This window comes from Lathyrus oleraceus, chromosome 4 (assembly GCF_024323335.1).
Source record: "Lathyrus oleraceus cultivar Zhongwan6 chromosome 4, CAAS_Psat_ZW6_1.0, whole genome shotgun sequence".
Classification (NCBI taxonomy): Eukaryota; Viridiplantae; Streptophyta; class Magnoliopsida; order Fabales; family Fabaceae; genus Lathyrus; species Lathyrus oleraceus.
In genome coordinates this window covers 96508605-96580693 of record NC_066582.1, presented here as the reverse complement: position 1 = coordinate 96580693, position 72089 = coordinate 96508605, and the positions used below count along the sequence as shown (strand labels likewise).

Genomic DNA, 72089 nt, shown 5'->3' with positions numbered 1-72089 from the left:
CACAAGTTATACTCTTCTGGATGGTTTTGTAAGATTTTGAGATTCTTAGTAGTGATAACATATAACTATCAATTTATGACCCTGTAATGAATCTATAAACTGTTTACATATAACTCAAACCTTTCCATTTTCTCTGAATGTTGTTGACAGACATCTTAGAATGCATATGAAAACTATACAGTTAACCATTGAACTCAAGTATTGTCGTATGTAAAATGGTATGTTAGATACATAATTCATGCTATAATCTAAAAATTTGGTTGATTCATTGATACTTACTTTTTTCAAATGCAACCTAACTTCTTTGTAGCATAGCTACAAAACGGTGTGCTTCAATTTGCATAAAGTGTTGGACATTGTGTGAACTCCCTGCATACATGCTTTGCATTTGAATATGCTTATTATAGCAACAATAAATTACCTTTTGTTGATGAAACTCAACCTTGATAGATCCATTCAAGCTAATGATTTAATAGAAGAAACATGTTTGCATTCAAATAGACATTTCAATAACGGAGTTCACTTGATGAGTGGCTAATGCATTATACTAAAAGGTAGAGGTCATCAACACATATACCTTATATTTATAACACCTTACATCATTCAGTAGTTCATTAATGTCACATTACCAACTTTAAATAATAACATTGAATATGCTAGGCTTTATTTGAATATATCGATGGTGTCATTAGTGTTGGTTAGGCATTAATGAAAGTGAGGCTAGCAAAGTTATATCTTATAGAACAGTGGATATTTTTGCTATGATTTTACATGTGAAGAGATATGGTTTACATACTGCATAACCTAGATAATTACATAATGATGCATCATCTTCTTTTGTTCCATACACTTTGATAATGCATCAAATTACTTTGTTATGTGTCACATGCTTACTTTCATATTTATTTTGTTCAATACAGTTATATTAAAATACCTTACACATATATTCATAACTCTGATTTGTAGTATAATGGCTTATAATGGCAAAAGTATGAGAGTTGGGATTACATCTTTGATCATTATTTTAGTTTGTTGACATATAATGACATATAAAACAAGTTGATTCACCCTGCAAAAATGTTGTAATCTCAATTATTGAAATTCTGGTATCAGATATGAGATGTCGAATGTAATGTCACGACACTAATATCTGAATTACACTAACAGAAGAAAGATATAGAAAGGTAATGCAGAAGATACACAAGCAATTGTTAACCCAGTTCAGTCCAACTCACCTACATCTGGGGGCTACCAAGCCAGGAAGGAAATTCACTAAAATAGAATCAGTTCAAAGACTCTTCGTACACTTCAATAAGTTACAATCTTTCTCACCTAATCTCTATCCGTGCAATTTCTACCTAAGCACTCTTAGATATGAGAACCCACTCGCTTCCCTACAATCATACCTGTGATCTTAAACAACAATCCCTTGAGAAAAGAAAACACTTTTCAATAACACACTCTTGACTTTACTTCACAGTTTCAATCAAGAAGACACACTCTTGATCTTGCTTCACAACTTTGATCAAGAAGACACACACTTGATCTTGCTTCACAGCTTTGATCAAGTAGACACACACTCTTACTTAACAGCTTTAGAGTGACAAATTATAACCACAAATCAGTCCAATTCAATCATCAAAAGATGACTTGAATGGCTTAAAAGTCTTACGACTAAACACACACAAACCCTAGCTCTCTCACTATATTTCGCTCAGTATTGGTTGTGTGTTAAAACAGGTTTTCTAAGTCCCTTTTTATAGAAGCTTTCAGCTGGGCTTGGACATCTTGAAAACCCTAAATCTATTTTCCAATCAAATCTTTTTATAACAGCTGGTTAGACCTCCTTGGAAAATAAGTAAATCAGGTTGTAATCCATGATTGAATGTGCCAGCTAATAAGATCTTCAATCATACTTAGATTGCCATTAATTGTGCAATCACAAAACACCAGACATTCACACTGAATGTTCTGTGTACAGGATGTCATGACATCGGGTCTGACAACCTGGAAAAATCCTGCATAATTCAATAATTCCTTTTATAACTTCCAGCAGGTACAACCATATCAGATGCCATAACCTTGTGTATGACATTCTGAAGCAATCCTGCATGAACATGTCTTTCATTTAAGCTCCAGCATGTACAACCATATCAGATGCCATGACCTTGTGTATGACATTCTGAAACAATCCTGCATGAACATGTTCTTGAACTCCAGTAGGTACATATGATATCTTATGTTAAGACATCACACATAACATCTTGTGAACACTCTTTGTTTTACCAAAATTGTTGCCAATACTAAGAATCAACAAACTCCCCCTTTGGAAAATTTTGGCTAAAACATATATCTGTCCTTTTTGTTCACAAGGTAAACTATCAGTAGTTAAACAACATAACAGTAGTTTAAACAGCAGCAGAAGCAACACAATTACTAGCTAGTTACTAGTAATACACACATGCACAAGAGTACTTCTCCTCCCCTTAAATCTGTGCAACAAAAACAGAATTACTAGTTATGGATGCAACTAGTAAGACACACAAATTCACAAGGGTACTCCTTCTCCCCCTAAATCCGTGAATACATCAAATAACAGCTACTGTAACTCCAGCACTTGTACCAGCCAGAATGTGATTCTGATATCTGCTTCAACATCAACACCTGTGCACCATATCAGACATCCTCTTTGACATCTGTAAACAGAACAACATTCTGTTTTAACACCTGTGCACTTCCTTCAATAATAGTTGTCCTTCAGTTCAGCTACATACAACTCACAACTCCACATCTGCTTCCACATTCCACATTAACACTTCTCCCTCTTTTTAGTTAAAATTGACCAAAGGTGACCAATTAGACAAAATAAATGTCAATTAGTCTATCAGAGAATGTCAGGACAGATGTTATAACATTAAACATGTTAAAACATAACAGTTAAGCAGTACAAACCATCATTATACACAACTGTGATAGCTGAGATAATGAACAAATCCAAGGAACTCATTAAGAGCCCAAAATATTACAAACAGGCATCAATAAGGAATTCCACAAATTACACATTTTTTCCAAAAAAACAATAAAACTTCAGCATCCATACAGCAATGGCAGAACAACTTCCAAAAAAACAGTCACAACAGTCTTCACAGCACACCTCACACAGTCTTCAGTCTTCAATACAAAAGGGGGGGGAACCATCAATCAGAGGAAGAAGTATCACCTTCACCTTCAGAGTCTTCAGAGCTTTCAGAGTTGCCGCTAGATTGGGCTTTTGCATCTGAATTCTTAGCAGTCTTCTCCATTTCTTCCTTTTCCATGCTGCAGATAAGAACTTCCAAAGCTTCTTTTCTTGCCTTGGCCACCCTTATACCATTCTCCAATTCCTTGCAGGTATCTTTTAGTTGGTCAATTAAGCTCCCTTGAGATGCAGGCTCCCTTCTGGCAGATATCATAACAACATCATTGACATGACTTCCCTCAAACAGCTTATAATGAATGGATAGAGGGGGTTTTCTTCTGCTTGGCATGTCACTTGTATTGAGAATGCCTGGTTGTTGACTCAAGATAATACCACAAATAATGGATGGGAAGGCAATGGGCAACTTCACAGCATTTGTGGAGGCATGTCTGATGGTTTGATCAAATATAAACTTTCCAAAGTCATAGTTTATCTTGGTTCCAATTGCATGAATGATTCTTCCAAGACCAATGGAGATGGTAGAGATATGATTAGTTGGCACCCAGTTGGCTGAACCAATCTTGTGTAAGATGGCATATTTGACAGTGAGCTTGTCAGCTGATAAGTGATTCCTACTAGGTCATTCCTTAACTTGGCCAGCTATAATAACCCTACAGACCTCATTGTCTGTAGTCTCTAGGTCCACTCCTCTATCAGTTCCTCTTCCTAGGAACTTGTTGATAATACTTGGTGAGAATTTCACACATTTTCCCCTTACAAACACCTTGCAGAACTCCCTGCTGCTCTTTTCATAAATATCCCCAGGGATATTCACAATAAACTCTTTTACCAACCCCTCATAACATTGAGGTAGAGCTACCACAATCTTCATTAGTCCAGCATTTTTGATCAAATCAATTACTTCCTTTACCTCTACAGCCTCTTTTCCAAGCTCTCTTTCAACATCTATCCTCCTCTTAATGACAATTTTCCATTTTGCAGCACCATCTTCTAAATGAAAGAAGATATTGTCTAGGTGCACAGCAACAGCTTTGCCAGGAGACTTCTGAACAACCTGCCTTTTTGCAAGGGAGATGTGTGGGACATCGTCTTCGACATCCTCCTAAGAGTCAGAACTGTCTCTTTCTTTCCTTTTCCTAACCTCAACTTTGCTCCAGGATTTTGAGGGTCCTACACCAGCAGCCTTTTTCACTCTTGCTATTCTCATTTTAGCCACACTTTTCCCTTTCCTAGTTCTCAGTTTCTCAGCTACACTAGGTTTTACAAGATGGACCAAAGGATCATCCTCTTCTTCAGAGCTTTCTTCCTCTAGTTCAATAATATTCTCTTGAGACATTTTTGCTGGTTTCTTGCTAGGTAGGGTTTTACCTAGAGAGCATAGCCCCTCAGCAACAACTTCCTTTTCTGATCTAGACGAATCATCATCTTTATCAGCATGAGATTCCTCCTCAGGTGAGGGGTCCCTTCTGGACAAAGGGGTAGAAACCCCTTTGACTTCATGCCCTTCACTTAGAATCCTAGTGACTAGGTTCCTAATGGCACGATCAACATAATACATGTCTTTTGGAAGAGAAGTTTTACCAGGGGTATTACCTTGCTTATCTCCAGCCTTGGAGAAGGGACCTGGGGTGTCACCTGGTATCACGCAAAGTGGAGTAACGTCCAGCACGTCTTCATCTAGAAACTCCATGGAGGGAGTCTTTGCATGGTGAGAGGATTTTGAACCAGATGATGATGGATGTTGAGACATGTTGTAGAACTTTTGAGAGAAGTTTCTTTGCCCTAGCTGAGTTTCTCTGAGAAGTTGAATGGAGATGGAGATTGTTGTGTTTAGGTAGAGTGTGCTGAGGGCATAGATACTATTCTCAATGCTAGGGAATGATTTATCATTAATGTGGCTCTTTCTTTTAAGAGGGAAGACACGATTTTTATTTTCTTTTCTTTTCCACTTTAATTGCCATAATTTCACAAGAGTCCAAATCCCTAATTTCCCTCTCTCATATTCAATTTGAATTTCTCCCAAATTCCTTGCTACTTTGTCAGCTAGTTCCAGTCCATGCTTTAGACATATGAATTTGTCTTCCACGAATTTTCTAATGGAGTGATAATAGTAAAAACAGTGCTTGGTCCATCTATGCTGAATATGATTTTTGGACCTAGTTTCAGTATTCAGGTTGTCATAATACAATGTCATGACATCGTGTGTGACATTGTATGCAATCATCAGTAGTTTCATCCACCTTAGTTGAGTCCAACTGCTTTCATCTTCTATATGAACACCATTTTTACCTTTCACATGTGCAGGAGCAGATGTCATCCCAATCTTCTCCATATTGTCTTTGGCATTTTTGCACACAGTCCCTTGTGACCTAGTTCCGACAATGCTCTCTCCAGTTCCAGACTGCCCATGACTGGTCACATGTCTACCTGTTTGATCTAACCTCTCAGTTGTTTGAGCCATCATAACCTTTTCTCCTATGAAGGTGATGTTAAGTCTGAGCTTCTGACATTTCCCACACACTTGTCTTTCATCACTCTTGAGGGTTCTTCTAGCATCTATACTTATCTTCATCCCTTTCTCTTTGACATAGGAACACTTTAAGGAATAATCTTTTTGAGAGCTCCACATGTAGCAGTTGTCTTTGGTCCTGATTCCTTTCATAATCATTTCACTATCTATGTTAGAAATTAGGCATTCAGTTTTGGTGAAGTTAACATTCAGACCTTGATCACATAGTTGACTGATGCTTATTAGATTTGCAGTCAAGCCCTTAACAAGTAGAACCTTATCAAGTTCAGGAACTCCAGGACAATCAAGCTTACATGTTCCCTTGATTTCACCTTCTGCTCCATCTCCAAAGGTTACATGGCTTATGGTATGATGCTGCAGGTCAGTTAGCAGGTCTTGGTTTCCAGTCATGTGTCTGGAACATCCACTATCAAAGTACCACTCTTCTTTGGCTGAGACTCTGAGGGGAATGTGAGCTATTAGACTTGTAACATTAGTCTTAGGAACCCATTTATTCTTGATGATAGGTCTGTGCTGTTTCGGTCTGGGTTGATAGTGATTCTGATGTTGAGCAGGCCTAAGGTAACCATACAGTTTATAGCAGAAAGGTTTCAGATGACCAAATTTCCCACAGTAATGGCATCTCCATCTTTGTTGTTTCCCCTTCTGCTGTTTTCTCCTCTGGTGTTGTGACATATGATGTGACATCACATGTTTAGTTTTATTATGGATGCACTTAGGTTTGGGTCCAGTGTTACTGCTCTCAAGCTTTGAGTCATTATACCCAATGCCAGATTTGTCTCCAGTCATTTGTCCAGTTTGGAGAATCCTGTCTAAAGAGTCAGATCCATTACTTAACATCCTTACATACTTGGTCATTTCTTCTAGTTTAGAGTTTAGGAACATGGCTTCAGTTTTCAGCTTAGAGATGGTTTTCACATGGTCTGCCTTTTCACTTTCCAGATGTGCTATCTTCTGACTTTCAGCTTGTGGATTTTCAACTAGCTTGGCATTCAGAACCACTGCTTCTGTTTGTAATTTGGAGATAGTTTCCAAGTACTCTACCTTCTCATTCTCAAGTTGAGTCATTTCCTTCTTTTGGCTTTAGACCTGTTTACACAACTCTACACTTTTGTGACAGAGCTTTCTGTATGTAGAGGCCAATTCTTCAAAGGTTACTTCATCATCACTTGAGTCTTCATCAGATCCCCATCTTCCTGTCAAGGCAGTCACAAGATTTGCAGCCTCCTCTGTTTCACTTTCATCAGACCAAGTGGCAGCAAGACTCATCTTCTGCTTCTTGAGGTAGGTTCCACATTCAGTCCTGATGTGTTCATACCCATCACATTCATAGCATTGTACCTCTTTTCCTTCTTTGAGCTTCTCATCTGATCTTGCTCTTTTACCAGCATTGTTGGATTTACTGATGTCAGATGAGATGTTCCTGACATTTGCCTTAGATCTTACATCCATCTTTTTTAACAGTTTATTGAACTGTCTTCCCAGCATGGCCACTTCATTCACCAAATCTCCGTTAACCTCCTGACTCTTTTCTTCTTCTGTGTTTGACATAAAGGCCATGCTCTTTGTTTTCTTTTCAACACCATCATTTAATCCCATCTCAAAGGTTTGGAGGGAACCAATTAGCTCATCAACCCTCATGTTGGAAATGTCTTGAGACTCTTCTATGGCAGTCACCTTCATTGCAAATCTCTTAGGGAGTGACCTAAGTATTTTCCTTACCAGTTTTTCATCTGTCATCTTCTCTCCCAGGGCTCCTGAGGCATTAGCAATTTCAAGGATACTCATGTGAAATTCATGAATGTTTTCATCTTCTTTCATCCTTAAGTTTTCAAACTTGGAGGTGAGCAGCTGAAGTCTAGACATCTTTACCCTAGAGGTGCCCTCATGAGTGGTTTTGAGAATGTCCCAAGCATCTTTGGCCACTTCACAGTTGTTTACCAACCTGAAAATATTCTTGTCTACCCCATTGAAAATTGCATTCAATGCTTTAGAGTTTCCAAGAGCTAGATCATCTTCCTCCTTGGACCATTGTTCTTTAGGCTTCTTCTCAGTAGTGGCTTCTCCTTCTTTAGTAATGACAGGATGCACCCAGCCTGTTAACACTGCTTTCCACGCCTTGTTATCTAGAGATTTTAGAAAGGCTACCATTCGAGGCTTCCAATAGTCATAGTTAGAACCATCCAAAATTGGTGGCCTATGAACAGATCCTCCATCTCTCTCCATTGAACCAGAAAATATTATCCCTAGATCTCACCCAGAACCAGAGCAGGATGCCTGCTCTGATACCAATTGAAATTCTGGTATCAGATATGAGATGTCGAATGTAATGTCACGACACTAATATCTGAATTACACTAACAAAAGAAAGATATAGAAAGGTAATGCAGAAGATACACAAGCAATTGTTAACCCAGTTCGGTCCAACTCGCCTACATCTGGGGGCTACCAAGCCATGAAGGAAATTCACTAAAATAGAATCAGTTCAAAGACTCTCCTTACACTTCAACAAGTTACAATCTTTCTCACCTAATCTCTACCCGTGTAAATTCTACCTAAGCACTCTTAGATATGAGAACCCACTCACTTCCCTACAATCACACATGTGATCTTAAACAATAATCCCTTGAGAAAAGAAAACACTTTTCAATAACACACTCTTGATTTTACTTCACAGTTTCAATCAAGAAGACACACTCTTGATCTTGCTTCACAGCTTTGATCAAGAAGACACACACTTGATCTTGCTTCACAGCTTTGATCAAGTAGACACACACTCTTGCTTAACAGCTTTAGAGTGACAAATTACAACCACAAATCAGTCCAATTCAATCATCAAAAGATGACTTGAATGGCTTACAAGTCTTACGACTAAACAGGCACAAACCCTAGCTCTCTCACTATATTTCGCTCAGTATTGGTTGTGTGTTAAAACAGGTTTTCTAAGTCCCTTTTTATAGAAGCTTTCAGCTGGGCTTGGACATCTTGAAAACCCTAAATCTATTTTCCAATCAAATCTTTTTATAACAGCTGGTTAGATCTCCTTGGAAAATAAGTAAATCAGGTTGTAATCCATGATTAAATGCGCCAGCTAATAAGATCTTCAATCATACTTAGATTGCCATTAATTGTGCAATCACAAAACACCAGACATTCACACTGAATGTTTTGTGTACAGGATGTCATGACATCGGGTCTGACATCCTGGAAAAATTCTGCATAATTCAATAATTCCTTTTATAACTTCCAGCAGGTACAACCATATCAGATGCCATAACCTTGTGTATGACATTCTGAAGCAATCCTGCATGAACATGTCTTTCATTTAAGCTCCAGCAGGTACAACCATATCAGATGCCATGACCTTGTGTATGACATTCTGAAACAATCCTGCATGAACATGTTCTTGAACTCCAGCAGGTACATAGGATATCTTATGTTAAGACATCACACATAACATCTTATGAACACTCTTTGTTTTACCAAAATTGCTGCCAATACTAAGAATCAACAATTATGGACGACACGAACAAATTCCTTTCAGCCAAAAAACCAAGAGCCTGTAGATCTTTGATTATCAAACAATTGCGTTCAAAGCGTTAAAGACACACTACTCAACAACAAGTCATATTCAATTCCGAAATTCCTACACCAAATATAATGAAAATAAGAACTCCATTGTCCGAGCTAACTGTTGGTGTAAGCCCTAGAGGCCAATACTTTTGGTACTTGTATCGAATTATTTATTAATAATAAAAGGCTTTTTCTTTATTACGTTTGTTTAATAAAGTCCCTAGAATAGCTAGTCTGTTTAATGTATCAAGTATGACTTAATCATGAGATCACATTAAACATAAGGACACTATTCTTAAAGTATCCGTAGTCGAGCTTTATTGTGAAGTGGGATGACATTAAAGCATTAAGACTATTATGTATATAGACTGATGATCACATCTCATGGATCATGGGTAAGGAGTTATCAAGTCTTAAACATAGGTATGAATATTAAGAGTAATATTTATACCGGATTGACCCGCTATGAGAATACTATATAGAAAGTTATGCAAAATATCATAAGTTATTCTCATTGTCATAATGGGGTATACCACTCTTCGACCTGAAACCACTATGGACCCTAGATGTAGAGTCGGGTGCTTTATTGCTGATCAAACATTGTCCGTAACTGGATAACCATAAAGACAGTTGATGGGTACTCCACGAAGCATGCTGAGGGACATGAGTGACCTAGATGGAATTTGCCCATCCTGCATAACAGGATAAATGTCTATGGGCCCAATATTGAACTGGACAAGGATGACACGGTCTATGCCTTGTGTTCAATATAGACATAAGGGCAAAAGGGTAATTATACACATAAGTATTATCATAGAAGGAATTGTCAGATCACATGACATTTTCGTGTCTTGGGTAGCAGTGATGTATTGCTAGATACCGCTCACTGTTTATTATGTTAAATACATGATTTAATATAATTGCCAATGCCGCGAAAACCTACAGGGTCACACACAAAGGACGGATTGATGAGAGATAGAGTAACTAAGGAACACCGTAAGGTACGGTGCCCTTTAAGTGAATTATAGAACATCGTAAAGGTACGGTGTACTCAAGTAGAATACGAAATATGGTAAGGTACCATGAGCTTAAGTGATTTTGGGCATATTATAAGATATGGGCCAAAATACACTTAAGTGGGCTTTTTAGCTTGAAGCCCACACAAGTGGTTCTATAAATAGAACCCTTGTGCAGAAGCATTCATTGCGGTTGCATTATTTCGTTTTCTCTCTCTCTCTCTCTCTCTCTCTCTCTCTCTCTCTCACTCACTCGCTCAAAGCCGTTATTCATACCAGCTAGCACTGAGATTGAAGGAATCCGTTCGTGTGGACTGAGTAGAGACGTTGTCATCATTCAACGTTCGTGATCGCTCCGTGGATCTGCATCAAAGGTTTTGATCGTCACAAGAGATCTGCACCAAAGGTTTCAATCGTCACAAGCGGTAAATATTCTATCACTGATCATGACCATTTGTAAGGATCTCTAAAGGAGAAATTTTTAATTTCCACTGCGTTTTGGATCGTAATTCTCCTTCACTAACCCCGTCACATCAAAAACCAAAAAACAATTGAACAAATTGTTGAAAAAGGAAGGTTACTTAGTGCACGACTTCATGGTTCAGATCCTAACTAGACCAAACATGGATTTATAACTACAAAACATGCCTACAACATTCAGAACTTATTAACATTTGTGCTTGAAGAATCTATATCATTAATGCTACTATATGTTATAGGTTTCCAGCAGTGGGAAAACCACTTCGTGGCAGACCCTGAAAAGCATTGGAAATTCCAAATCTTTCTATGAACCTAACGACACCATTTTCACAGCATAACCAAATTATAGGGAATTCAGAAACACCACCTATGTACTTTATTTTTTGATTTTTATGATAGATCTGTAACTTCATTGTCATAACATGCCTCTTTTCATCATGGGTTGATGAAAGTTTCCTCATCTTTTTCATGTTTTGGTGTTTGGTTGATGAAAGTTTCCTCTTGTCAGAGTTCAAATATATATGCATCATGAGTTTTAGTCATGGGTTTTAATGTAGATTTTCCCCATACATTGAATATAATTTTAAGTAATTTTTGAATCATGGGTTTGTTATGCAAAGTTATTTTGTTTATTGGTTAATGAATCATGGATATCAAATTTATGTGAGTTATTTTTCATATTGGTTAACAAATTTACATGTTGTATAAAATTGAATTGGTTTATCAATCATTGCAAATAAAGTACTTGAATAAGCATAACATGTGAGTGGTTTAATCATAACAAGCCTTCCACTATTTTATAGGAATACTTTGATTCCTACTGTCCAGGAAACACAAGGTTGTGTTCGACGTTTGCAACTTATTTTGTCTATGGAACATGATGTACTACATCCAATAAATGTTTCTATTGATATTGTCCAAAATTCGTGTCCAATTTTTACACGAATCGTCAATTTATATTTTAATACTGACGATGATGATGATTCCAACTATGACTCTTTTGCGAGTTACTAGACTTACTTTTTTGTTATTATGTTAACCAAAACACATTCTTTTTCCGAGTTTTCACGTTTCATCTATATAATTTGTAGCCCGTCAATTTGAAGATGATGCTTTTTCATAATTCGACGAATGGGATGCATATTTTGTTATCGATGGGCATCATACAGGAACAACATAAGGTTTGACATTTTTACATAACATATATGAACTTTAATTTTCTTATCATGTTATCACCCTATGTTTGTTTATATAGAATAATAAAACATCGGGGACCCTTTAATCGAGTGTCGTTATTATAAAGACATGATGTGGTATCAAGAGAGGATGAACAAAAGTTGCCATTATGCTAATCCCAAATTTATCTTATGTTGTGGGAATGGAAAAGTTAAACTTCCCTTACTAAAACAGCCTCCTGAGTTACTGTCGCGTCTCATGTTTGATCAAGAAAGTTTAGTTAGCCGGAAGTTTCAACAACAAATTCGACTTTACAACATGATGTTTGTCTTCACGTCACCCGATGCAAAATTAGATAATTGTTTTAACAAAGGTGGTGGACCACCAAAACTTAGAATTCAAGGTCAATCGTGTCATTGAATTGGAAGTTTGTTACCACCTAAAGGTCAACCTCCAAAATTTGCACAACTTTATATTTATGACAATGAAAACGAGGTCCAAGATCAGATGCAAGGTCTAAGGTATATTTAAATTAACTCATCTAATATTTATTTTACCTTTAAATTACCATATTCTTGCAAGATTTCCTTCACATCACATTTCGTATGTCTCTATAGTATGTACTTATATAAAATGTTAACATATTTTGTATTATGTTATTCTGTAGGAATACTAAAAACATTGATCCTTTGATTGTACATTGTCTGATATGCTTTATGAACATAACACTCATGCAAAGAGTTTTCAGATGGCCAAGCAATGGTTAAGTCATGGAAATACTCAAAATTTGAAATTGAGGCCTATTTCTGATAGAACCATCGATGGTCGAATATATAATCAACCAACTGTATTCGAAGATGTTGTGTTAGTTGTTGGTGATGTTGACACAACATAAATGAGGGATATAATCATGCAAATAAAAGGATGGCAACTATAGCGAATTAATGAGCTACATGCAAGTTAGTTAGCTTATCAGTATCCTTTGATTTTTCACTATGGGGAAGATGGCTATAGGCCTAACATTAGAGAATGACTATCATTTCACATTTAAAGCAGAGTCAATGAAGCCAAGACATTGTTATCATCTTGAAGACTACTCCAACAATTTTTGGTTGATGGTTACACAATGTTAGAGTCTTAAAAATTAGAATGGATTCGTAAAAATCAACCAAAGTTAAGGGTGTCAAAGTAAAAAAGTCTTAATGAAGAAGGTGCTCAAAATCAAACACCAGGTTCAAGCATAGAGAAAAGAGTGGTATTGCCATCTTCCTCTTTTGGGGGTTGTAAGACCCCAAATTTGACCCTTAAGATCCCTTATGCCATCTCATAACTTGACATTAGCATTGGGATCATACCTTGGTATCCTCCTCACCTATCATTCATTGAGTTTGCATTGAGAGATATCACCAAGTATTTGTGATTGTATCATACTTTATTTTTTCTTTGTTTACTAACCAAAATACAAAAATATGTCTAGTATAACTTTGTTTCTTTTGTAGGTAGTGTGTGTGTGTGTGTCCACCTGTGCCTCATCAAGCTCACAACTAGGGTTTGAGACCCTCAATGCAAGGGATCAAGTTATCAAAGGTCCACGTTGGTTCAAATCATCATATATGGATCCCCATGTTCTTTACTTGTCATTTTGATCAAGAATTCATCAAGAGTTTGAAGCTTGTTTGTCAAGGAAACCCTAATTCATCTGGGTATCTTGTGTGCCTTCCTCATCAAGTTTCTTCAACATTTGGTCAAATATATCAAGGGATAATCCATTATACTTAGTAATAAGCATATATGATTCTCCATGATCCTCTAAGACCAAAGTAACTTCAAGTTTGCAAGTTGGTTCAAGGAGGTTGACCAGAAAAGTCAACTGGTCAAATCTAGGGTTCCCTAGATCCTATCTCCTACAAATTTTATCATATGAAAATGATTCCAAGAAAAATGTTACTCTTTATTACATTACAAACAACTTTAATGTTGGTATCAAGAGCTAATTTTGTGTGAAAAGTCATTTTTTATGGTGAAAGATTATAAGTCATTTTGTTTGTACCCTAGATAGAAGGTAAACTTCCAAGAACCATAACTTCCTCAACTTGTATGATATGAAGATGATCCAAGTTTCATGATCAAATTAAATATGTGTTCTTCAACTTTTATTCTTTAAGAAAGATCAAGTTCCACTTGCAAGGGCATGTTCCATGAGGAAACATTATAGGTCTATTTGGGTCCTTATCATTGAACAAGCAATTTTCCTCAACCTCTAAAATCCATAACTCCATCATGCAAGATCCAAATGGTGTCAAATTTTTGACCAAGTTAAAGATGTTTTAAAGAGATACACCTTTGAATAAGGAACCAAAGTTATTTGAAGCTCATAGCCAAAGTTATTCAAAGTGGAAAAAGGGATCATTTGACTTTTAACTTAGAAAATTTTCAAGTATGCTTGATTCCTCCAACTTCAAGGCCAGAATTCACCATGTTCCAAGCTTAAAATGGAAAAAGTACCAACATAAAAGTTGTTCCCCGTGATGGTAGCTTTCGAAAGAGTCTAAGATTATTCCATTTGGATCAAAATTGAAGGGGTTGCGCATAGTTTCTTTGCATGGCCCAATTTGACAACTTTTGAACTCAAATGTTAAACTACTTTGCATGGTTCCATGCTATGATCTCAACATCATTTGTGCACGAATTGGAGTGGATTGCATTGATCGTTTGGGATTAAACACATGCCCATGAACCCATGCACATTAAATTACTATTTTTGGCCGAAATTTGAAATGGTGTGGAAATGAATCCATGAGCTTATAAATACATGTGCGTTGCCTCGGAATTGGATGAGGACCCTTGCCCAAGCTTTTCCCAACAATCCCATAGCCACACTGCATAAAATACCTTGAAGATTTCAGTGAAATCGAGCTTCTAGTTCAACTTCTGTTTCAGAACTAGAACTCCAAGGATTCACAACCTTTTTTATTCTAATCATCTCCTGCAAGCAAGAGGAAGCAAGACCAAGTGAAATTGCATCAAGATCAAGCCACAAAACTGCAACCCGAAGGTGATTTTCCCCTGAATTCATCTCTTCAATTCTCTCTCATTTCTTAACATTTTGGCTTGATTTTTGGTTGACTGAAGTCATACCAATGTAGGCATTGATTCTGAGTTGTTTTGAGGATGAATCAAAGTAATTCAGTTTGAACACCTCAATTTTCAACTCCATGTTTCTCATTATAGAGTGAGAGTTGCAAAATTTGGAGGTGATATTTGGAATCCTCATTATTTTCTCTTCAATTTGATGTATGTGTAAGAACAAAAATTGTGATACAACAGATTCCTTGATTTTGATGATAACAAAGGATGAAACCAAAAATGGCACCCTAACGAAAAGTTTCTAAGTGTGCAGGACTCTGATGACATCATCAGATAGAGTACCAGATCAGAAGTATATTATAAAATGATCAGAAGCTCTGAAGTAGAAACAAGCTCAAGAAAGTCAAACTCTGAACTAAACAACAAGTATCAGAAGCATCTTAACAGGAAGTAAGTCCTAGAACCTCTGACTCTGAACAACGCTTTCTGAAGAATCTATTTAGATCAACATCAGAAGCAAGATTCCAAGGTTCTCCAGAAACACAAATACTCTGATTATGGATTTGCTAATCATGAAAGAGTAACGTTGAAGACAAGAAAAGATTTTCAAATGGATTTCCTAATTGAGAAAGAGACGTTAATCTCCAATCTCAATAAAGAAAATACTACTTGTGGTAAGTAGTCATTTCAAGAAGAAAAAGTCATCCTGCATTAGCTAATTATGTGATGGCGTAACTTCATATCAATATCCACCAGTTTCAACTACTACTTCAACTGATCTATATAAAGGATTGCAAATCAACTTTCAGGATACAAGCCAATAAGCCAAAACTATACTGAAACTTCAAACATTCAAGAAAAACACTCTTGCTCTCAAACATTCACGAAGCTTTTGCTTATTACGTGAAAAACTCTTGTTCTTAATTTTGTAATACTTGCTTTCTTAGAAGCACTCTAGTTTACATAAATCCTTCTTCTATTGTTTGTTGATTTCCTCAAGTGACTCTGTGTAGTCTGTATACTTGAGAGGGCTAAGAGATTTTGTATCTTAGACGTTGTTTGTAATCTTTCAAGATTAGTGGATTAAGTCCTTGTTGAAGGCGAAATCACCTCGGCCGGGTGGACTGGAGTAGCTTTGTGTTATAAGCGAACCAGTATAAAATCATTGTGTGGTTTTCATTTTGAAAAAGCTCTTATTTTTCCAAACAATTCAAACCCCCCTTTCTTGTTTTTCTCACCTTCAATTGGTATCAGAGCTCCGGCTATGTTATTGATTTTCTAATCAAACACTTAACCGTGTAGAGAGATCCAGTACGAGAAAAACAATGGCCCACTCAAATGAAAGAGATTCCTACAATGCCAAGCCTCCTGTTTTTGATGGAGAAAAATTTGATTACTGGAAAGATAGAATCGAAAGTTTCTTTCTGGGTTATGACGCTGACCTCTGGGACATTGTCACAGATGGATACACACCTCCAGTCTTAAATGGAGCTGAAGTTCCCAGAAGCAAAATGTCAGAAGATCAGAAACGTGTCTTCAAAAATCACCACAAGGCCAGAACAATACTTCTAAATGCTATATCATACAACGAATATGAAAAAATCACCAACAGAGAGACAGCCAAAGATATACTTGACTCTCTGAAGATGACCCATGAAGGAAACTCACAAGTCAAGGAGACGAAGGCTCTGGCGCTTATCCAGAAATATGAAGCCTTCAAAATGGAAGATGACGAAGCTATAGAGGCTATGTTTTCTAGATTTCAAACTCTTATTGCAGGTCTTAAAGTATTAGACAAAGGATACACGACTGCAGATCATGTTAAGAAGATAGTCAGAAGTCTGCCAAAGAAATGGAGACCTATGGTTACTGCTCTAAAGCTGTCAAAGGATCTGAACAATATCAGCCTTGAAGAACTTGTTAGTTCTCTCAGAAGCCATGAGATAGAACTAGAGGAGGATGAGCCTCAGAAAAGGAACAAGTCCGTAGCGCTTAAGTCCAGATCTGAAAGACGGAAGCCTGACAGAACCAAAGCTCTCCAGGCAGAAGCTGAAGATACTGACGATTCTGAACCAGAAGACTCTGATGATGAAGAAGAGTTGTCCCTACTAACCAGAAGAGTCAAGCAACTCTGGAAAAAGAGGAACAACAACTTCAGAAGACCAAGACCCAGAGGGGATCGATCAGAGTCAACTTCAAAAGGTAAAGCTAACAAAGATATTACCTGTTATGGATGTAAAGAAACAGGTCATTACAGAAATGAATGCCCCAAGTTGAAGAAGGACAACCCCAGAAAAGAAAGCTTCAAGAAAAACACCTTCAGGACAAAGAAAGGACTGATGGCTACCTGGGATGACAGTGAATCTGGATCATCAGAATCTGACTCTGATGAACAGGCCAACGTAGCACTTATGGCTACCACATCCAGCAGCTCAGACGAAGAATCTGAAGAGGTATTTTCTGAACTTTCTCGATCTGACTTAGAATCATGTTTGTCAGAAACTCTTACATCTTATCAGAAATTAAAACAAAAGTTTAAAAATATTAAAGGCTGTCTTAAAGCAAAATTTGAAGAGTGTAGTGAACTTGAGATAACAATTCTATCACAAGAAGATACAATCAAATCTTTAATGTTAGAAAGAGATGAAGCAAAAACAAAAAGCTCAGAATTAGAAGAAACGTTATCTCAAGCACCACAAACTTCAAATAAAATTATTTATAAGTATGAAGAAGCCTTTCAAGAATTTCTGAAGAATGGGATAGATAGGAGTATTATGGCATCCATGATTTATGGAGTAAGTCAGAACAATAAAAGGGGAATTGGGTATGATCCTAATAAAGATAAAACTTCTGCAAGTGATAAAATTAAATCTCCTTTTTCATATCACTACACACACACACAAGAACACAAATTTAAAAATGCTAGAAGACCCAAAGTTATGAGAACTCTGGGAAAACTAATCTAAAAGGACCCAAGAGATTCTGGGTACCGAAAGATAAGATTATCTATGTTGCAGATATCCTATGCAGCAAAGTTCAGACACCAGTCATGGTACCTGGACTCTGGATGCTCGCGACACATGACGGGAAGAAAGTCTATGTTCCAAAGTCTGGAACTTAAAGACGCTGGATTTGTAGGCTTCGGAGGAGATCAGAAAGGAAGGATCAGAGGCTCCGGAACTATTGGTAATGGTACTCTTCCCTCTATATCTGATGTTCTTTATGTAGAAGGATTAATGCATAACTTGTTATCCATAAGTCAATTAAGTGATAACGGTTATGATGTAATCTTCAATCAAAAAACATGTAAAGCCATTAATCAGAACGATGGCTCTGTCCTTTTCACAGGCAAGAGGAAAAACAACATTTACAAAATAAATCTTTCTGATTTAAAAGATCAAAATGTTAAATGTCTAATGTCAGTTCACGAAGAGCAATGGGTATGGCATAGACGCTTGGGCCACATTAGCATGAGGAAACTTTCTCAGCTAACTAAACTCGAGTTAGTCAGAGGCCTACCTAAACTGAAGTTTTCTTCAGATGCTCTGTGTGAAGCTTGTCAGAAAGGAAAATTTTCAAAAACATCTTTTAAAAAGAAAAATGTTGTTTCTACCTCTAAGCCTCTGGAACTTCTTCACATTGACTTATTTGGTCCTGTGAAAACAGCATCAGTTAATGGAAAGAAGTATGGACTTGTCATTGTTGATGATTACAGTCGCTGGACATGGGTAAAATTCCTAAAGCACAAGAGTGAGTCTCACTCTGTATTCACCAGTTTCTGTTCCAAAGTGCAAAAAGAATTTGACTCCAAAATTGTTAGAGTCAGAAGTGATCATGGTGGAGAATTTGAAAATAAAGATTTTGAAGAATTATTTGATTCTAATGGAATATCCCATGATTTCTCCTGCCCTAGAACTCCACAACAAAATGGAGTTTGTAGAGAGGAAGAATAGGACACTCCAAGAAATGGCCAGAACCATGATCAATGAAACTAATGTAGCAAAGCACTTTTGGGCAGAAGCTGTAAATACAGCGTGTTATATTCAGAATAGAATCTCTATAAGACCTATTCTAGAAAAGACTCCCTATGAATTGTGTAAAGGAAGAAAACCCAACATCTCATATTTTCATCCTTTTGGATGCTCTTGTTTTATATTAAATACTAAAGAACATCTGAACAAGTTTGATTCCAAAGCACAGAAAGGTATTATGTTAGGATACTCAGAACGCTCTAAAGGCTATAGAGTATACAACACAGAAACCAAAATTGTGGAGGAATCAATTCATGTCAGATTTGATGATAAGCTTGACCCTGAAAAGTCAAAGCTAGTTGAAAAGTTTGCAGATTTGGAAATCACTCTTGTAGAATCTGAGAAAACTCCAGAAGCAATTGTCACTCAAGACTCTGAAGAAATTAAATCTCCAGAAATTCCAAGGAAAGTTAAAAGTCGTATTAACGTATCTGAAGATTTGATTTTGGGAAACAAAGATGAACCTGTTAGAACCAGATCTACCTTCAGAACTTCTGAAGATATTCCTCTGGGACTAGTGTCTCTGATTGAGCCTACGTCCTGTGATGAAGCTCTTCAAGATAACGATTGGGTGGCAGCTATGCAAGAAGAATTAGATCAATTCTCAAAGAATGATGTCTGGGATCTCGTTCCTAAACCCAGAGGCACTCATGTCATTGGAACCAGATGGGTTTTCAGAAACAAGCTAAACGAGAAAGGAGAAGTTGTCAGAAACAAAGCACGACTGGTAGCTCAAGGTTATAGTCAACAAGAAGGTATTGATTATAATGAAACTTTTGCTCCAGTCGCGAGGTTAGAATCTATTCGTCTTCTTGTATCTTTTGCTATTAATCATTCTATCAAATTATACCAAATGGATGTCAAGAGTGCATTTCTTAATGGTTATATTTCAGAAGAAGTGTATGTCAATCAACCTCCAGGTTTTGAAAATTCAAACTTTCCAGAACATGTTTTTAAACTTAAGAAATCCTTATATGGACTTAAACAAGCTCCCAGAGCTTGGTATGAACGCTTAAGCAATTTTCTTCTGGAACAAAATTTTATCAGAGGGAAAGTTGATTCTACACTCTTTTGTAAAAACCTTAATAATGATCTCATGATATGCCAGATTTATGTTGATGATATTATTTTTGGTTCTGCTAATATCTCTGTTTGCCAAGAATTTTCTAAGTTAATGCAGGCAGAATTTGAAATGAGTTTAATGCAAGAATTAAAGTTCTTTCTGGGAATTCAAATCAATCAAACTCCAGAAGTCACGTACATTCATCAAAGCAAGTACATTAAAGACGTTCTGAAGAAGTTTGATATGACTGAATGCAACTCTGCAAAAACTCCCATGCACCCAACTTGCATTCTGGAAAAGGAAGAGGTAAGCAACAAGGTTTGTCAGAAGCTCTATCGAGGTATGATAGGCTCTCTCCTCTATCTGACTGCTACTCGTCCTGATATTCTCTTTAGTGTCTGTCTTTGTGCCAGATTCCAGTCAGATCCTAGAGAATCTCATTTAACATCAGTTAAAAGAATTCTTAAGTATCTGAAAGGAACTCCTAACCTGGGCCTGATGTATGAGAAAACATCAGAGTATAGACTCTCGGGTTATTGTGATGCAGATTATGCAGGAGATAGAATAGAACGAAAAAGCACATCTGGGAATTGCCAGCTTCTGGGAAACAATCTAATCTCCTGGGCTAGCAAAAGACAGTCAACTATTGCTCTATCAACTGCAGAAGCAGAATACATCTCAGCATCACTGTGCACAACTCAGATGCTCTGGATGAAGCATCAGCTAGAAGATCTTCAGATATTTGAGAGTAACATTCCTATCTTTTGTGATAATACTGCTGCTATTTGTTTAAGTAAGAATCCCATTCTACATTCCAGAGCCAAACACATAGAAATAAAACATCATTTTATCAGAGACTATGTTCAGAAAGGGATAGTAACATTGAAGTTCATTGATACAGAACATCAATGGGCAGATATCTTTACTAAGCCTCTAGCTGAAGATAGATTTCTTTTTATCTTAGAACATTTGAACATTAAAAATTGCCCTGAGTGAAATATGACTCTGAAAATGTAAAATGTGACTCTGATGTAAACAAATGTACTTCTGCCTCTGACTCTGATACTTCTACCAAGTTAAGAAGATATCTGAGTTAGAAATCTTCAGAAACCAATCCTTTGGTATTCCTGAAGATCAGATACATCAACACGTGGAGCTCTAAACGTCTAACCTTAGAACTTCTAGACAGCTGTCAAAAGAAATCAAAGGTCAGAACGTTTGAAATCTCCTAGAGCAGTGTGCGTACTGTTGGGATTAGACATTCATTTATTAGTTGTAATCATTTTTCCCCCCAAACGTGCTATTTTGATTTTTGTGCTAACGCTGGAATGTGTGTCGTTTTGCATGTTTTTACTTAGAGTATATAAACACTTTCTCTCACTTCTCACACTTATCACTCTCACTCACTCTAAAACCCTAAACCCTCTCTCGAAGCATTCTCTGCAAGTTCTACATCAATCTTCATCTTCTTCTTCATGGATGCTCAACAACAAGAAGTTTTTAACTTCTCTCAACAGATGGAATCTAGTTCTAATCCCCAAACCTCAAACACTCAAACTCCAACCGTTACCGGCGTCACCGTCACCCCTGTCTACAAAGAACCTCACGTTCTTGACCGTGAACGCCACATAAACCTTTCAACTCCCTTTGAAGGTTTGGATGTCTTGTGTGAATCGCTGGTTGATTTCGACAACCTAAGAAGAAATGGCGTTGATCTAACTGGAGAACTTCGTCAACAAGGGTGGGAGAACTATTTCCAAAGGTTGTATGGTCCAATCTACCCTCTTTTGGTCAAAGAGTTCTGGAGACATGCAGATGCAGATGACAACTTCATTGTCTCATTTGTTCTGGGAGTGAAGATAGTTATCACAGAAGCGTCTATTGCTTCCTTGTTGAATATGGAGCAAAGTGGAGGAAAAAGGATTTACAACATTCCTCCTAGGTCTAAGCGCATCACTGAAGTCATCAACCCAACAATCTTCAAACCAAATGTTGAAGGAAACCCATCTAAGAACAAGGAGCTACACCAGAACCTCAGAGTGTGGCTGAAGATTATTCTGGGAACTATCCACCACCGTCCAGCCTCCAACTCTTCTGATTACATTAATGTAGACCAAAAATGCATTTTGTACTGTATTCAGAAGGGTGTGAAGATCAATCTCCCTGCTCTCCTCTTCAGATATCTGAGAGATTCAGTCAGAGAGACCAGGAATAACATGAAGCCCAGATCCTACATTCCTCTGGGAAGATTGCTATCTGACGTCTTCATTGAGCATGGACTGGTAGATGAGCTGGAAAAGACCAAGTTGATGGATGATCTGGCAATTGATGTGGGGAAACCTCTGAATGCCAGAAACCTCAAGAGTATGGGGATTATCAAGAAAATACAAGTCAAGCCAACTCTGGAAACATCCTGGGATAGCTTGAAAGATCAGAGGAAGATGCCTCATGGCCTGGCCAGATTCTTCAAAAACGAACCCAGAGATGCTGTTGCCCTCTACCTTCATCGTCTGCTGGAAGAAGGTATTGATGTCTCTGATTTCAGCCTCGATGACTGTCTGGACTCTGAAGAAGATTTAGTCAGATACAAGAGAGGTATTTCTGAGAGAAAGATAGCACCACCAGCAAAGAAAGCCAGACTTGAAGGAGCTTCTGGAAGCGGATCTTCAGCTCCTCTGCAATTTTCTACTGGTAAGTCTGTTCCTCCTGCTACCTCTGAATTTATGATGGCTTCCTCTAACCCTCTCTCTTCACAAACCATTTATACCACATCTAACATTTCACCCTCAATCACCAGAACCTCCCAACCTACACCAGTTCTAAACATAGCCAGAACTTTCATTCCTCCCTCTATACCTGCACAAACTCACCAAAGCACCTCATCTTCATCATCCTCAGCACCAGAATCACCCCCATATGTTTCCCTCTCATCTGACCCTGAATTTTCTGATCCTGGATCCCCAACCATAGCCACACTTTACGCTCATAGACTTGCTTCACAACAAACACAAACCACAGAACCTGAAATAACTTCACCACTCCAACAAACAACCACCATCCCCTCTGAAACTCAACCCTCTGAAATTCAACCATCTGATCCCCACACCTCTGATATCACCCCACCAAAAATTCCCGCTGCACCTGAAGCAGAATCTGAACCCTTAGACTTAAACCCTCTTTACGCTTCATCCCAATCTTCTGAACCTCAACCTGAACCAGAAATTGAACCAGAACCTCTCACTTTAAATCTCAGCCCTCCAAACTCTCCACCTCACACCTCTGAACCAGAACCTGAACCTGAGCTTTCTAAACCTACCCTTAAGGAAGCCATCTTTATGATTGCAGAGGCTTCAGCTCGAAAGGTTGATTCTCTGGTCACTAACTCTGAAATCAGTGATGATCCTGAATCTGTAAGGACACACTGGAACAGAGTCATTGGCTGAATGACATCTGAGTCCTTTAGGCTGAAGAGCATATCTGAACAAGTCAGAAATGACTACATCAGAAATGTTGAGGCAAGACTCTAGGAGAGACTTGCCAGAGAGGCTGAAGCCAGAAGGCTAGAGGAAGAGAGGTTGGCCAAAGAAGCTGAAGAAGAAGCAAAAAGGCTAGAAGAGGAAAGACTTGCTATGGAAGCTGAACTCCTAAGGCAAAAGGAAGCTGAAGCCAAGGCTCTGGCAGATGCAGAAGCTCAAGCTGCTGCTGAAGCTGAAGCTCAGCAAGCTCTGACTCTGGGGGAGTCATCTTCTGTGATTCCTACGGTTCTTCAGACTCTGAAAGAACTCAAGCAAGATCAGAATGAACTCCGGGCCAGAATGGACAAGCAAGATTCTGTCAACGAAAACATCCAGAACATGCTTGCTATGCTGCTTCAGAGAATGCCTCCGCCTCCGAACCCTTAGGCACTTAGGATTTATTTTGATTGCCTATTGTTTTTGCTTCTGTCTTCTTTTGACTCTGATGTTTTGAACCTGATGTTTTGTTTGTTGCCTTTGTGCTTCTATCTATGAATTTTAAGTTTTTCTCTTTATCTTTTTTTTTTTTTTTTCTCTTTACTTATTTTTACTATGTCTTTTTGATTCTGACAAAAAGGGGGAGAAAGTAATTATTAGCTCTGATGAAAATATTGTCTAAAACCATCAAGCATTCTGCAACATTTTTTTTATATAAACAAAATTATCTAACTTGGACTTAAGAAATTGCAGAAAATCTCAGAAACCTCTTTACTTAAGAAACTCTGGTAAGAACTTCAGAACCTCTGAACTCCCTAGCATTATCTCAGGGGGAGCTTCTGTCTATCTGATCTATTTTTATTCATGTTTCATCTGCTAATTAAAGTTGTTTTGTCATCATCAAAAAGGGGGAGATTGTAAGAACAAAAATTGTGATACAACAGATTCCTTGATTTTGATGATAACAAAGGATGAAACCAAAAATGGCACCCTAACGAAAAGTTTCTAAGTGTGCAGGACTCTGATGACATCATCAGATAGAGTACCAGATCAGAAGTATATTATAAAATGATCAAAAGCTCTGAAGTAGAAACAAGCTCAAGAAAGTCAAACTCTGAACTAAACAACAAGTATCAGAAGCATCTTAACAGGAAGTAAGTCCTAGAACCTCTGACTCTGAACAACGCTTTCTGAAGAATCTATTTAGATCAACATCAGAAGCAAGATTCCAAGGTTCTCCAGAAACACAAATACTCTGATTATGGATTTGCTAATCATGAAAGAGTAACGTTGAAGACAAGAAAAGATTTTCAAATGGATTTCCTAATTGAGAAAGAGACGTTAATCTCCAATCTCAATAAAGAAAATACTACTTGTGGTAAGTAGTCATTTCAAGAAGAAAAAGTCATCCTGCATTAGCTAATTATGTGATGGCGTAACTTCATATCAATATCCACCAGTTTCAACTACTACTTCAACTGATCTATATAAAGGATTGCAAATCAACTTTCAGGATACAAGCCAATTGTAGCACCTCAAATTTGCACCTATTATCATACATACATTTTCATATTAGGTCATAGCATATCATGGTCCATTGCATAGCATTGCATTGTCTCTTTTGCCTCAAGTGCAAGCCAATCAAGGAATTAGGTCAAACTGATCAGGAGATCAGTCAACCAAGCAAGCAAGGGTGTTTCTCAAGGAGCCAAGGCCCTAGGGATTTTCCAACAAGTTCACATGATTTGAAGGTCTATTTGAAGTGTTCATGCCAAAGGTTGAAGGCTTGGAGATCATCAGTTCATGCACAGACAGTCAAAAACCCTAGAAAGTCAAGGACAGTCAACAGTCAGTCAAAGCAGTGGATGGTGGTCATTCTTGTGGAATTTGGGCATCATGATCAATAATCAAGAGTCCATACAACTTGGGACCTCATTTGAAGTCAAGTTCTCAAGGAATTAGGGTTTGGAAGTCATCAGTCAATGCACAATCAGGCAGAAACCCTAAAAGTCAATTGTTGGTCAACTGTCCATTTAATCAGTGATTTGATGATTGGAATTGGTTTGTGAGAGTTCATTCATGTCCAAATAGTCATCATACATCATGCCAAACACCATCATGGAAGAATTTGAAGCCAGATCAGAAATTTCCAAAAATGGAAACTGGGCCTGTAACTGAAACCTGCCATAAATGGAAAGTCTTGATCCTCAAACTTACATCTTGATACAAGCCTCAAATGAATTTTTGCCCAACATGAAAGTTGAAGATCTTGTTCTCCCATTTCCAAAAAGTCCAAGAACTCTCAATTCCCATGTGTGGTTGGCAAGTTATGATCGAATCGATTTCAGAAAATCTTGAACTTCAAAGGGCCATATCTCTCAAACCGTTTGGCCAATTTTGGTGGGGTTTTTTCCTACAAGTCACATTTGATCCCCTCTTTCCAAAAATATAAACTTCATGAGCCAAAACTTCACCAATCAAAGTGGCATTTTTTGACCTATTTCATTTAAATGCAAGTTTGACCAAGAGTTGACTTTTTGATTTAAACATTTTTCTAACATTTGGCCAATTGGAACAGCTCAGAAATATCATTTTAAGTGTGTTTAGCAACCAATATTCCTTCCTTTTGTGCGTGGATCCCGTAGAGTACTACGGATGCGTAGGGGTGCTAATACCTTCCCTTCGCATAACCGACTCCCGAACCCATCCTCTTTGGTCGCGAGACCATGTTCTTTCCTAGGTTTACTCTGAGCGTTTCCTTTCCCTCTTTTGGGATAAATAACGCACGGTGGCGGCTCTGTTGTTCTTGTTTTCGCGCCGGTTTTTCGCGCGATGCGACAGCTGGCGACTCTGCTGGGGAGTATTAGAGAAGTTGACCTGTGCTGGTCCATCTTCCCTGAGCGAGTCTCTCCTAGCGCTCTCTAGGTTAGGATTTTGGTTGTTGTTTGTTGTATTTATTGCATTCATTGTATATATGTGCACTTACTGTTTGCATTTATTATTTGCATTAATGTTTGCATTTCATTCATATTCATCTGCTGTGCTGTCTGTGTTTCTCTGTTTGGGGGGTGGGAGTTACTTGAGGTAAAAGGCCCAATACCCAGGCTATGAGTGAAATCTAGGGAACCTAGGAATAGAGTGATTCATGGGAAGCGGGTGGTGTACGCCACTTAGCGGAACATTGATATCACGAGCAGTTCAGACCCTGGTGGGATATTATCGGTGCATACATCGGGTGTGCACAGGATGATATTCTGCGAAAGGTTATTTATGCTGCGTTTCTCTCGACCTTACCCTGGCCTAGATGACACCCGTGAGTGGGGAGGGATTGATCATTACAGGTACAGTTGGTGACTTGTTGGTGACTCTTGGTATTGATGGTGATTGTGAATTATGGACATTTATTTCTGGGACGCCGGAGTTCTGTCCGTGGTTTATCAACGGGTTCCGTTTATTTCGGATCCCCGGGTTGAATTTGAGAGTACTCGTTCAGAGGACCTGGCTGTCATCCGTTCAGTGGTTGTTCCTGTGATGATAGTGATGTAATTTCCAGTTCCGTTTATTTCGGAACTCCCCAAGTCGGATTTATGGTGACTCAGTTCTCCAGATATGGGTTCAGATGCCAGTTGATCAAATTGACTTTGGGTTTCAGATGAATTGCGACTCCGAGTTCAAGCCGAAGCTTTGACCCTGTGCCTTGAGACGCACAGCCCAGCCAGTCCAGTCTGCATCATGTGCATCATAGCATATTTATTTTTCAAAAGAAACGCAATGAAAAAAATCAGAAAAAAAATCAAAAAAAGAAAATTTTCAAGGAACTCAAAGGAGTTTATTTGCAAAAATGAAAAAACCGGGAAAAAATTTTCACCTGATATATCTGAGGAGATATTCTCATATATGATCAAAATGCTAAATATTTCAAAGTTTGCAAATAAAACCCTCGAGTTCCTTTGAAATAAAAACAAGCATATGCATAAACACTTCATGCATCATTTGCATCAGCAGGTTCTGTTCCGGTCTCCCGTCCTGTGGTCTGACCCTGCGATCTTCATTTATTTTGAAGACGCACTTTGCCGGTATTATACCAGAGCCATCTCTGCCAGATTGATGGATCATCCTGAGCAAGAGAATTGTGAACTCAGAGAGATATTTGCCAGACTTTGTACTGTTGATGGATTTATTCCTGGTTAACCGATCCCGGGCTGGCATTGGCTACTATTCTGGGGCATGCAATGAGCAAGGTCTGTTCAAGAGTGGAGGATTCATCCATGACGATCAACTTGAAGAAAAGGATGCTGCTATCTTGGAAGAGGACGCAGGGGATTTGAACAGTTTCATCATTCCTGGAGGTGTCTGCCACAATTGGGTCACTGTGGGCTTTCCTACAGTTGTTCATAAGTCAGAGTAATAATCACTTTGTTTAAAAAACCCTTCTCCCATGCCAAAAGGAGAAGTGATGACATTGTTGGCAGCATTTTGTGCAATGATATTTTCATTCAAATAATTCATGTTAAAACATTTGTTTTTCCATTTGTTTTCCCTTTTCGCTTTTTGCATGAAATTGGTGATCACAAAAAACCTTAAAAAACAAGAATAAAAGCAATCTTTTCATCTGCATGATGATTGTCTTGTTTGATTTTTCAAAGAGCTTTTCATATCAAAATCTTTATGCAGGTTGTTTCTTAGACCCATTGAACATAGTGATCAGACGTCATCTCCCAATTTTGAATTCCCTGTATTCGAAGCGGAAGAAGTTGATGTTGAAGGGATTCCTGACGAGATTTCCCGACTTCTTGAGCAAGAAAAGAAGATCACTCCGCTGCATCCCGAGAATCAGCAGAACAGCCAACTGGGGCATCAAAAAGAAAGAAAAAAGAAAAAGAAAGAGGAGGGTGCAAAATCAAAAAAAGAAATCAAAAGAAAGAAAAAGAAAGGAAAGAAATAAAAGAGAAATAGCACCCTCAAAGTCCCAAGTTGACTGATGCTGAATTCGATCGAAAAGAAGAGATCAACTGCCATGTGTTATGGTCAGTCATATCAGCAAAGAGTGAAAAAGCATTTGATAAGAAGGTCAAGCCTCGTGTGTTCTGAGAAGGTGACCTTGTGCTCAAGAAAGTCTTGTCTTTTGTACCCGATTCCAGGGGCAGGTGAACCCCCAAGCTATGAATGTCCATATGTTGTCAAGAGAGCCTCTTCAGGCAGTGTTCTGACACTTACTACGATGGATGAAGAAGTTCACTCGTCCTGTGAATCCTGGTGCAGTCAAGAAATACTTCGCCTAAAACAAACAAAAAAAAAGTAACAGCTCGCTAAGTTGAACACCCCAAAGGGCAACTTAGGCAAAAAGGAGCGTCTCGGTGGATTGAAAACCCGAAAGGGCGATCCAGGCAAAAGTTAGAGACATTGAAAAAAAAAAGAGAATTTGCATCCCGCTAGATTGATCACCTCACACTGGGGCAATCTAGGCAAAAATTAGGGATTCGGCAAGTAACTGCATCTTGACAAGACTGTGCTCTATATCTGTCATCCGTCAGGGATTCTCGACTCGTCGTCGACTGAAGCTTTGAATACATCGCAAATTCAGAATGGTAGAGGAAAGGTCATTATGTTCGATGTAGCCCTCTCCAATATATATCACCGATTTCAAACTTGTACAGATCTATGGAGTCTCGCCCTTTGCAGACTACCATTCCATCACATCAATTTGAGCTTTTCATCCAATTATTTGCACTCTTATTTGTTTCAACTCAACAAACGTTTTGCATGTTTTAATTGATAAAGTATCATTGTTTTTCAAAATAAACAAATTTTTCAAAAAAATTTGTTCTTAAACAAAGTGAACGTTCACAATGATGGAAGGATACTTAGGAGACCCACAGTGCTCTCCCAAGGGTGGTATGATCACCAACAGGTAAGACAATTGTTCGTATCTCGAGCGTGACTGTATCTTTGTCCTACAGGACCTCGTATGGTCTCTCCTCAGTGAAGTTGCCCGACGCAGTGTTGTTTGAGGATGTTCATCTTCATGTCCCCAGTAGTGCAACATTTCTCCCTCCAAGTCCCTATTAGCTCTATCGTGGGGCATCCCCAGTAGAGTGATGTTTGAGCCTTATCATGGGGCATACCTGGGGCACGTCCTTTTATCTAACGATCCCGGTAGAGCCGAATCAGGGGCAAGGGATAGTTGAACGGTGAAAAAGCAGTGAAGGATTACGACGACGGTCCTGGAAAATTAATCAAGAAGACTCTTCAAAGTCTGATGATTGGAAAGTTTGTATGAATACTAGGAGTTCGATCCCCGTGGAGTACGGACGAGATTTGGAATACAAGATGATGGAGCAGAAAAGTCCAGAAGAGTCTGGGAGTTCTTAAAAGTGGAAAGTCAACACTATGGGTGGAGGACGTCCCCAGCCCAAGCCAGTATTGAAGCTATCAGAGTTATTTCCCCTGCAGAGATACCTGTGGACAGTACCTTCTTTCCCCAGCAGATCTAAGGATTGCTTCCCCCCAGCAGGCCTGTGCTTGCAGATTTCCCCAGTTGAGAATCCCCGCTGAGCGCCTGGCAGTTATGTTCCCCAACAATTAGTTTTGTGATGCTATTATCTCCAGCATGGCCGTGAGTGCTTATCCCAAACAGGTTTGTGGGAATTCATCTCCAGTATGATATGACGTGTCATCATCCTCAACAGAGTTGTTACTCTCACCACTATGGTTTTTCTCTCCAGCAGAATGGTGTGGTTTTTCCTCAGCAAGTTCCCCGAGTGGAGCGGGTCTCATGAAATACATCTCCAAGCAGTGATTCTCCTACATATGGATTGGTTGGGTCGTCCCTAGTGGAGTAGTATTTATTTCTCCAGCAGAGTTCGTCCTACCAGTGGATTGGACGGATTTTTGTAGTAGACTGATATCTGCATCCCCAACTGAGTTGATTCTACCTATGGATCGCGTGGGTTATCCCTAGCAGAGTAACAGACATTCTCCCAAGCAGGGTTTATCCTATCTGAAGGTGGGTTGAGTCTTTCTCCCAGTGAAGTCGCTGTACCATTCCCCAAGCAGAGTTCTCCGCAGAGTATTTCCTCAGTCAGAGTCTCCCCACAGAGTTGGAGTACCCAATCAGTTGTGGCTCCCCAGCCGGAGTTTTTCATCATTTTGCATTTTGCATGTAGTAATCATTGCATCCTCAAAACCGCGTAGCATTTCCATTCCTAAAATGGAGCATTACGCCATAGAAAAATTCAAACATATGCATTCATGTGTTCGAAACCCCATCAAACCGTATCCCCTGCAGAGACGGATTTTTTGCTCAACCTGTACAGCATGTTTGCTACAGTTGCTCCAGTCAATTTTTGGTGTTGACAATCCCCACAGAGGTTTATTTCCTCATCCGTTGGTGAAAGAAAAGCCTGCCTCTCCCCAGTGAGACCCCCTGCAAGTGTTCAGCTTTGCCCTGTCATCTTGTAAATGTCGGTATCTTGTCAGCACCCCGTGTGTTGTCTTCTTTGGTGTCGGTAAAACACCATCTTTCGGTGATTTCCAGTCATGCGTAAGTGTCTGGTCTTCTTTGGTGTCGGTAAACACCATCTTTCGGTGATTTCCAGTCATGCGTAAGTGTCTGGTTTTCTTTGATGTCTGTGAACATCATCTTTCGATGTTCGTAACATCGTTATCCCTTCCCTAGTGAAGATTCCTCCTCTCCGTTGGTGTCGATAAACGTCGAGTTTTTCCCGATCATCCATTGATGATTTGGATGTGTTCACTCTCCCAGAAGAGTTTTCCTCCTCTCCGTTGGTGTCGATAAACGTCGAGTTTTTCCTAGTCATCCGGTGATGTCTAGTTGTACCCTCCCCATGTGGACTTACCTCTCCGTTGGTTTCGATAAACGACGAGTTTTTCCCAGTCGTCCGTTGACGTCTGGTTGTGTCTCGCTTATTCCCATTCATCAGTAAATGTCTGGTCGATCTTTTTTGGTGTCTGTAAACATCATCTTTCGATGTCTGTAAACGTCGAGTTTTCTCCCATTCATCCGTCGATGTCTGGTCGAGTCCTCCCATTCATCGGTAAATGTCTGATAACCCCCAGCTAGAAATCCCCAGTAGAGTCATCTGTAAATGTCCTATCTGGTTTCCAGCTGCAAATATTTGTATCTCCCCAATAAATTTCTCACCCAGTCATCGGTAAATGTCTGGTCATTTCTTTTGATGTCGGTAAACATCATCTTTCGATGTCGGTAAACATCGAGTCTCATCCCAGTCATCGGTAAATGTCTGGTCATTTCTTTTGATGTCGGTAAACATCATCTTTCGATGTCGGTAAACATCGAGTCTCATCCCAGTCATCGGTAAATGTCTGGTCAATAAAATCAAAATCCCCAGAAGTCGTCGGTAAACGTCTTGTCTGGTACCACAACAAAGATTTTGTTCCTCCCCAAGTGGAGATGCCATCGGTAAATGGCCCCGTTTTCTTCGATATCGGTAAATATCGAGTTCCCAGTTGCAGCAGCCATCGGTAAATGGTTTTGCTAAGTTGACATCGGTAAATGTCAAGTTTCTTTGAAGCCACCATCGGTAAATGGTCTTGCTTCCTTTCTACGTCAAATCTGTTTCCCAGCAGCCATCGGTAAATGGTCTGGCTGAAGTTGATATCGGTAAATATCAAGTTGTAACCATCGGTAAATGGTTTTGCTTTTCAGAAGTTTGTTTTTCCCAGCAGCCATCGGCGAATGGTCTTGCTGAAGTTGATATCGGTAAATATCAAGTTTCCAGTTTCTAACCATCGGTAAATGGTTTCGCCTTTCTGAAGTTGTCAATTGCAGTCGTCATCGGTAAATGACGTGGTTTTCTTTGTATCATATCCAGCTGTGCAAATTCTACGGTTCTTTGGTATTCAATCCCTGTTTACCCTGAAAGTCTGACAGCCGTTGCTATCATCCATTCGGGTTCCCAGCTGATTGAATAGGGGCAGCTGTAGCACCTCAAATTTGCACCTATTATCATACATACATTTTCATATTAGGTCATAGCATATCATGGTCCATTGCATAGCATTGCATTGCCTCTTTTGCCTCAAGTGCAAGCCAATCAAGGAATTAGGTCAAACTGATCAGGAGATCAGTCAACCAAGCAAGCAAGGGTGTTTCTCAAGGAGCCAAGGCCCTAGGGATTTTCCAACAAGTTCACATGACTTGAAGGTCTATTTGAAGTGTTCATGCCAAAGGTTGAAGGCTTGGAGATCATCAGTTCATGCACAGACAGTCAAAAACCCTAGAAAGTCAAGGACAGTCAACAGTCAGTCAAAGCAGTGGATGGTGGTCATTCTTGTGGAATTTGGGCATCATGATCAATAATCAAGAGTCCATACAACTTGGGACCTCATTTGAAGTCAAGTTCTCAAGGAATTAGGGTTTGGAAGTCATCAGTCAATGCACAATCAGGCAGAAACCCTAAAAGTCAACTGTTGGTCAACTGTCCATTTAATCAGTGATTTGATGATTGGAATTGGTTTGTGAGAGTTCATTCATGTCCAAATAGTCATCATACATCATGCCAAACACCATCATGGAAGAATTTGAAGCCAGATCAGAAATTTCCAAAAATGGAAACTGGGCCTGTAACTGAAACCTGCCATAAATGGAAAGTCTTGATCCTCAAACTTACATCTTGATACAAGCCTCAAATGAATTTTTGCCCAACATGAAAGTTGAAGATCTTGTTCTCCCATTTCCAAAAAGTCCAAGAACTCTCAATTCCCATGTGTGGTTGGCAAGTTATGATCGAATCGATTTCAGAAAATCTTGAACTTCAAAGGGCCATATCTCTCAAACCGTTTGGCCAATTTTGGTGGGGTTTTTTCCTACAAGTCACATTTGATCCCCTCTTTCCAAAAATATAAACTTCATGAGCCAAAACTTCACCAATCAAAATGGCATTTTTTGACCTATTTCATTTAAATGCAAGTTTGACCAAGAGTTGACTTTTTGATTTAAACATTTTTCTAACATTTGGCCAATTGGAACAGCTCAGAAATATCATTTTAAGTGTGTTTAGCAACCAATATTCCTTCCTTTTGTGCGTGGATCCCGTAGAGTACTACGGATGCGTAGGGGTGCTAATACCTTCCCTTCGCATAACCGACTCCCGAACCCATCCTCTTTGGTCGCGAGACCATGTTCTTTCCTAGGTTTACTCTGAGCGTTTCCTTTCCCTCTTTTGGGATAAATAACGCACGGTGGCGGCTCTGTTGTTCTTGTTTTCCCGCCGGTTTTTCGCGCGATGCGACACCAATAAGCCAAAACTATACTGAAACTTCAAACATTCAAGAAAAACACTCTTGCTCTCAAACATTCACGAAGCTTTTGCTTATTACGTGAAAAACTCTTGTTCTTAATTTTGTAATACTTGCTTTCTTAGAAGCACTCTAGTTTACATAAATCCTTCTTCTATTGTTTGTTGATTTCCTCAAGTGACTCTGTGTAGTCTGTATACTTGAGAGGGCTAAGAGATTTTGTATCTTAGACGTTGTTTGTAATCTTTCAAGATTAGTGGATTAAGTCCTTGTTGAAGGCGAAATCACCTCGGCCGGGTGGACTGGAGTAGCTTTGTGTTATAAGCGAACCAGTATAAAATCATTGTGTGGTTTTCATTTTGAAAAAGCTCTTATTTTTCCAAACAATTCAAACCCCCTTTCTTGTTTTTCTCACCTTCAGTATGATCCATTTATTTTGGTGACATTTTTATCCTGACCAGTCCGGTGAGGTGGCCGGAGAAGATGACCGGAGCTAGGGCTCCGGTGGTGTGCTGGCACAGTCCAGACCATCTGATCCATTTGCCACGTTCTAATATGGTCCTTTGGTTTTTATTACCAAGTGTACGCGTATGTTGACTCAGGTGTATGGTGGATGTGATGCGCTTGGCCATCAGATTTGTCACCTCAATTAATGAGGGAGATCTGATGATCCTTGTCTTTTTTATTTAATTCTATTTTCCAAAATCATTTTTAAATACCATTTTCTTGCAAAAAAAATTATAATTTAAATTATAATAAAAAAAATATGGGACTACCACAAAAATTTCACAAATAATTCTCTTCTTATTTCTAAATTAAAATTAATTTTTGGATTGAGTTTGATATTTTTAGTGAATTTTGTGATTTTTGACTTGTTCTTAATTGATTTTAAATACTTTTGACTTTCAAAAAATCTCAAAAAAAATAGTCAATGGTCCTTTGACCTTGTTTGACCTGTGATAAATCCCTTGGCCATTTCTTTGGTGATTGGAAGGGATTTGAGGTTTTTGACCTTTCAAAATGTATTTCTCTTCATTTAAAAATTGAATTTAAATTGTTTTAATTGCTTTAATATTTTGTTGAGACATTTTATTGACTTTGTGTTGACTCAACTTCTGTTTGGCCTTGGTCTTGGTTAAGTTGGATATTAATTTGGTCATTACTATTGGATTTAAGGGGCTGATGAAGTTTGAACTTCATCCCTCAAAATGAATGGATAGTATTGATCAAGTGAGTTTAATCCCTTGATCAATTTGGGATCTCTTCATCTTCATCTCACTTATTTCTCAACCCATTCATGGCCAATGATTTCTCAAAAATCAAATGCTAGTTGATTCATCAATGACCTTGTGTCAGATGAATCAACATGAGCTTGATTGAGATAGACCCACTCCCTCTTATTTTTGTGTGTGATATGCTTTAGAAGTTTGGTCTTTATACCTTGTCTCTAGTATGAATTAAAACCAATATTATTATTTCCCGACCTCAGATAGTTGTGACTTCTACATAAGTCCAATTTCGATTGCTTAACATAGCGCTAAATTTGCCCGAAAGCAATAAAATTTTTGTAAGTGAGATTGTAAGTCTCCCATTCCTCATGGTATTGTGTGAAGATTTTACCTCTTTTCCATTTGTGAGAGCTAGTGGCATACTTGTTGGTTTTATCCAAGTTGGAGCCCTTCTTATGAATGATGTTTAGGTTCATATCTTCATGCTTGTGAGTGGATGGTTGAGTGTTCTCCAAAGAATGACTTAAACAAGTTTATTCTTCCACTAACATTGACTAACATCTTTTAATTGACTTTATTTTTATGCCATTTACTTTAATGCAATTTAAATTCTTGAAATTTATCATTCATTATCATTTACATTCATGCAACTTGTTTATGTTTCAGTCATTTTCACTTTGCTCACTTTAGTCATTGTATTTGTGCTTGTGGTTTTGTTTTGTTTGTGGTCTTAGGACCTTAAAATACTTAATAAAAATAAAAACCCTAAAAAATATACTGGTGGACTGTTGGACCTTTATCTGTGAATTGGTTTAGATCCTTGGACTTAGAGTAGGCAACATCCATGAGCTATGGAAGAATTTGGCCAATGCCATTAATTTAAGACCATTTCTTGGCCAATTCCATTCATCTTATACAAGCCTTGAGTGACTCCTTTGGTTTATCTGTTATGTTCATTCTTATCTTTATCTGAATTATTATTTTGATCTTATTGATATCATTTGATGCTTTATCTTTGAGTATATTTCAAGGGTCTTTTTCATCTGATACACCTAAATGACATTGAAGACTACTTTCTTGGATGTTTGGTTATCTTTATTTCACACCACTGGTCTTCTTACTAATTGCTTGGATGATTATGCTTTGTTGCTTGCTTAATAATCCAAAGGAAATGAGTTTCTATCTGACATTATTATCTTGTGGATGCTTCCCATTGGTTAGATCTTTTCAACTATAAACTTTTAAATCTTGTCTAGAATAGTCCCTTCGTCTCCTCCTCCTTCTTAAATTTCAAAATCTCTTTCTCATTTTTAAAAACTTCTTTGCTTGTGTTTTTCAACTTAGGTTTGTTTCAATGAGTAGAAACCTTGGCCTTATGCCATTGATTTTTTCAAAATATTTTCTTAATAAAACTTGCAAATGAACTTAATCATATTGACCTTATTTTCAAAAAAGACAAAAAGAACTAACAACCTCATCTAATCCTTTTGGCCACTTTGTGCCTTTTCCTTATAACTTTTTCAAAAGAGAGCATTTAGATTTGAGTTATTTTTTAGTTGAGATATAATTCTCCCATTCCATGATATATTGATTGTAGGACTTTCCATTTATTAGGGGCTAGTGGCATACTTATTGATTGAATCCAAGTTGGAGCCCTCCCTCTTAAATGTTGTAAAGCCCTTATTATCGGTGGATGTTTAGTTGAGTATTTTCCCATTAATAACAAAAGATATTTAAGCTTTTGTTAAAATCAATCCACCCATCTTTGAAATTTTTACCACGAACTACAAGGTTTTGATCCCTCATTTTTATGTTAGTACGTAGACATAAGACCAAAGGTTTTGTCAAACACAAAAGTTGTAAATAATGAATTCTTTTCTCACCCCCTCATTCTATTTTTTAGCAAACATCTTTTTCAACTAAAACACTTGCACATAAAAAGGGCTCCTTAGGAGTACCTAGGACACTTTGGATGTTAATACCTTCCCTTTGTGTAACCAACCCCCTTACCTGTAATCTCTGACATTTTATTAGTTTTGATTTAAAAACTTCTTATCTTTGGGTTTTGTTCTTACTTTTTCCCTTTTCCTTTGGAAACAATAAAAGCGCCATGACGACTCTTGTTTTATTGACGTTGAGCTAACCAATAGCTCAGTGGTCATGAATTTACCGTTACAAGGGTCGTAGGTTTATGGATCAATTGTACTATGATGGCATGTCTATTTATAGTAAAATGGGGTTTCCTGATTTATTCATAAGTTTTACTTGTAATCCAAATTGGCTTGAGATATAAAGAGTACTGACACCTCTTCATTTGAAAGCAGAAGATAAACCAAATGTTATTTCGAGGATATTCAAAATCAAGTTTGACCAATTACTTTCATATTTAACAAAGAATGGTGTGTTAGGCAAAATGCTTTCATGTAAGTAATATTTCTCAACCTTACTTTTTCTATATTTACCTTATACTAAATCTAAGTCATTATTTTTTGGTTTCTCATATAGATATGTACACTACTGAGTTTCAAAAGAGAGGGTTGCCACATGCACATATCTTGATATTTTTGCATCCTTCTAACAAGTATCCAAGACCTGAAGATATTGACAAAATTATTAGTGTTGAAGTTTCCGATCCTTTGAAAGACCCAAAGTTGTACAATTTGGTTAAAACTCACATGGTTCATGGTCCTTGCGGTTTGGTAAATCTGAATTCACCTTGCATGAAAGACATGAAATGCTCCAAGTATTACCCAAAAAAATTCCAATCTTCAACAATAGTCGATCAAGATGGCTATCCAAATATAGGAGAAGAGACAATGGACACACAATTGAGAAAAACAGAATCATCCTTCATAGTGTTCATGTAGTTCCTCACAATCCAAGTTTATTATTGAAGTATGAAACCTATATCAACATGGAATGGTTAAATTAAAGTACTTAGATTAAATACTTATTCAAGTACATAAACAAAGGTTCATATCAAATTTTTGTTGTTATTCAACCTTCTGACAACAACACATGTGGTGAGAAAAATAACATTGACGAAATCAAGCAATATCTAGATTGTCTATACATCTCCCCAAGTGAAGCATGTTGGAGGATATTTTCATATTCTATACACACGGTAGGAAGTCAGCTGTTGAGAGATTGAATTTTCACATGGAAGGAGAAAATTTTGTTTATTATAAAGACTTCAAGTAAATTAGGAATGTTTTACTCAAACCAAGTGTAAATGAATCAATGTTTACAACATGGTTTGAGGTAATTAAAAAGTATGAAGATACACGATTGTTAACATATGGTGACTTTGTCTCTAAGTTTGTTTACCATAAACGAAGTAGGAGTTTGAAACATTGGAAAAGAGGGTATACCATTGGTCGTCTTATTTGGGTTCCTCATAGCACAGGTGAATTATTTTATTTAAGGATGATGTTGACTTTTAATAAAGGGACCTTAAGTTACAAAGATATCAAATTTGTTGATGGTGTCCAACATAATTTTTTTAAAGAAACATGCTTTGCTATGGGATTCTTACAAGATGATAGAGAATTTATTGAGGCAATTAAATAGGCACATGTTTGGGGTTCTGGTGTTTTTTTACGGAAGTTGTTTGTTACTATGTTGTTATCATCATCAATGAATAGATCCGCACATGTTTGGAATAATTCATGGTTATACTTATTAGATGGTATTCTTTATGAACTTCGTATGTTGACAAGAAATCGAGGTACACTATTCATTTCATGGGTTTCTACTTTCTAATTCTTTACTTAGTATAACATATTGTTTTACCATAGGATTGACACTTACGGATGAGGAAATACAACAACTTACACCTATGGCTATTGAAACACAATTACAAAAAACAAGAAAAGTTTGAAGGACTACAAGCCAATGCCATATCCAAATGATTTTGTAATTTCCTTTCTTGGAAATAAGATTATTTATGATGAGAGACAGTATGATCCGATAGCTCAAGAACAATTGTATTTAAATTTACACGTATCTCGTACAGGTAAAATCAATTTGCCTTGATTAAATTTAACCAATTAATTTTTATGTTGATCATACTAACCTTTTTGTTATGATGATGATATATGTAGATGAGTAAATAAATATTTTTGAAGAAATAATGGAAGTTGTAGACAAACAAAGAGGTGGTGTGTTTTTTTATATGGCTATTGTGGAACAGGTAAAACATTTATGTAGAACACTTTGTCAACTGCACTTTATGCTAAAAGAAAAATTGTATTGTGTGTTGCCTCAAGTGGGATTGCAAGTTTATTGTTTCCAGGTGGAAGAACAACTCATTCTAAATTTAAGATTTCAGTCCCTACTTTGGAATCTTCCATTTGCAACAATGACAAAAAAGATGAACTTGTTGATCTTTTAAAGTTGACTGATCTAATCATATGGGATGAGGCTCATATGGCTAACAAGTTTTGCTTTGAGGCCCTTGACAAATCTTTGCAAGATATTATGAGTGAAACTACTGAAGCATCTGACAAAATATTTGGAAGGAAGGTTGTTTTTTTGTGTGGTGATTTCAGATAAATTCTTTCTGTTATACCAAGAGGTACTAGATCATACATTATTCATGCAACCATCAATGCTTCATATATATGAGATTATTGCAAGGTACTGAAACTTACTAAGAACACGTGGTTGCAAAAAGGAACAATGACATCTACCGCAAATAACATTCAAACTTTTTCTGAGTGGATCTTGAAAATTGGAGATGGGAGAATGTATGAACCAAATGATGGTTATGTTGAAATTTCAATTCCCCAAGAGTTTCTAATTTCTAATTTTTCAGATCCTATTGAGGCTATTATTAAAATTATCTACCATGATCTCATTCATAACTATCATGATTCCAATTACCTTCAAAGTCGTGCAATTTTGGCTTCAACTATTGAAGTATTGGATGATATCAATCAATACATCACAAACCTTCTTCCAGGTACTATTCATACTTTCATACTATATTTAATTTCATAACTTATGTATTCCTATTATTATCATTGAACCTAAATATATTTATTTTTTTATTTTAAGGAGAAGAAAATGAATACTTTAGTAGCGATTTTGTAGATAGATTTGAAACAACTGATTTTGATGCATTTGAACACTTGATACATGAATTCTTGAATGCTCTTAAAATATCAGGTATGCCTAATCATTTAATAAAGTTGAAAATTGGGACCACAATTATGTTGTTACGCAACTTGGATCAATCTGAAGGATTATGCAATGGTACACGACTCACTGTAACAAGACTTGATAATCATGTCATTGAAGCTAAGATCATTTCTGGAAAGAATATTGGTAACATCATTTATATTCTAAGAATGTCTTTTTCCCCCTCACAATCAGCATGGCCTTTTAAGTTGGTGAGAAGGCAATTTCCAATTATTGTTTCTTTTGCTATGACAATTAACAAATCTCAGGGTCAATCTTTAGACAAAGTTGGTTTGTACTTACCAAAAGATGTTTTCAGTCATGGTCAATTGTATGTCGCACTTTCTAGAGTTAAGACTAATGAAAGTCTTAAGATTTTGATTAATGACAAAGATAAACAGGTTATGCATATTACCACTAATGTTGTCTTCAAGGAAGTTTTTCACAACATTTAATAGGTATTTTAAAACAAGTTATTTTTTATCATCTATTGCTCAATAGGTATCCCAAGTTGTCATCTAATGTAAATGTCTTTTTTTACATGTTAAATCATTTTGTTCATTATGGACATTCATGGTTCAAAATCTACACAAAACTCAAGAATGATTGTAACACATGTTGTATTTTCATTTCTTTGTTGTCTTTTTTTTTTTAACATTGTTACTCAAATTTACCACTATATTTTGTGTAAACATATTACATATCTTTTGTTTTCCATTTTGATTTCATCATTCGATATTATATTTACCAAATTACATTTAACATTCTTTTAGACATATTTCTTATAAATTTATATCTAAATTCTCAAAATTAATTTACCCGTGCGGGAGCACGAATATTATACTAGTTTTTATCTAATAATATTATTTAATGTCAATATTGTTTCTTCATTTAGATCATGTAATTGATCATACACACCATATTCCAATAATATTGAACAAACAATTCATTGACAATATTATGTATTGCCCGTAAACTAACCTAAAGGGAGTAATTCTTGTGGCCCCCATAGATGAATTCATGTAAACCTATAACACTTGATTTATATTTTAGTGTCAATTTTTGAGGTCTATGATTAAGAATTTTTTTAGTCAAACTAATTAAGATTGTATTAATTGATTCGACTTGCAAATTTTATTAAGTATAATAAGTTATTGAAGCCATTTTCTTTGAGCACTATTGTTTCGACTTGCAAATTTTATTAATTGATTCATCATATTTTTACAATTTTCTTACCAATAAACACGGTTCTTCCTTTTGTGATTAAAGTTTAGGGAGTCTCGAAACAATAAGCAATGTGATCTTCAATGATGTATACTTTCAGTGGAATAGATTCCGCATATTTAGAAATATATTTTACAAACACTATATATGCTTAAGACCTTATAGAATGTTGGATGTATTTGGCCAATAAAGTCTAGAGAACATCCTCAAAATGGTCAAGGTTTGAGGACTGAGTTAACTTATTTGTTGGCACATGTTTTACATTGACAATTTTTTTACACTATTCACATCCTTTAGCAAACTTGAAGCAATCCATATCCATAGTAAGAAAAAAAAGCTTTGTTGCTTTAAAACCCACATCATGTTCTCTCTTGATTGATGTGCTTCACAAATACTTTCATGCACTTCGACTAAGTTTGTATAAGCCTTTTTTTTTTCTTCTAAACGTCTTTCCAAGTTCCAAATTGATATATACTTATAGATTTCATCATCAAGTATTGTGTAAAATATTGCCTTATATTTCAAAATAATCACAATTCAAACTATAATTTCTTAAGTCTTCTATAACACTCTTTCTCCAATCCCCTTGATTTATTTCATTCGCGTTCATCACTTCAAATACTGCTCTTCAAATTGTTACCACTTCATGGAAATACTTTCTTAATATTTTATATCTAGAAGAATTTTAATTCAAATTTTTTTCTTGGAAATTCTTGATTGAAGAAATATATACCAATTTTCACTTCTTTTAATTTAGATAAAATTTTCAAGAAAAATAATACCTTAGCAAATGTGTTTTTTTAAACATTTATGTACTTTATGTTAAATATGCTTGGAGCTCAATCCCAAAAGTTATCTTAAAGGGTGAGGTTGGCCTCACATATTTATACAATCAACAATCCAGAAATTTAAACAATCTGAAACTTCAAACAAACTCCAACATCACAAATACCAACTTCAACACTCATTCTCATACCTAGCGTGGTTCTTGATTAAATGCTCATATTGTAGTCCTTAACCCGACTCTTATACAATGTTAAATACAATTGAATCTCATCCCTGAAAGGTAGCTTAAAGGGTGAAGTTGCCCTCACATATTTATACACCCAACAATCTGGGAACCTAAATAATATGGAACTTCAAACAAACTCCAACAACACAAATACAAACTTCAACACCCACCCTCACGCCTAGCATGGTCCTGGGTCAAATGCCCATATTCCAGTCCTTAACCCGACTCTGATACCATGTTAAATATACTTAGATCTCATCTCTCAAAAGCTATCTCAAAAGGGTGAGGTTGCCCTCACATATTTATACATCTAACAATCTAGGAACCTAAACAATGTGGAACTTTAAACAAACTCCAACAACACAAATACCAATTTCAACACTTTATTCAATTAACTGATTACCAACTTAGAAATTCTCTTACATTCTTTTAGATAGAAGTTCTATAAATATAGTACTCATTATCGGGACCCATCAACATGGTAATGTCTTCTTCATCCACATTGTACATAAAGATCTTACTTATGACTTCTCATCCGATATGGAACTCAGATTACAATGTTCATGATGAACTGACGGATGATTGCATGATAGTCAATGTCATGACGTTCTTGTTTGGCATTGGGGAATTTACATGTAAACACTCATATATTCAAGTTAGTGACTATCAAATGTGAGAGGTATTTTATGGATAAAAAATATGTACTTTTAGTGTTGACAGTGTTAAGTTTATCTAATCTTAAAATTATGGTATTGGCCTTTCTAACACATGCATAATTCTAGAGTAGAATAAATTCAATGTCATTTAAAAATGAAATTGTTATTAAGAATATTTTGATCCCAACAATTATTTTATTTGTTAATGATATACCTAACTCCACTATTTTTTTTCAAGAATTTTTGTGTTAAGAGTTTAAACTCATTTTAATTAGTTTTATTCCTATTTCCTATACACCACTACAATCGTGTTTTAGAATCCAACTTGCATGATGAATGCTCCTCTACATATATCTAGGCCTTTTTTTTTTACAATTCCTCTACAATATTGTTTGTTATGAGAATATTTATCTACTTAGTGAAATACTAGTGTATAACAAGTTTCTTCTGAACATCATCTCTCATTTGTTTGTATTAATTTTATCCCCAACGTTTCTTCATAAGTGTTGATAATTTAAAGTAAAATCTTTGTTTTGTTTTCCTCTACTATGGAGAAGGGTTTCTAATATCAATTTGCATTTCTTTTGGGGAGAAGGGTTTTCTAATATCAATTTGAATTTCCTCATTGAACTTTTTCTTGATTTGTCATGTTTATTATATGAAAATTGACAGGGTTGTTTAAAGTGAATTGCTCTTAAAAAAATCCGTTAACACTTGTTGGATCTCTTTTGCTTCTTACATGGTACCAACATTTGGTTTATTAATAGACCAATCCACTTTCTTTTCTTCTTTGGCTTAGTTTTTATGGAATATTTTTGTATTTTGATCCTTTTCTATCAATCATTGAACATTGCCTCTTTGATACCATCAAAGTTCTTCTTAATAGAGATTGTTGTCAAGTTTAAGCTGTAGAGATATACCATTAAAAAAGTGAAATAAGTTGATTAAATGTATGTGTGAAAAATGTTTAGATTATCAATATAAATATAAAAAAATCGGATAAAAAAATCTTAATTAACAACTTTTCCATCACAATTTTTTATCATCTATATCCTATTTCCTAATCATATTTCATTTATTTATTTACTATATTTTCATCTTTGTCATGCCTAGCATAAAAGTGTAATTTTTTTCCTTCACGATATATTTATGACCGCATTATACTTTCATCCTCCTATATTTTTGTTTGAATTTATTTACCTTTACATTGTTTGGTTCTAGTATCGTGATTAGATAGAAAGTTAGAAGGAAAGAAAATTTGTTGAAATATACGTTTCCACTGTTTGAATGCAATGTTAGAGAGGAAAGAAAGTAGTTTTATGTGAGTCCCACTTCAAAAAACTCTCTCCAAATATGAAAAAAGTATTAATTATTAATTCAATTTTGTAAAAATACAAAAATACCCTTAACTTTTGAAAAAAAATCATTATTTACATTTTTTTACTTCATCAATTAATTTGTTTTTCATTTATATTACATATGCCTTCGAGCATGATATATCAATCTAAAAAACATCATCACAACATTGTATTTAAAAAAATATACATATTAGTCATTTTTTTAATACATTGGTTATACATAATTTAAGTTTATATAAAATAATAAAATAAATATTGTTTAATAATAATAAAAAATTATTCGGCGATCCTCTTACTTTTTCACCATTTTATTCTTTCGTCTTACTTTCTTTCCTTCTATTTTCTTTTCTTATCTAAACAAATATTTGTATTTAGAGTGATGCTTTCCCTTACTTTTCAATTTTCAACTTACAATTTGGAGAACTTGACTAATTTTAGATATGTGACTTTTTAAAAAGTGAACTTATCGGGGTGGGTTGACAGTGTGGAGTTAGTTAAGTTGGAAGTGCGGAAGCATTTCAAAGCTAGATTCCTTGTGACCAATGATAGAAGACTGAGCTTCTCATGTCTTGTGTTCAGTCAATTATCGGGGGAGGACGGTTTCATGTTGGAAGCTTTGTTCTCGTTGGAGGGGATAAAAGAGGTTAATTTGGAGAATTTTGTCAATAAATTCTATAGGCAGACAGTTCTCCCTAAAGCGGTAACCGCTTCCTTTATTTCTTTTACCCCTAAGACAAATAATCCTCAATCTCTCAACGATTATAGGCATATTTATCTTATTGGGAGTCTTTACTATATTCTTTCAAAATTGCTAGCTTCGAGGCTTAAAAAGGCGCTGCCCAAGTTAATTTCCAGTTCTCAAACAACTTTTCTTCTTATGAGGCTAATGGTAGATGTGGTTTTGGTAATTAATGAGTTGGTGGATTTTGCGAAGCGTCATAAGAAGAGTTGTATGTTGGTGAAGGTGGATTTTGAAAAAGCTTGCGATTATGTGTCATGGAACTTTCTTAGAGCTATGATGCGGCGAATTTTGGCTCCAAATGGTTGGCCTGGATGGAAGGCCTTGTTTTCAATAGTTTCATGTCGACTTTGGAGAATGGTAGTCCCATAAAGAATTTCTCGGCTTCTAGAGGTTTACGTCAAGGTGACCCCTTATCCATGTTTCTTTTTATTATAGCGGAAGGCCTTTCGGGGATGTTAGGTAAAGCAAGGTCATTAGGTGAGTATCAAGGGTTTCGTTTGGATAGAAATATTCAGTTTGATCTTCTACAGTTTGCGGATGACACAATTATCGTTGGTGATGGTTCTTAGAATAACCTTTTGAGCATCAAAGCGCTTCTTATAGGCTTTGAATTAGTTCCGGGTTTGAAAGTGAACTTATCCAAAAATAAAATTCATTGTTAAAATCTTTCCTTAGAGGTGGTCGAAGCTACTTCATAATTTCCCTTTTGTGGAATTTGTACTTATTCCTTTATTTATTTATTTTGGTATTGATGTTAAGGTCGTTCTTGTCTAGGCTTAGAAAAAGGTTGTTGGGTTGGAAGAATAAAAAATTATCTATTGGAGGAAGGTTGACTCTGTTAAACGCAATTTTAGTCAATACTCAGATATTTCTTATTTCTTTTTATAAGGTACCGAAATGCATTATAAAGGAGATTATCAATTTATAGAGATCTTTTTTGTGGGGGTGGTTCTGATGTTGTAAAGAAGTTTAGTTTGATAAGTTGGTATAAAGTTTGCTTGCCGAATAAAGAAAGAGGCATAAGAGTTAAACGTTGGGGATGGAAAAGTATTGATTTTTGGAGATATCAATGGATTGAATCGGAACTGTCATGTAAGACTTTTCCTACTCTGTTTTCTTGTTTTGGGACTGTTTCTTTCAGCATTGCATATTGTGGGGCATGGACCGATTCGGGGTGGGTGTAGAATTTGTCGACGGCTCCGTATTCTCAGTTTATAGTAGCATGTACTACTATTGCCCAACACGACGATGCTACTGTTGATGCAGCGAATCTGCAGTTGTTTCTTTTCGATGCTTAGCCTATTCGGGGCATTTCGGATGTGGCAGTATGGAAATTTGATGTTAAAGGTTTTTCGATTAATTCTTATTATAAAAGGATTCAATTGATGCTGAATTCAAGACAGGTTATTCCTTCGGAATTTACGAAGGATGTTTGATCTCTTTGAAAAACTAAGGTTTCGAGTAAAGTGTTGATTTTTGGTTGGAGACTTCTTTTAAATAAGCTGTCGTCTAAGTTTGAATTGGCTAAGAGGGGGTTTTATATGGGCTGCATAATTTGATGTGCCCTATTTGTTTTCAAGGGGAGAAGGACATCAACCACTTGTTCCTTTCTTGTGTGGTGTCGAATTTTGTTTGGAATAAAATTTATATTTGGTTGGATTTGGAGGAGGTTTTGGAGATTGAGTCTCTTACGGAGAGACTCAGGGTGCTTAATCATAAAGTGACTATTAAATTTTGTTTGTACTCAAATTGGTTGTTTAGTTTAGCAATTTGTTGGACCATTTGGAGTTGTAGGAATGCAATGGGGGATTCTTTGTAATATTGATATGGTGGGGATGATCGATTTCTTTGCTTGGGAATGATTAGTTGCTTTTAACATTTTTAGTATGGCTAGAGGTTGGTTAGATTGGTGCGAGAATCCAGACTCTGACTTCAATTAATTTCTAGCTTTTTGCTTCTCTTTTGTTCTATATATTGGAGTAGGCATCCTTTGTAATTTTATCTAATATATTTGTTTTTTTTGCTTATAAAAAAAGTGTTCTCTTTCCTTTCCTTGTATTTTCTTATCCAAACAAATGTTTGTGTTTATGGTGATTCTTTCCCTCATTTTTTAATTTTGTTCTCTTCCGACACTCATTCCTAATTCTCAAATTCCAAATATCTAGCCTCGATTTTGCAAATTCAATTCTTTTCCAGTTTCACATTTTGTTCTTTTCCCACACTCATTCCTAACTCGCAAATTTCAAGTATCTAGCCTCAATTTTGCGAATTCAATTCTTTTCCATTTTCACATTTTGTTCTCTTCCCACACTCATTCCTAACTCTTAAATTTCAAATATCTAGCCTCGATTTTGCAAATTCAATTCTTTTCTATTTTCAAATTTTATTCTCTTCCCACACTCATTCCTAACTCTCAAATTCCAAATATCTAACCTTAATTTTACGAATTCAATTCTTTTTCAATTTCACTTTACTTAATGTATACATCCCAAATATCCACCTATTTTTCCGGTACATAAAAGTTTACAAATGTAAATATTGAATAAATTGAGGGTAATTCTGCAATAGTGTAAAAAAAGGTTTGAAGTTGGGTTCGGTGGTGTGATTGGACTCTTGTTATTGTTGTTGTGACGATTGTGTTTGTTTTGTTTATGAATATGAGTTAACAAAACAAACACATTTTAACATTAAAAACATCATAACATGTCCCATCGTTTATTCTCTTCAATCGAGGAACCAAAACTTTGAGCTTACTCACATCACTACCATTCATCCATTTTCATCATGAATCATTATTCATCATCAAAATCCTCTCTTTCTTTCTTCCATCATCAACCTTCCTCTAGCTAGTCTTCTTTCACTTTCTCAACTCCTCACACAAATCAGGTTTCTTGATCTTTCTCATCACTCACTCTTCTTGTTTTTAACTCTTGTTGTATTTTATCTTAATTGTTATGGAGTAAAGTTTATTTTTTTTATTTTTATTTTGAAATTTTATAGCTGGTTTGGTGAGGATCTTGTGAGGTACAATATCTTTAATGGTTCCTCAAGTGGTTGAGCTTGCTTTTTATCTTTTTTTCTTTTTCTTTCCATCTATCTATACACCCCAGATCTCAGTTTTTCCCACCCATTATTGATGTTACTGTAAAGTTTCAAAATTTGTGTTCTTCATTAATGGCCTGCTAGTTTCTAGATTTTACTTTCTCTTCTTCCTTTGATTTGCAGAAAGTTGTTAAGTTTAAGATGAGCTTGTTCTGGCTTTGTATTTGGAACAGTGTATCTTCAATTATTCTTTGTGTTTGGGAACTTATTTACCAAGATTCAACCAAATGTACTCAATTCTGTCATCTCTCTTGGAACAAATTGATACATAGTTGTTAGATCTGGCTAGGATTTTGTTCTTGTTCTCAAAACATATCCTTAAATATCATATTTCAATTATACCTATGTTTTGATTATCCTCAATTATACCTATGTTTTTCTCTCTTGATCTTGTATCTAAATATTCTGTCTTGTACAAGATTTTGTTAAATCAACTTAATGACTTCATAGGATTTGATTTTGAGCTTTAAAGTATTGGAAGATTTTTATTCTATGAACTGATTTGGATAAGTTGGATGCAGGTGTTATAGGCTAGGCTTGTAGCATTGCCACAATGATAAAGCAAATTCTTAGCAAATTGCCTAAGAAGTTACCGAAATCGGACTCATCAGATTCTGCAAAGAGTGATTCTGGCAATAGTACTACTAGTTTTGGGAACGTGTTTCAGTGCACGAATGTTGGAAGTACAATTTCGAGCAAATTAAATGTTGTGAAAAGGGTATCTTCTGTTGTTTTTCCTGCAAGTGTGAATTCCGGAGTGGAGGCGGTTGATCCTTCTCTATCGTTCAAAGATGTTTCGAATACGCAGAAACAAAGCCTTTTTATCAGTAAGTTGAACCTTTGCTGCAAAGTTTATGATATGAGTGATCCTGATAAGAACTGTAGTGAGCAAGATGTTAAACGGCAAACGTTGTTAGACCTTGTTGATTTTGTTTCATCTGGTTCTGTTAAGTTTACGGAACCAGCAATCGCCGCGTTGTGTAAAATGTGTGCGGCAAATTTGTTCAGGGTTTTTCCTCCTAAGTTTCGTTCGAGTAGTGGCGGTGGAGAAACAGAAGATGAAGAACCAATGTTTGATCCTGCTTGGTCTCACCTGCAAGTTGTTTATGATCTACTCCTTCAGTTCATCAATTACAATTCTCTTGATGTGAAGCTTGCGAAATCGCACGTAGATCATGCTTTTGTTTTAAGATTACTTGACCTTTTTGATTCTGAGGACCCTAGAGAAAGAGATTGTTTGAAAACAGTTCTGCATAGAATCTATGGGAAATTCATGGTTCATAGGCCGTTTATAAGGAAATCGGTTAGCAATATTATCTACCGGTTTGTTTTTGAGACCGAGCGGCATAGTGGAATTGCCGAGCTCTTGGAGATTTTCGGGAGCGTTATTAGTGGATTTGCCATGCCGTTGAAGGAAGAGCACAAAATATTTTTGTGGAAGGCTTTAATTCCTTTGCACAAACCGAAATCTATCGGAATTTACCATCAGCAGTTAACATATTGCATTGTACAGTTCATAGATAAGGATCAAAGATTGGCGAGCTCAGTGATAAAAGGACTATTGAAGTACTGGCCGGTTACAAATAGCCAAAAGGAGCTCATGTTCATGAGTGAGTTAGAAGAGGTTTTGGAAATGACTAGCATGGATGAATTCAAGAAGATTATGGTGCCGCTGTTTCGACGACTGGCTTGCTGCCTCACTAGCTCACATTACCAGGTTGTTTTTCTATGCCGATCATCTTTCTAGTTGCCTATATTGGCGTAATATATAGTTACTTATATGGCTATGATGAACGTCGTTTATAGCTTATACTGATGTATTTATTGATTCAGGTGGCGGAACGAGCTCATTTGCTATGGAACAACGAGCACATTCTGAATCTTATAACTCAAAACCGACAAGTGATTCTGCCTCTCGTCTTCTCAGCACTTGTACATAACTCACAGAATCACTGGAATCAAGCAGTGCTGAACCTAACTCAGAACATAAGGAAAATGCTATCTCAGATGGACGAGGAACTCGTACTCGCCTGCCAACGCAAGATCGAAGAGGAAAATTCAAAGTCAAGCGACGTAGCCGAGAGACGAAGAATAACATGGGAACGTCTAGAAGAAGCCGCTACCGGCGTCCAATCCATAAGCGGCGCTGAGATCTTACTCCAAGTAAAACCAGCTACTGCTACATGCTCAGTGGCATGCTAATTGAAACTTCTGAGTTATGTTGTTGAATGATTTGTAAGAGGTTGTTGGTTCTAATTTACATAGTGGTGTTTGTTTTTCAATGCAATGCATAAAACATATCATGATATCAACATCATCATCTAGTAGAAACAACAAACAACACAACATCTTCAAAACTTGTGTTGTTTTTGCTTAGGTGTTGCTGAGTAGGTGATATTTTGTTTTGTTTTGGAGGATTCATGAGGAAACATGTTACAGTGATGGTGGAGGGTGTTTATGTGTCGGTGGTTCATTCGTGCATGAAATGCAATTATATGATGATGCAGTGTCAGAAACAACAACTGTTTCATATTTTGTTACCTTATGGCCCACATTTTCCCTTGTCAATGTGCAAGAGTGTCATTGCTATTATGCTATTGCACTCATTGGCTACTATATGCTATGTGAATGTTTTATGCATTTCTCCTCCTAAATGCCAAGTCAGATTTTATGTGTATGTTCATTCATTCATTCCTTGTCTGTTTTACTACCTACTACTACTCTATTCATGTAAAAGCCTTTAGTGCTTCATTCCGGATTTTCAGGTTGGTAAAAGAAATAGTAAAAGAATGAGAGAAGGGACAATTATTTGGTTAAAGGGTATTGCTGTCCTATTTCACTTTATCTTTTCTTTCCAATAACAGCTAAAATTGTGCACAGTGTGAAAAGATAAACTTACATAACAGTTAAAATTGTGCACAAAGTTAAAGATAAATTCCCATAAAAGTGGATTAAAGAATGAGGTTTAAGAGAGTAAAAGTTAATTATGAATGCACATAATAATAAATAGTTATGTTTTTGTTCCTACTCACCTTTGTGTGAGTTCTTCTGAGTATTTATACACTATCTCTAGTTTTGATTCTTAAGCTAGGTGAGTTTTTTTTTTGGTATATCCGAACAGTAATTCTTAGTCAAGGCAAAAGGGTCTAACCCTCGAGGGTTGCTTAGGCTTGATCTCTGCATGACCATATAATGTTATCATTAAAATTTTTACATAGGATAATATATGACATGATGATATGTTTATAAGTGAAAGACGACTCTTATCTTATAAATCAGTTTTATAAGGTTGAGTTAGATTCAACCACCATTCTAAGATGGTATCAGAGTTGATTCAACTTTTGTTGGACAATCATTTATGTCCACGCTCTAGATACTTAGTCCTAGATGTGAGGATGCATTAGAATTTTGCTATTGGGTTATTAACCATTTATATCCAAATTCTAGATATTTAGTCTTGGATATGAGGAGAGATGTTGAGTCTTATATCAGATAATATATTGTTAGAAACTCATTAATTTCCCTTTAAGAAATTCACCAAAATCTATGAAAAATTCCGAACTGAATTTTGATGAACAAAAGTCAATCTTTCTGATTGATTACTCCTCTTGTTCTTCACTCTTCAATCGAGTGAATCAATAAACCTTGATAGCAAGATTTCGGTTCACAACGGTAATGAAAAAAACAAAATTGAATTGGGGAAGAAAGAGAGATTAGAGTTTTCGAATAAGGAAGAAGAAGAAGAAATTTATGTAGAGTAACTCTCTCTTCTCAAACTGAAATTTTATTCTAACTGTACAACTGCACTTCTGTTGTGTTATTTTATAATGATACGAGTTACTCCATATTTATAGGTTTTGGGCTTGCTTACTCCTCAAACAACACCTAAATATCTAATTTTACTAATACTACAAAATTAGACCTAAGTTGAAATTTCTATCGAAGTACGTTCGACAGCTATCACAATTCAATATTTCCTTGCTTATGTCTAACAATCTGCTTCGATACAAAGAATTACAATTCAATATATATATGACTTGATCATATATTTATGAATGAGGGACAATCTTCACCACTAATTTTATAAGACTGAATACGAGTGTTGTTTATAAAATATATTTTTTGTATTTATGAATTATTTTTCGTCTCATATATGGTTGGATGAGTGAGTGTTATTTATAAATTCTTTTTGGTTTGTCTCTGTTCTCAATGGAAATAGATTTTTTTTATGTGAATAGTTTTATTATTATTTTCTATTAAGTATTCCAAAGTCCAAGCAACCCTCCATTCAGACATAGAAAAGAAACGAAAAGTGTAGAATGGTAGAGAAGAAGTTTAGTTGATATAAAAGATATTATACGACTTGGGTGATGGCCCCATAACCCAACCACAAATACAATTACATGCCTCAACATACCACATAAATTGCAAGAAATTAAATAAATAAAAAACTTGCTATCACATTTTCACCCTCTATATATTGTGTATGTTTATACACCAATTTATTATTCCTCACTAACATAGTTATTCAATTATTCCCAAGGAAAAAAAATGGATGAACCTCTTGTACCCCAAGAGATGAGTTATGTGGAAAATGTTCACAAACGCCATGAAGAAAAAGGCTGTCTTTATGCTTGGTTTGTATAGTTAGCAATAACATTGTTGCTTTTGTTCTTTATTAACTATTTTTTGTTATTATTGTTGTCGCCACTTACCAAATACTACATCATTTTGGCCTCTTTCTTCTCAACATTAATAATTGTTTCATTTTTTTTTCTTTTTTCACAGCTTGTTTGCCTTATGTTGCTGCTTTTGTTGCTATGAGACATGTGAATGTTGTTTGGATGTGGCATGTTGTTGTTGCTCCTAGAAGGTTACAAATTTGATTCTATGTAATAGTTATGAATAAAGATTTAGTAGCATTTTCAGTGTGTTACTTTTGACTTATGGTTTTGGTTTTGGTTACTTTATGCTCAAGGAGGCATAGGCCTAATTTACTAGGATTCTTTTTCATGTTGGAATGTTTTTTACTTGGTGTGATGATAATTAATAACGGTGTGAATGTGAAATGAACAATGTGCATGAACATTTGTTGAAACTTTTTTGATTTGTGTCGGCTAAAGGTAAGCTGATTTTTCTGCAGGCTTATCAAATGGAGCCCTCTCTTGGTCAAGATGCAATAGTTTCTGTAAATTCAACTTTATTTTATATGGTTAATTTATACCACTCAATTTTTTAGTGGGTGAAAGTGATAAGTTATTTTTTTTTGAAAAAATATGTTCAGAAAATGAGAAATGGTAAGAATAAGAACAAAGACACATGATACAATAAAATAATGACTACAAAAACAAAACCTCACACATTGTGAGTCACTACAGCTTAGGGAATTGTATTTATTGCGGAAAAGGAAACCTTAAGATGATAAAACACACAATTTTATCTGATAACAAGGGAAAGAAAATCATATTTAAAACTGTTGAAACTTTAATATTATTAAAACACGAGTCATCATTGAGTTGATTCGTGAACCGACCATACTCAACATGTAACCCATCCAAACTACCGTAGTCAGACCTCCACCTCCATCGTGTCAAATTGGATTCCGCCGTCATCAATCGCTTATCCTTGGCTCTCTTGACCAACAGTGACTCACCAGATTGCCATTATGCGGCTTTTCCTTGTCATTGACTTCTGTTGATGGTTTTTGCGGCTCTAATGCCTTTGGTTTCTAACAATCACACAACTCGTTCTTCTCTCTTCATCATAAAGATTTTAAAGATTTTGAGGCACACTTCCATAAATCTCCACCTTGCCTCAAAACCGTCGGTGATGTTAATTTAACCATCAACCATCTTGTTGCTATCTCCAAAGTTGAATAATTATCCAAAAAATATTGATTAAGTCAAACCACATTTGAACTTTGATCTTTCCACTTGCATCAACTTGCATCCAATCACCTTTTACTACTTAGGTACTCTAGAAATCCCATAAATATGGATATTCAACCATCTTTGCCTTTATTTGCTTTTGATTGTTTCTCTAATTTCTTGAAAGTATTTGGTTATAAGTATTACAACCCTTCAACCACGTTAAAAGCATAAGAGATTAGATATCCGTAATTGTATCTTTAAGGTGGTATAATCTTTCTCCTAATTTTATCATGAGTCAACTGATAATTAAAAGTCACTCTAACTCTAAGTTGTCCCTCAATAATACTAGAAACAAGAGTCATAATTACCTAATCATCTCTAGTCTTACTAGTATGAATCTCCACGTCAAATTGAGTTTTCTTTACCATAGTTTTTGATTATTTTTACCCCCGGGTCTTTGCACTTCATCCTCATACGGGTTTCATCAAAAGTGACATTCCTGTTTATAATAAATTTTGATCTTTCGGGGAAAATCTTCCACGGTTTGTAACCCTTCAAACCTTTAAGATAACCAATGAAGACACACTTTACAACCCTAACATCAAGTTTGTCTTTCTTGATATGTGCAAATTCTAAAATTAAAAATCTTTAAATTTGAATAGTCTACCGGTTTCGAACTCTGAATTTTCATAGGTGTCTTGAAATTTATTCTAGTGAATGAACATCTGTTGATTAGATAAATTATTGTAGTAACTGCATCACCCCAAAAAATCTTTAGTAACTCTTCTTCCAACAGCATGCACCTTACCCTTTTCAAAATGGTCACGTTCATGCATTTTTCTTACCCTTTTTTTAAGTGTGCCAAAATAAGTTTTATGCCTCTTGATACCTTATTTCCCCCGAATTCAATATACTGCCATGAAACAAACTCCAAGCCACTATCTGGTCTCAATACATTCAATTTAGTTCTAAGTTGATTTTTTATAAGAGTATATCATTCAATATATATTTTAAAGGTATAAATTTTTCTTTTAAGGGTGTAGGCTCACACTCTTCTAAATAAATCATCAATAATATAGAGAAAATATAATTTATCCCATGCACACCACTCCTATATTTCACCTAATATTGTTTGCATGATATGTAATTACATAAAGATTTAATTCTTCAATTTCTCATTCCCTAGAAAACCTTGTTTAGCTAAACAAACCTCATTCACTTACACACCCTAACCTCAAACATTATAGCTTAATTTTTTTCATGAAAGTCTTGACTAGCCAATAATACATTAATAATAACAATAGAACCAACCAAAATATACAACCCATACATTTTGAATCATGTAGAAATATCAATGCACCATGCAAAATTTCAATACCTCACATCTAATTCTAGCACAATAGCCTAAAATATCAAACATGTTTATCATAAATAAATTCGCTTAAGTTCAAAGACATATCTCATTATCAATGCACCATACAAAATTGCAGTACCTCGCGTTCAATTCTAGTGCAATAGCCTAGAACATCAAACATTTTTATCGACAATAAATTTCTCTTATCAGGAACATATCTCATACTACATACAAGGAACTAATGATCATCAAACACTTAAACTTTGATTGTACTAATACCACGAGCTTTACAAACCTTATTGTTTTTTAGTCAAACAACTTCACCTTCTTTCAGCTCCAAAGTTTTAAAATATTATTTTCTTAAAAATATGTGATAAGAGCATCTTGAGCCCATTACACAACTCTTATCTTTCTCCAAACATAATACCACTAATGCACCAACACTTTGATAGTCATCTGCTTTTGAGGCAACCTTAATCTAAACATAATCACCCTTGCTCCTCTTTTTGAAACAATTATCATATACTTTCACAATTATTGACAACCTTCAAGTCTTTCATCTTTAATAACTACTTAGACCTTACATCTATTATGAATTTATCAGAGGTGATAATACTTTCCTTTCAATAAAGAAGGGCATTCTTGAAGTTCAGAGGATTTGGGTAATAATGAGCTTAAAAAAAGTAAAACATTATCCTCATCGTTAATTTTTGCCTCTATATTTTGATGGTCATCGATAATATTGTGAAATTATGCCAATCACTATACAATGGATATATTCTCTACCATACAAAAAAGAATAAACTTGTTTTAGAAAGAATATGTAATCCAATGACTTGGTCATATATAATGATTCAAGCTTGACCCACGTCTCAGCCACGATCTTCACCATAACGACTTTCCTAAGAACTTTACCTCCAATGCATAAAATAATGACACTTCTAGCATTATCCACCATCTTTGTCTTCTCAGTTTGTGTTAGGCTTGCCGACATCAATACCTTATCCTTCAATGCTTGGACACACCTTTGTTGAATTAAGATTGACTTCATATTCACCTTCAATCCAAAATCATTGCCTTTAAAAAACTTATTGATATCCTATTTATAACTAATGGTGGTCACTTATAGACTTAATCCTTTTGCCCTTCCGGTGGGTGCCAATTGTTTTGAAAATCTAACAATAATATTAATCTTGTATCACACCAAAATCTTTGATGTGTGATAAAAAGAATATTGTCAACCGACCAAATGGACTCAAGAAAGGATAACAAATAAAAGGCGAGAACACAAAGAAATTCTTTATCAAAAGTGACATCCCTGCCTTTTTAACCTCCAAGTCTTTACATTTCATCCTCATACGAGTTTCATTAAAAGTGACATCCATACTTATAATAAATTTTTCGATTAAGATCAATTGGGCCAGTGATTCGTGTGACCGTCTTTCTACCACTTATTTTTGTATTTTTCTTGAAGATTCTCTTATATCTTGGCATAGTAAGAAACAAACATTGATAGACCACTCTATCACTGAATATGAATATCATGCTCTTGTTGATACTACTTTAGAGATATTATGGCTTCATTGGCTTTCTTGGTGATATAAAGTTATCATAGTCTTCACCAACTAATTTATATTGTGACATCGCAGTGCCATTCAAATTTCCCACAATGAAATATTCCATGAGAGAATCAAATATATTGAAATTGATTGTGACTTTATTCGTCAACATCTATTTTACGGTGAACTTCATCTTATCTCCATTTCCATTCTTGACCGATCGCTATTTTTTTCATAAAACCTCATTTTTCTAGTCTCTTCTGCACCTTAGTATTCAAACTCAAGTTGATTGTTGCTCCACTCACTTGAATTTGAGGGGGATGTTACATTATGATGAGATTATCTAATTATTACAATTATGTTAGGTTTTATTTGCGTTTATGTATATTTATTTTATTGACAAAATTACTTTAGATGCCCTTAAAGTTATTTTCTTATAACATATTGGTCAGTTAAATTTTTTTTGTAATAATTTGGTCTGTTAAATTATCAAATAAATTATTAAATGTGTGTCCTGTTATCCTTTTCTAACATAATGAATATGTTAATTGTGGATGCAATTATTTTTAGTGGTATGAAAATGATGAAGTGCAACAAAAAATAAAATAGTCACATATTTTTAAATGTTCATAATATGAGAAAAAGAAAGTAAAAATCACGCTAAAGAACCAAATTAATAAAAAAAAAACTTAAATAATCAATATATTAAAAATAATAATTTAAAAGATATCTAATATGATTTTTCCTATTTTATTTCTTTATCATTTTCAATTCTATAATATAAATTAGAGCATTGCTTGTACTTATTCATGAGATGTAATAAATTAAATCACATCACTGATTCGCTTCGCTTTAGTTTTCAATAAACCATTTCAATAAAAAGATTAGCTAATTGCTAAAATGATTTTTGTTCAGTTTAAAATTTGTTTATAACCAATTTATATTTATAAATTAGTTTATAATTTGTTTGCACTTATAAATTTGTTTCATATTTTACATTCTATTCGAAATAATTTTTTTAACTTTTTTTGTTTTAAAAAATAAAATAAAAAATTTTAAATCATTTTTTTGCAGGAATTTTTTTTAATTCTTTTTTTCTTTCTTTTTTATTTTCAGATATATTTTTTTTATTTTAATGCTTTTTTAAAAATATTCAACATAAAGAAAAGGTTTATAATTTGTTTATAATTTTTTTATAAACTAATTTTTTTATATTTATAAATTAGTTTATAATTTGTTTGCACTTATAAATTTGTTTCATATTTTACATTCTATTCGAAATAATTTTTTTAACTTTTTTTGTTTTAAAAAATAAAATAAAAAATTTTAAATCATTTTTTTTGCAGGAATTTTTTTTAATTCTTTTTTTCTTTCTTTTTTATTTTCAGATATATTTTTTTATTTTAATGCTTTTTTAAAAATATTCAACATAAAGAAAAGGTTTTTTCAAGAAAAAAATATATTTTATTTTAAATTTTTTACACACACATAATTTAATAAATATAGAAAATATATATACACATGTCTTTTTTTTTCTACAATGGTGAAATAATCTTCTAAATTATCTTGGTCTTATTAAAGTACATCCTTTATTGATTAAAGACTATCAACTTTTAGTTTTGGTCTTCTTATTTTAAATTCAAACAATTTTAGTCTTCCTTTTATATATATATATTTTTTTATAGAAAATCGATATTTTTTCATAGAAATTCAAATAATATGAAAAAGATAAAATAAAAAATAAAAAAAATGAATGAAAAAAAAATCAACATAGATTTATTTTTAAATGAAATATTATTTGAAACAAAAATATTTTAATGAAATAAAATATAATTTGGACGGGAAGTATAAATTTATTCCTATAGCAAACATTCTTTTAAAATAAATGATTTCATTTCTTTTTGTCTTTTCTGAAACCCAAAATTATTTCATTTCTATACCATCTTGTATTAAAATGAAATTAACTCAAAATAAAGATTACAATATTAACCAATACAGTTTAGTGGCATTCCTTGAAAGAAAAAACATTTTCAAAACAGAACACATACCAAATGTTTGGTTTGGTATGAGAGTGATGTTACTAGATTAGAAGAGTAGCATGAAGTAATAACATTTTAAATGAGGCAAGTACAAGCCACAGTCAAATTTGAAACTTCATTTTTGGAAACAATGAAAGTGACTCAAGTAAACATTTCCCATCAATTTAGGCACTATATAATTAATAGTATATCTCTATTATAGATTATAAATGTTTGCCAATTTTAATTTATTTTATTTCTCTAACAAATAAAAAATGGTATTTTAGATGATAGTAGTCAATTAGATACATTACCCTTTTTTGTATTTTGCTTCAATCGTCAACAATGTTGAGCTAGCTGTTCAAACTTGAAATGCACAAGAGGTATAGGACTCACTAAAGACAGGTCTTTGTCTCAAAGATGTTATACACTGACCACATTCTAAACACATACAAACACAAACATTTTTCAATTATTAAACACATTTCCAATCAAATGTCACATTTTTTGGGAGGAGGTTTCAGCAACTATCCAAAAATCACAGTTTTTTGGGTCCGGATGTTTATTTGCTAACAAAGTTTTTTTTTTTTTTTGGTAATAGTTAACAAAGTTTTATTTTTTTTTGGTAATAGTTAACAAAGTTTTTTTTTTTTTTGGTAATAGTTAACAAAGTTTTTTTTTTTTGGTAATAGTTAAGTTTTTGAACATCCATAAATAAATGTCTAAAGTCATGTGTGATTAAAATTGGATCCATAGTTATTGTCTAGGCTTTCAAATTTTATGGTTTTTTTTCGGTGTCTTGTCCCATTCAAATGACAGCGATACTGATATATAATTAGACTTAATTTAGATCATAGTTATTGCTGGAGAAACTTTTATGAAATATAATTTTAAGTGTGCTTGAGAGAATGTATTCAATACTTATTCATGTTGAATTGTAATTTTTTGGGTCCAAGTAGGTTACTTGACGGAATAAGGAAGTGTCGAACCACCTAGTGTGTTGAGTTATGTTAGTGTGTCGAAGTGTCGAAGCATGTTGTTTCACACATGATTTCGACTTAGGCCTATTTTAATAGTGTTAGCTATTCTGGGCTTTTATAATTTTGGGCTTTGCCTTTCGATCCAAGTTAATCTAAATCTATAAATAGATAGAGTAACCCTTCTTTTTGTAATAAAGTGAATAGAGTATTCATAATATTGTAATTCACATTATTTTGTAATTGCAAAGTGAATAAGAAGTTTTCCACAGTTTGTGGGCAGAGAGAAACTCTGCAGAATTTTAAATTCTTCTTCTCCTTCATCGTTCTTTACTTTCTTTCTTTCTCCATTGTTCTTTTTTGTTATTGTCATTGTGTGGGGTGATAACAATCTTGTTCATCAAGATTGATTGAAATTCTCCATAGATTTTGGGGGATTTCCAACATCTGGTATCAAGAGCTTCGGTTTAATCGATTCGTGGGAAGAAAATCACCATGGCAACGAATCATCCAAACGGGCATTTTTCAGCAAGTCTTTCAATTCTCAAGAACAACAATTATGAGAATTGGTGCAAACAAATAAAGGTTGTGTTCTGTTATCAAGATCTTTGGGATCTTGTGAAGGAATGAGTAGCAACGCTTGCAGAAGACGCGACAGATCAAGAAAATGTTGCACATAAAGAATTGAAGAAGAAAGATTATAAAGCTCTATTTATAATCCATCAGTGTGTTGATGCGGATAACTTTGAAAAGGTTAGTGATGCAGAGTCAACGAAAGAAGCATGGGAAATTATGGAGAAATCATTTGGAGGCGCGGAGAAGGTGAAAGAGGTGAGGTTACAAACTCACAAAAGAACGTATGAATTGCTTCAGATGGAAGACAATGAAAGCATAACTAATTTCTTCACCAAGGTTACGAAACTGGTGAATCAAATGAATGTATGTGGAGAAGTGTTGACATAAAGATCTGTTGTTGGAAAGATCTTGAGGTCGTTGGCTCCAAAGTTCGACCACGTGGTAGTAGCCATAGAAGAGTCGAAAGATTTGTCAAAACTGACAAAGGAAGAGATTCAAGGGACGCTTGAATCTCATGAACAAAGAATGGCTAAAATAGTTGTAGGAAAGTCGAAGAGCGATATGGCTTTGCAGACTCAATCGTCAAAAGAAAGAAAAGGCAAAGAAAGTTGGAATGGCAACAAAGGCAGAGGAGGCTACAATAATTCGACTGGTCAAAATCAGCAAGAAGGAAACTTGTCGAATTAGAGAAAACCCTGGAACCAAGGCAACCAAAGAGGTGGTGTTGCAGGTAGAGGAATAAGTGGTGGTCAAAAGAAGACAAGAGTCACATTCAGTGTTACAATTGTCAGAAGTATGGTCACTATTCTAGTGATTATCCAGAAAAGCAGAAGAATCAAGAAACTTATGCAAAGCTGGCGAAACATGAAGAAGAAGAGACGTTGTTGATGGTTACAACAAGAAATGAAGAGAGATTCAAGGACCAATGGTACTTGAACTCAGGATGCTCATCACATATGTCTGGAAGGAAAGATTGGTTTGTCAACATAAAACCCTTAATGAAGAACATGGTGAAATTTGCAAATGACAACACTCTAGCAGCTGAAGATGTTGGTGATGTTCTGATTATGAGGAAAGATGGCAAGAGGTCAGTAATTTCAAATGTGTTATACATATCAGGCATGAAGAGTAATTTGCTCAGCATATGGTAGTTAGTAAAAAAGAACTACATAGTGTTGATCGAAGACAAGATGATGAGAGTTCTCGACTCAAATGGAAGATTGATCTTGAAGGCTCCAATGTCTCATAATAGAACCTTCAAGATTGAACTGAATGTGATGGAGCATAAGTGCCTTGCAACATCAGCCAATAGAGATGAATGGATATGGCATTATAGACTTGGCCATCTCAATTTCAAAGATATCAGAGATTTGAAGAGAAGAAATATGGTTTCAAGATTACAAGAAATCGACATTCCAAATGAAGTGTGTGAAGAATGTGTGCAAGCGAAACAACATAAAAACAACTTCAGTAAGGATGCAGGAAACAGGTTGAAGGCAATTCTTGAAGTCATATACTCTGATGTATGTGGTCCTCTCCAGGTGGATTAGATTGGAGGTAACAAATACTTTGTTACATTCATAGATGATTTCAGTCAAAAACTGTGGTCTTACCTGATCAAGAAGAAAAGTGAAGTGATCTAGGTATTTGCCAAGTTTAAATCTGTAGTCGAAAGATATAGCGGTTGAAAGATCAAGATTTTGAGGACTGATGATGGTAGAGAATATGTGTCGAAAGATTTCGATGCATTATGTGTGAAAGAAAGGATTGTGCATGAGGTGGTGCCACCCTACACTCCATGGCAGAATGGAGTCGCATAAAGGAAGAATAGAACTATCATGAAAATGATTAGAAGTATATTGAAAGGCAAGCATCTACCCAAAGAATGATGGGGAGAAGTTGTGTCGACTGTGACATATATCCTGAACAAATGTTCAACGAAGAAGCTAGAAGGAATCACGCCAGAAGAATGTTGGTCTGGTGTCAAGCCTAGCTTGAGTCATCTGAAGGTGTTTGGATCTATAGCACATAGACATGTGCCAGATCAGTTGAGAAGAAAACTTGATGACAAGTCGAATCAGATGATCCTGATAGGATATCATTCGATTGGAGGATACAAGTTGTTCGATCCAATGAGTAAGAAAGTGGTGATTAGCAGGGACGTGATCATAGATGAGCTTAGAGAATGGGATTGGACTGAGAATGTCAAAAAATATTCAGTGAGAATATTTTGTGATGAACCAGCTAGTGAAGTCGAAAGAGAAGTTCGATAGGAAGAAGTCAGAGGTGAAGCAGGCCCAAGCAGACCTCAAAGAACAAGACACATGCTGTTGGTGTAAGCCCTAAAGGCCAATACTTTTTGGTACTTGTATCGAATTATTTATTAATAATAAAAGGCATTTTCTTTATTATGGTTGATTAATAAAGTCCCTGGAATAGATAGTCCGTTTAATGTATTAAGTATGACTTAATCATGAGATCATATTAAACATAACGACACTATTCTTAAAGTATCCGTAGTCGAGCTTTAGTGTGAAGTGGGATAACATTAAAGCATTAAGACTATTATGTTTGTAGACTGATGATCATATCTCATGGATCATGGATAAAGAGTTATCAAGTCTTAAACATAGGTATGAATATTAAGAGTAATATTTATACCGGATTGACCCGCTATGAGAATACTATATAGAAAGTTATGCAAAGTGTCATAAGTTATTCTCATGGTGATAATAGTGTATTCCACTCTTCGACCTGAAACCACTATGGACCCTAGATGTAGAGTCGAGTGCTTTATTGCTGATCAAACATTGTCCGTAACTGGATAACCATAAAGACAGTTGATGGGTACTCCACGAAGCATGCTGAGGGACATGAGTGACCTAGATGGAATTTGCCATCCTGCATAACAGGATAAATGTCTATGGGCCCAATATTGAACTGGACAAGGATGACACGGTCTATGCCTTGTGTTCAATATAGACATAAGGGCAAAAGGGTAATTATACACATAAGTATTATCACATAAGGTTTTGTCAGATCACATGACATTTTCGTGTCTTGGGTAGCAGTGATGTGTTGCTAGATACCGCTCACTGTTTATTATGTTTAATGCGTGATTTAATATAATTGCCAACGTCACGAAAACCTACAGGGTCACACACAAAGGACGGATTGATGAGAGATAGAGTAACTAAGGAATACCGTAAGGTACGGTGCCCTTAAGTGAATTATAGAACATCGTAAGGTACGGTGTACTTGAGTAGAATACGAAATATGGTAAGGTACCATGGGCTTAAGTGATTTTGGGCATATTATAAGATATGGGCCAAAATACACTTAAGCGGGCTTTTAGCTTGAAGCCCACACAAGTGGTTCTATAAATAGAACCCTTGTGCAGAAGCATTCATAGCGATTGCATTATTTTCGTTTTCTCTCACTCTCTCACTCAAAGCCTTCATTCGTACCAGCTAGCACTGAGATTGAAGGAACCCGTTCGTGTGGACTGAGTAGAGACGTTGTCATCGTTCAACGTTCGTGATCGCTTCGTGGATCTGCATCAAAGGTTTTGATCGTCACAAGAGATCTACACCAAAGGTTTCAATCATCACAAGAGGTAAATATTCTATCACTGATCATGACCATTCGTAAGGATCTCTAAAGGAGAAAATTTTAATTTCCGCTGCGTTTTGGACCGCAATTCTCCTTCAGTGGTATCAGAGCCACTTACGAAACCATGACTCGGATAACTGTTTAATTTCTGTATTAATATGATTAAAAGACAGAAAGAATCAATTAATTAAACGAGTAATTAAATTTGGCATCATGAGTGTACGAGTTGGATGATTGATGTTGACTATGCTTCGGAACCGACATTAGTATGGTGAAGCGGCGATACATCGATCGTCCATATGTTACGCAATTGAGACCGATCAACTTATATATGATATAAGTAATCCTAATGCAAAGTACGGTATATATGATATACTGTTTCTGTTTCGTTCATTCAAACATTAAATGGTTGTTTTCCTTTGAGCGGTCAATGGTCATTTGCTTCGGAATCCGACATTAGTATGGTGAAGCAATGACCTGTTGATCAATCATACTGAATCAACAATCGAGGTGTGTTTGACGGTCTGAAATTGGCGCATTAGGGTTGGTGATGGCGCAAGGGTTGTGCCGTCAAGGAGTTGTGAATTTAGGGCTTTTTGGAAGAGGTCTGTAGACTGTTTCAAAGTTTTGTTATTTTGACCGCATGAAGCTCGTGACGAGCGTAACAAGCTGGATGCGTGACGGTCGTAATAAGCCCATGACGGTCGTAACAAGCCTGTGACGGTCGTCACATGCTTTGTGACGGTCGTCACACTCACAGATCCAAAATTGCCTGTGATGGTCGTCACACGCCTGTGACGGTCGTCACACTCACAGAGTCAAAATTTTGGGGTTTCTGTTTTGTGACTACGCAAGGGTTGTGTTGATGCAAAAAAATGTCCATTTCAAATGAATTGTTCATTAAAGGAATTAAAAATTAATAATAATAATGTGTTTGTTATTATTGCCTTGTGGTGATCAGTTATGGCCTTAGTCTTCCTTCATTTTGTTTTGGGTTTTTAAATACGACCTGCGTGTCGTGCCTCTCCTTTTAATCTCTTAGTGTAACTTCTTTTCTCATCTCAATCCCTCGTATGTAAAACGAGTTTCTTCTGTAATGTAATGATATGAAGAAAGAGAAGAATTCAATATCAAAGGAGGATAATGATATGAAGAAAGAGAAGAATTCAATATCAAAGGAGAATAATGATATGAAGAAAGAGAAAAATTCAATATCAATGGAGGACAACCTTGAAGATCTTGCTTGGAGAAGCTTAGATCGTTATTAGGTTAGCTTAGGTTCTCTCATTGGCTTGGGAGAACAATTGCGCTAGGGCCCATAACTGTTTCATTATGTATGTTGATGCATGTGTATGTATGTTGATGCATATGAATATATGTTGATGCATGTGAGAGACGATTTATATGATAAATAATCCGGTGAGATCATAACAATTATAATTCCCTCAAATTAAATATTAAGTTTATGCTTTCCAAGTTTTAACACTCATCAAGACTAGTAATGGATAATGTAGGTTTCGCCTACGCGAGGTGCATGATCTATATATTAGTAAGGTGCGATGGGATAATTGTAATATCCAACTGTTAAAACAATGGGTCAAATTTAACTAAACAAATTATAATAAGATTATATATATGTTTAGAAGCAAAAGTTGGGAATGATCCATATGATGGATTGGAATAAGGAGTTATTCACCCAACTGAAATTTTCGAGAGTTGTATGAGATACAATTGGAAGGAGTTCCTACCTAAATAACCTAGTTTTGTGTAATCCGCCTACGCGGACTTAGAACGAAGTGAAATATGGATCTCGACCCACTAGAAAATCTTCCAACAGGATTTTCCGAATCAAATGATGAGGGTCATTTGTTTTGAGTAAAATAGTGGGAGCATATTTGATTAAAGGCCTAATTAAATATGTCAATGATACTTATATTTTCTTAATCCTTATGTAGATAACCATGACAACAAACACCTCTAACAACATATTGCGATCAAAACTTGACAAGGAAAAATTGTCTGGGACAAATTTTCTGGATTGGCACCGAAACCTGAGGATTGTCCTCAAACATGATAAAAAGTTGTATGTCTTGGAGACACCTGTTCCTGAAGAGGAACCTCCTAGTTCTGCACCTAAGGCAGAAAGAGATGCTTATAAGAAGCATGTCGATGATGCCAATGAAACTGCTTGTCTCATGCTGGCTACCATGAACTCAGAATTGCAAAAGCAACATGAGAACATGTCAGCGTTCGATATGATCGAACACCTGAAGATGCTCTATCAAGAGCAAGCAAGGCATGAGAGGTTTGAAGTTTCAAAAGCCCTTTTTCAAAGCAAGTTAGCTGAGGGAGCCCCTGTAGGTCCCCATGTACTCAAGATGATTGGGTATGTGGAAAACCTTGAGAGATTGGGTTTTCCCCTCGAAAAGGAACTTGCGACTGATTTGATCTTGCAATCGTTGCCAGATAGTTTCAGTCAATTTGTCCTAAATTTCAATATGATTGATATGGACAAATCTCTTCCTGAACTGCTCGCCATGTTAAGAACTACCGAGCAGAATCTGAAGTCAAAAGGGAAGTCCATTCTGATGATCGGAAATGGAAAGAGACAGAACAAAAGGCCCACTAAGCAGGGTGATAAAGGGAAAGGCAAGGAAGTTGCCAAACCCAAACCCACCGTTGCTGCTTTAAAGCCTACTGGAGGCATAGCAAAATAAGGTACCTGCTTCCATTGCGGTAAGACAGGACACTGGAAGAGGAACTGCCCAAAGTACCTGGAAGATAAGAAGAATGGAGTAGAGACTTCAACTTCAGGTATTTTTGTTATTAACTTATCTACTTCTGCATCATGGGTATTAGATACTGGATGCGGTTCTCACATTTGTACAAATGTGCAGGGGCTGAAAAGGAGTAGAGATTTGGAAAAAGGTGAAGTTGACCTACGAGTTAGCAATGGAGCAAAGGTTGCTACTTTAGCCGTAGGATCTTATGTATTGACTTTACCTAGTGGTTTTATAATTCAGTTAGAGAACTGTTATTATGTACCTGCAATTAGCAGGAATATTATTTCCATTTCTTGTTTGGACAAGTTTGGTTTTTCATTTCTAATAAAGAACAATTGTTGCTCAATTTATTTGAATGATATATTCTATGCTACTGCACAAATGAGCAATGGACTATATGTCCTTGATCTCGAAATGCCTATAAATAACATTAATACTAAAAGGGTAAATCTAACGAGTTAAAACCAACTAGGTAAGAATATTAAAACTCTTCGATCAGATCGAGGAGGTGAGTATTTAAGCCTAGAGTTTGATGACCATCTGAAAGAGTGCGGGATCCTATCCCAACTTACTCCTCCTGGAACACCCCAATGGAATGGTGTATCTGAGAGAAGAAATCGAACCCTGTTAGACATGGTCTGATCCATGATGAGTCACGCCGATCTTCCAAACTCCTTTTGGGGACATGCATTATTGACAGCAGCTTACACACTTAACCGTGTTCCATCCAAAAAGGTTGAGAAGACACCATATGAGATATGGAGTGGTAAGAAACCACATATGTCTTACATGAAGATTTGGGGTTGCGAGATTTATGTGAAACGACAAATTTCAACTAAGCTTGAGCCCAAATCTGACAAATGCTTATTTATGGGGTATCCTAAAGAAATAAGAGGGTATTACTTCTACAATCCTTCTGAGGGCAAAGTGTTTGTCGCTCGAACTGGAGTTTTCCTAGAAAAGGATTTTATTTCCAAAGGAACCAGTGGGAGGAAAGTAGAGCTTGAAGATATTCAAGAATCACAAAGCATAGACATACCTATGGAGGAATTGGAGCAGGAAGCACAAGTAGTTGTGTAAGAGCAACCTGCTCAAGTAGAACAAGACCAGCGTAGGTCAGGCAGGATACGTCACCTACCTGAGATATATGGATATCTGGTCAAGGTGATGTATTACTCATGGAATCTTTGTTTTGATGAAACAGTAAAACAATATGGATTCATCAAGAACGAAGATGAGCCTTGTGTCTACAAGAAAGTTAGTGGGAGCATGATCATATTCCTGGTATTATATGTAGATGACATATTACTTATTGGAAACGATATCCCTACCCTGCAACAAGTAAAGTCTTGGGTAGGGAAATGCTTTTCTACGAAGGACCTAGGTGAAGCAGCCTATATATTAGGAATCAGAATCTATAGAGATAGATCATAAAATGCTTGGCCTAAGTCAGAGTACATAGACAAGGTGCTGAGACGCTTTAATATGAATGATTCCAATGGTTATATGTTTTGCTGAAATGGTGGCGCTGTGAGCTTGGAAAGTTCAAAGCAAGATACAGTTGCTGATTCTACAACCGAGGCTGAGTGTATTGCTGCCTCAAGTGCAGCAAAGGAAGCTGTTTGGATCAAAAAGCTCATTAGTGAACTTGGCATAGTCCCTAGCATTGTGGATCCCATTGGTCTCTATTATGATAACAATGGTGCTATCGCACAAGCTAAGGAGCCTAGATCTCACCGACGATCCAAACACATACTCAGGCGTTATCATCTCATTCGAGAGATAATAGATAGAGGAGATGTGAAAATATGTAAAGTACCTACACTTGACAATATAGCTGACCCACTGACAAAGCCTCTTGCGCAGCAGAAGCATGATGGCCATACTAGATCAATGGGAATACGGGGTATGCCTGATTGGCTCTAGTACTAGTGGGAGATTGTTGGTGTAAGCCCTAGAGGCCAATACTTTTTGGTACTTGTATCGAATTATTTATTAATAATAAAAGGCATTTTCTTTATTATGGTTGATTAATAAAGTCCCTGGAATAGATAGTCCGTTTAATGTATTAAGTATGACTTAATCATGAGATCACATTAAACATAAGGACACTATTCTTAAAGTATCCGTAGTCGAGCTTTAGTGTGAAGTGGGATAACATTAAAGCATTAAGACTATTATGTTTGTAGACTGATGATCATATCTCATGGATCATGGATAAAGAGTTATCAAGTCTTAAACATAGGTATGAATATTAAGAGTAATATTTATACCGGATTGACCCGTTATGAGAATATTATATAGAAAGTTATGCAAAGTGTCATAAGTTATTCTCATGGTGATAATAGTGTATTCCACTCTTCGACCTGAAACCACTATGGACCCTAGATGTAGAGTCGAGTGCTTTATTGCTGATCAAATGTTGTCCGTAACTGGATAACCATAAAGACAGTTGATGGGTACTCCACGAAGCATGCTGAGGGACATGAGTGACCTAGATGAAATTTGCCCATCCTGCATAACAGGATAAATGTCTATGGGCCCAATATTGAACTGGACAAGGATGACACGGTCTATGCCTTGTGTTCAATATAGACATAAGGGCAAAAGGGTAATTATACACATAAGTATTATCACATAAGGTTTTGTCAGATCACATGACATTTTCGTGTCTTGGGTAGCAGTGATGTGTTGCTAGATACCGCTCACTATTTATTATGTTAAATGCGTGATTTAATATAATTGCCAACGTCACGAAAACCTACAGGGTCACACACAAAGGACGGATTGATGAGAGATAGAGTAACTAAGGAATACCGTAAGGTACGGTACCCTTAAGTGAATTATAGAACATCGTAAGGTATGGTGTACTTGAGTAGAATACGAAATATGGTAAGGTACCATGGGCTTAAGTGATTTTGGGCATATTATAAGATATGGGCCAAAATACACTTAAGTGGGCTTTTAGCTTGAAGCCCACACAAGTGGTTCTATAAATAGAACCTTTGTGCAGAAGCATTCATAGCGATTGCATTATTTTCGTTTTCTCTCACTCTCTCTCTCACTCAAAGCCTTCATTCGTACCAGCTAGCACTGAGATTGAATGAACCCGTTCGTGTGGACTGAGTAGAGACGTTGTCATCGTTCAATGTTCGTGATCGCTTCGTGGATCTGCATCAAAGGTTTTGATCGTCACAAGAGATCTGCACCAAAGGTTTCAATCATCACAAGAGGTAAATATTCTATCACTGATCATGACCATTCGTAAGGATCTCTAAAGGAGAAAATTTTAATTTCCACTGCGTTTTGGACCGCAATTCTCCTTCACATGCCTGCAAGGTTGCAAGAATGTGTGATTACATCAGATGATGTGGTCAATAAAGAAGGTGAGCTGGTACATTATGCTTTCTACGCAGATGTTGAATCTGTCAATGCAGTTGAGGCATTGAAAGATTAAAAGTGGGTGAAAGCAATGGACGAAGAGCTAAAGTCAATCGAAGTCAACGACACCTGGTCACTTGTTGAATTGCCCCAAGACAAGAAGGAAATCAATGTGAAGTGGGTATACAAGGTGAAGCTGAATCCCAAAGGATAAGTGACTCAACACAAGGCGAGACTTGCGGTGAAAGGATTTCTTCAGAAAGAAGGAATCGCATTCGATGAGGTTTTTGCACCTGTTGCTAGGACCAAAACAATCAGGTTGGTTGTTGGTATAGAAAACATAAACAACTGGCAGATGTGTCAGATGGATGTGAAATGTGAATTCCTGAATGACCCCTTAGAAGAAGAATTTTATGTTGCACAACCAGCTGGGTTTGTGAAGCATGGCAAAGAAAGAAAGGTGTACAGGCTGCATAAAGCCATGTACGGACTTAAACAAGCTCCAAGAGCTTGGAACAAGAAGATAGGTGGATTTTTAAGGGAGAAGGAATTCGTGAAGTGAAAATCTGAACATGGAGTATATGTAAGAAGAAGCAAGAGTGAATTGCTTATACTATGCCTCTATGTCGATGACCTGTTGATAACAGGTAGCTGCAAGAAGGAGATCAAAGACTTCAAAGGTGATCTCAAAAGGGAATTCGAAATGTCAGATCTGGGTGACATTTTATATTTCCTTGGCATCTAATTCTACAAGAGTGGTAAAGGTTTGATGATGCACCAAAGAAGGTAATGTAGGCGAAATACTCAAGAGATTTGAGATGCAAGATTGCAACCCAACTTCGACTCCAGCTGAACCCAGATTACAACTGTCGAAAGATTCAAATGAAGATGATGTCGACCCAACCCAATATAGAAGACTTATTGAGTCACTTCGATATCTTTGTCATACAAGGCCTGACTTATCATACAATGTAGGTATGGTGAGTAGGTTCATGCAGAAGCCAAAGGTATCACATCTAGAAGCGGCGAAGAGGATACTAAGGTATCTAAAAGGAACTCTTGACTATGGTATTTTGTTTCCTGCAGCTGATGAAGGAAAAGAATGCAAATTAGTGGGATACATCGACTCAAGTTGGTGTAGTGATGTTAAGGATCAAAAATCCACAGCGGGCTATGTGTTTATGCTAGATGGTGCACTAGTTGCTTGGAGTTCGAGAAGGAGCCAGTAGTGGCATTATCGTCGTGCGGAGCAGAATACATAGATGCTTCCTTTTGTGCATGTCAAGCAACGTGGATGGTGAATCTGGTCGAAGAGATAACAACGAAGAGTCATGGAGCAATTACCATGAGGATCAACAGCATGTCAGCTATCAATCTGACGAAGAATTCGATAGCACATGGTCGAAGCAAGCACATCGAAATGAGGTTCCATTATCTTCAAGAGCAGATGGGAAGATGAATGTGGAACACTGTAGAACTGAGAATCAGATTGCAGACATCATAACGAAGGTGTTAAGAATGTATCAAGTGTGAGTAGTGTGGATAATAGTCCCACATTGGTTGGAAA

General features: G+C 36.1%; 3 protein-coding genes and 1 long non-coding RNA gene across 5 annotated transcripts; all 4 read left to right on the top strand.

The window, feature by feature from the left end:
* Positions 1–37530: 37530 nt before the first annotated feature.
* Positions 37531–40753, top strand: LOC127136172 (uncharacterized). The gene is made up of 5 exons (XM_051062765.1): positions 37531–37540; positions 37623–37816; positions 39327–39641; positions 39756–40080; positions 40176–40753. Exons 1-5 carry the CDS (start codon positions 37531–37533, stop codon positions 40751–40753), a joined length of 1422 nt encoding a protein of 473 aa, XP_050918722.1.
* A 4399-nt stretch (positions 40754–45152) lies between these two features.
* On the top strand, positions 45153–45859 carry LOC127136171 (uncharacterized). The gene is made up of 2 exons (XM_051062764.1): positions 45153–45452; positions 45560–45859. Exons 1-2 carry the CDS (start codon positions 45153–45155, stop codon positions 45857–45859), a joined length of 600 nt encoding a protein of 199 aa, XP_050918721.1.
* A 2053-nt stretch (positions 45860–47912) lies between these two features.
* Positions 47913–51032, top strand: LOC127073631 (serine/threonine protein phosphatase 2A 57 kDa regulatory subunit B' kappa isoform). 2 transcript variants are annotated; one of them, XM_051014804.1, is made up of 3 exons: positions 47913–48176; positions 48914–50109; positions 50226–51032. In XM_051014804.1, exons 2-3 carry the CDS (start codon positions 48946–48948, stop codon positions 50592–50594), a joined length of 1533 nt encoding a protein of 510 aa, XP_050870761.1. In that variant the 5' UTR covers positions 47913–48176; positions 48914–48945; the 3' UTR covers positions 50595–51032. The 2 variants fall into 2 exon arrangements, with proteins under 2 accessions (XP_050870761.1, XP_050870762.1); XM_051014805.1 differs by lacking the exon at positions 47913–48176 and adding an exon at positions 48264–48621.
* Positions 51033–52792: 1760 nt separating this feature from the next.
* On the top strand, positions 52793–53491 carry LOC127135241 (uncharacterized). Its single transcript, XR_007808476.1, has 2 exons — positions 52793–53029; positions 53181–53491. It is a non-coding gene; the product is annotated as an uncharacterized LOC127135241 (long non-coding RNA).
* Positions 53492–72089: the final 18598 nt, after the last annotated feature.

Bases quoted from the DNA above. Each gene is read 5' to 3' on its own strand.
- LOC127136172 (XM_051062765.1), top strand. The intron at 39,642-39,755 runs GTTGTTTTTTTG...GATTATTGCAAG, and splicing joins ACAAAATATTTGGAAGGAAG to GTACTGAAACTTACTAAGAA. The intron at 40,081-40,175 runs GTACTATTCATA...TTTTATTTTAAG, and splicing joins CATCACAAACCTTCTTCCAG to GAGAAGAAAATGAATACTTT.
- LOC127073631 (XM_051014804.1), top strand. From the start codon at position 48,946: ATGATAAAGCAAATTCTTAGCAAATTGCCTAAGAAGTTACCGAAATCG. The intron at 50,110-50,225 runs GTTGTTTTTCTA...TTATTGATTCAG, and splicing joins TCACTAGCTCACATTACCAG to GTGGCGGAACGAGCTCATTT.
- LOC127136171 (XM_051062764.1), top strand. From the start codon at position 45,153: ATGTTGGAAGCTTTGTTCTCGTTGGAGGGGATAAAAGAGGTTAATTTG. The intron at 45,453-45,559 runs GTAATTAATGAG...GAACTTTCTTAG, and splicing joins TAATGGTAGATGTGGTTTTG to AGCTATGATGCGGCGAATTT.